The 72,089-nt window shown below is 43.8% G+C and overlaps 1 pseudogene; it reads left to right on the forward strand.

Annotated features, from left to right (window-relative positions):
• Window positions 1–30,151: 30,151 nt before the first annotated feature.
• Window positions 30,152–30,268, forward strand: LOC124722324 (annotated as a pseudogene).
• The last annotated feature ends 41,821 nt before the right edge of the window (window positions 30,269–72,089 follow it).

Below are 72,089 nucleotides of genomic sequence, written 5' to 3' on the forward strand. Positions count from 1 at the left end.
TGTCTCCTTAACGAACATTTAGCTTTAAGTTCCTGCACATGGTCCTCCACAGCCGGTGCCTGGTAGATTCACCCATGCTGACTGCTTTTCATCGGCGACGAGGGCTGGATTTTGCACACCAATAGTGCAACTGAACGTCCACTGGCCTTTTTAGAAGATCACATTTAATGATCCCTCTGACTAAAAGCGAACACATTGTAACAATAGTCGGAAGGCTCCAGGGCAGAGTTGAGAACTTTATGGTCCGGGCACATTATCGTGGCGTTCCGTGGGAGATTTTGTCATTCTGTAAGGCACAATGGGTCGGCACAAGTACGTCTCTGACCTTGCGGACCGTGTCCACTACAAGCAGATTGTTTTCCCTCGACACGATGTCATCTGCCGGAGGGACAATGTGACGCATCACACAGCTCAAAGTGCACGTGCGTGGCTCGAAGAGAAACAGGATGAGTTTGCCGTACTCCCCTGGGCACCAACTCCACGGATACACTCAAAATTTAGAATCTTTGAGACCTCCTCTTAATCAGGCTGTTCGCGTCATGGAACCTAAATCGAGAAATGTAGCTGAGTCGGCATGGTTCCACATCGCTGTCTGTCCTTCCACAACCTTACTGACTCTTTTCCTGCACCTCTCCAGTGCTTCGTGACTGTTCGGGCCTTTGACAGGTGCTCACACTGTGACTGAATTCTGTATTAATGACTGACAACCCACAATCTTCTTCGATCGTCTCCTATCGAATACCATATTTAAAACGCCCGAGGTGGCTCTTCGACCAATAGCCTTGCCGCAGTGGTAATACGGTTCCCGTCAGATCACCGAAGTTAAGCACCGTCGGGCTGGGCTAGCACTTGGATAGGTGACCATCTGCTCTGCCGGGCGCTGTTGGCGAGTGGGGTGTACTCAGCCCTTGTGAGGCAAAATGAGGGGCTACTTGATTGAGAAGTAGCGGCTCCGGTCTCAGAAACTGACATAGGGCCGGGAGTGCGGTGTGCTGACCACATGCCCCACCATATCCACATCCAGAGACGCCTATGGGCTGAGGATGACAAGGCGGCCTGTCAGTACCGTTGGGCCTTCGTAGCCTGTTTGGGAGGAAGTGGCTTTTCGGGAAGAGTATACTTGCTTATTTATTTATATTTTTCTCATTTGTTTGGTGTGTTAAAAACACGCATGCGTTTAATTGTGTGATCCAATACGCAATAACTGTTAAATGATTTTTACCTGAAATCTATCATTCAAAGAAATTTAAATATACCATTTGATTGTTGACTTTTGATTTATTTAACTATTTCAGAAAATTATTTAAACATTGGATTACTTTTACGTAACTCGCAACTGAGCAGTAAAACCATCAAACAGTATGGACTATCGAGCGAGGTGGCGCAGTGGTTAGCACACTGGACTCGCATTCGGGAGGACGACGGTTCAATCCCGTCTCCAGCCATCCTGATTTAGGTTATCCGTGATTTCCCTAAATCGTTTCAGGCAAATGCTGGGATGGTTCCTTTCAAAGGGCACGGCCGATTTCCTTCCCCATCCATCCCTAACCCGAGCTAGCGCTCCGTCTCTAATGACCTCGTTGCCGACGGGACGTTAAACAACACTAACCTAACCTAACCAGAATGGACTGACTTCCAGCCAAGAATAATATTTGAAAATGAAAATAAAACAGGATTATAATTAGCCTCGACGTGTTTTTACTTTAAGAACACGGACGCAAATACTGAAATTATTGTTGACCCATACAACACTCGAAGAATACTCCTCTCACCATCATATTCATGAAGGTAAGATTCTGGCTCTCGGCGTAAGCTGAAAAGTAAAATCTTAAAACTAATGTTGTTCTCTGTTGTGGCTCACTGCTGTGAAAAAATAAATGTTCGTTAAATATTAAAGCGGCGATCTCTGCGCTTCCGCTATGGTTTCGCTTTTTAGATCGTCGCGTAATGGCGTTCAATTTTTTTTTAATTTTTTTTTTACTTCTTAACTGTCGCTGGGACGGCACTCACCAGAAAGTTATGCGGTTTAGTAACTTCACATTTATGAAACTTTATTAGTCGTCCAAATAAATGAATGTTTACGTAGAATATGAAATTCTGTGTGATATCTCCTCTCTTCATATAATCTTCTTTGACTAAGCTTGAGTAATACGAAACGCGACTGCCGTGAAGATCTTCCTCTGGTTCTTGGAAATTTAAAATCATAGGTTGGGAGTGGTCTTGATTCGCAGAAAAGGTAGTTGAGTTTTTCAGTAACGCAGCATTAGGCTTACCAGAGGCTTGCCACAGGTCGGTAAGCGGACGAGTGCATCGTGTGACCTCATCGTCGACTAAAATTTGGTCTCCGATTTTGCTCTCTCCCTTTATAGAAACCAAAGTAGGAGACCGAGTAAACATCTTTGTCGACTGTCACTTTTTAAACTCTGTTATTGCTCTATTCAAAATGGTTCAAATGGCTCTGAGCACTATGGGACTAAACATCTGAGGTCATCAGTCCCCTAGACGTAGAACTACCTAAACGTAACTAACCTAAGGACATCACACACATCCATGCCCGAGGCAGGATTCGAACCTGCGACCGTAGCAGCAGCGCGGTTCCAGACTGAAGCGCCTAGAACAGCCCGGCCACAACGGCCGGCTCGCTCTTTTCCTCGATCAACATTATCACTGTTATACTTTCACTAAGTCGTAAGCCCCAGAGCTTGCACCAAGGTCATCGCTTAAGTTATAGTCTTCCCCACAGAGATTATGAAATGAGATCGTGTAACAGTATTAATGGTGATTCGCCTTTCAGACGAGACATTTCATTTACCTATCCTCCCTGTCTCTTTCCCTCATCTTTTTCTCTCTACCTCTCTCTCTTTTTTTCACCAGTCTCCTAATGGCTGTGTGCTGCCCGCCATGATGACCACTTTTCTACCAGTCCCTTTCATCACAAAGTAGCAGCTGTACCCAACGTGCTCGATTATTTGTTATATATATTGCCATCTTTGTGTTCCAACAAAATGCCTGCACTGTAAGGCTTCTTCTAGTACCAAGAATGTTTGATTGAGTTGTTTGGCATATCTCTAAGATGCTGCAGATCCAATTCCCAGAGATTTACAGCAAGGGAAGCTCCCCATGATATCATGCAAATCCAAAAGAAACAATGTCGCGCTTTGGATACCGTCTTATTAAATAAAAATTACTAGGGGATGCCCAATGAAATTTGAAATTCAGGGTAACACACCTCATACGCACATACTTGTGAAGGGATTCATCGAACTACGAAAGGAGACTAATGGCAACTATAACAATATGTTTTCATTCCATAATACACAAAACAAAATGATTTACCCAGTGAATCAGGTACATAAATACTTAATATGTAGTCAAGGGATTGAAAAAACGAACTACAACCTTTGCACAGATTGGTCGGTAAATAAAATAACGCTATCAAAATATGTTGCGAATACAGCCAATGATTGCAAAATAGGTTAGTGATTTAAGAAAAGGTCACCAGAAAAATATGAAGGAACACAAATACTTTCACCAAAATTGCACGCTGGTTGCAGCTAGCTGGCTGTGAAAATTAGATCTGCATCCCCTTCGCCTCAGTAGTTGTATCAAAAGCCCATGCTTATCACTCTTAAGCTGTGTAAGTGTAGAAGATGGATGCAGTTGCGGCTGGAAATTCTAACTTCAGCTTGGCCTCTGTACTTTGCTGTAAGTGAGAGACATCTTTCTGCGCAGCCCTGCCTCTACCACTGGAACAAGTGTCGTTTGCGCCCCTCTTCGATCTCCCTGATGCAAATGTCATCTGACTTTACGAAACTTAGCTCGTTCTGCTGGCGGTTGAATCTCACCGGCCATTGGCAGCAGACCTTGTGAGTTCTGAGCAACAATAATTTTTTAAAAACAAGTTTGACGATTTCCTACTCTTGGGAATTTTGTCGTGGTTAAACAACAGGGTACTGTGTGGTGAAGAAGGCAGAAAACCCCACCCACTGCATGACAGATTTCCAGTAATGGCCAACCAAACGCTCTGTACACGTAAATGGGTGGGAACTCCCTCCCTTTACTGAAATAATTATTGTGAGCCAATCAAATAGCCCCTTTGATGTTACTGGCTATTGGAATCTATATTAAAATAGGTTACGTGACAGTTTGAGCATAGACTGTCATGTAGCACTCTCATCCTATCCATAATATTTTCCACATATTTTTTTCTTCGCTAGTTTTGCAGACAACGTTCTTATTTCTTATCTAGTCAGTCCATTTAATTTTCAGCACCCTTCTGTGACAAAACAAATCAAGTACTTATATCATCTCCTTTTCCGGTTTTATCACTGTCGATGATTCACATCCCTATAATTCTTTAATCCAGATGTGCATTTGCAGATCTTCTTAAGAAGTTAAGGTCTGGTTTGTTTCTATTCTAGTAGAGATGACGAAAATGGTTTCTTTTTCTGAATGGGCTCAAATTCACCATCAACACAAACATGATCCTTCATCACATGCACACTGATTACAGTTATGTATGCACCGATCGAAGGATAAAAACGAGCCAAAAATTCTTGAAGAAAGATAATTTTTCCAGATATCTGAATGAACGTGCCCCCTGTGTCTCACAACCAATCTTGCTGCTTGGGACACGATTTTTATAGTAAGAAAGCTAGATGACTCCACAACATTCGAAATGGACTGCTACTTGGGTTTGTCTTTCCTCATTACAAAATTATCCCTGTCGGTCATCTGGTTGAATTACTTGTGCATTGGATTTGCTATTCTGCTCCTTCCTATTATTGAACTCTCCACGATACGTACTAAAAAACAACCGGAAGTGTAGTAATCTGCAGATAAACTGCTTAAAATACACCACCACTTGCATATCTGTGATCATCTGTAGGCTTACTCTCAAGGGCAGCAGGCAAGAAACAACATACTTTCTGAACCGAAATATCGTATATAAAAACGAAGCAATAACTTAACAAACCCAGTTTACGAAAGGGCACATTTGTGATATCGAAATACACTGCTGGCTACTATACACTATCGTGTTCATCAACTCAGTGCACTGTAACACGCTTAGACGCTCCGTGGCATGCTGCCCCTACGGTGACAATGACGTTGTCGTTCGAGAATGTTCCAATTTCTGACGGCGGTCCTTCTGAAGTCAACCAGTGAGTAAGATGGGTTCGTCAGACGACACACAGCAAATTTCAGTTGATTCTAGGCGTGGTCAGTCAGGATATTGTCGGCACATACCGTTCGCCATTCCATTCGATTGATTCCTGCCTCCTGGAGGACGGTTTTAACGAAGTAGATATGCTGTGCTTGTACATTAGCGTTCCAAAATACGAACCCCTTGTTGACTGTAAGACTGAAAATAGTTTGGAGGAACCTGTTCCGACACTGCACAGTCCTCAAATTACGCCCGATGGCGATGAAAGACGTCCAACATCCGTACATGATAGCGGCTGAAAAACATGTCTCACGAGCTGATTGTGGGGTTGCACGTCTTGGACATGCATTGGCCCGAGGCCGCCTTCGCTCTCCTCTGTGGCAGTCGTTAGGTGTCATACAAATCGTGGAACTTGTCAGCGGAAAATTCACGCCACTGGGCTAGGTCAAATCCATGTGCTCCTAAGTCTTCTTCAGGCGACGGTTTTAGGGTTTTTTTTCTGTTGTTAGTAGTGGGTGCCTAGTAGCCAAATACGTTCTATGTAGACAGATGCATAGTGTCCCGATCGACACAACTGTCCCAGTTGCCTTTAAAATAGCAGAGCGCAATTATGGTGCTGCCTAAGAGACAATTTGTACAGAGTAGACGTCAGCTATGACTATCTTATCATAAGTTTCTTATTTGTTTTTTTAAATATGGCTGTTGACGTAATGCGGACATGAGAAGCATATAGTACAGTCTAGGAGAGCAGTCCTCGCTAGAAAATCATGGGCCTTAGTTTGGAAGTATGTTCTTATAAAGCAATAGCCTTCTATGGGAGCGATTATGGACTAAGACGTAAGTGGAACAGAACAGAATTGAGAAGTTTGGCTTGTCGTTTTACAGAAGGACGACGAAAATTAAGCTAACTAAGAAGTGAGAGGTTCCTCATGGAGTAGGCGAAAAAATTAATAGGTGGAAAATATTAACTAGAAGAAGGGGGCTCGATGATTGGAAATATTTGACACGTTAACACTGGCACTGAGAATTGTGTTTCTTGCTGTGTGGAGACGTGTTTATTGATGCCTTCCTTCATCTGTCGGCGCTGCTTTTCCTGTTTATAGCCATGCGGTGCGGTCGTATTCAAATCCCACAGACTGCTAGTATAATATTTTTATTTTTTGTTTTGAATATGGCGTAAGTCTATTCGTTCAAAACAACGAGAAGTTACATAAAATAATTGTACATTAAGTTAATCACAAATTACACGATATTTCATTTGTCGAGAAAAGATCTCTTGTTGCAGGGTCACACAAAATTATATTGACATCTGATAGAGGCGCCTGGATGATAGGTAACACATTTTACGGTAGTCTGTTGTTGGTAGCATAATCGGTGGAGTGGAGCATGAGAGACCAGTGGAGGATATAGGGTGAGCCACTAGTGGTATACGCTGGCGTTAACTTGTTAAGACATAAGTGGATAACTTAGAATAACCAAAGGTTACCATAGAGAACAACAATTGCAGGAGGAGACAGAGACTGAAAATTATCCAAAAAATAACTGAGAACGTTTGATATATGTGTAATTTGGGGATGAGGAAGTTGCCACATGAGAACAAATCGTAACAGGATGAATCCTAGCTGTCAAAGACTGAACAAAATATTTTACTTAAGGCCAAACTAATTACGCAAGTAAGTCAGCATTAGCCTTACTCTAATTCTTCTCCATCTGGTAACTTCCCTCTTTCACTCTTTCATTTTTCAGTTTGTACCTTGCGTTAGTGAGTTAGTTTTGACTTGGAACGTTTTTTTATTTCTTAAATTTGTCTGTATAGTTTGTTCTGCCACCAGTTAGATTCATATTTCAGTTGTTCGATAAATGTGTACTGTCTCTTATCTGCTTGTTATTCCTCCAACGTTAATAGAAATATTTACATCTTTTGTTCTTAATTTTGCCCATGTTTTTCTTTGTTTGTAAATTTGCATACCGCTTCTTAATTTAAATATTCTGCTGTTCTATTACTAACACCTACCTCATAGTGTTTCTCTCAAAGTATACGAAATCTTCATTCTTTTTGTCGATCGCCAAACTAGTAGCGTTTCTACACATGTTATTACTGGCCTAATTATTGTTTTGTAATTTTGACTTCTTACATTTGTAGAGAAGGGTCTTTGCTGTAAGACTCTTTCGATAGACAGTATGTAATGTCCATGTCTAGAACTTGCTCTGATAGATGCATTGTCCATTTGACAAGATTTGATTATTTCTTCTGTATACCTAATTTTGGGTGTATTTCCTATTTTTTCGATTCTTTCTGCCTACTTTTCGTAGTCCAGTCATTTTGCTGATATTCATAACTTCGTTTTTTACAAAGGAGAGTCACTGTCCGACGTTATTATTGTTTCAGGTAAGTTTATTTATGTTGTCAGAATTTTAAAATCATCGCTAAATAGTAAACAAAGAATTTCTAAACTGCTGGAGTTGTTTACGTGTGCAGGGCTTTAATATGGAAACCTTGACCACGAAATATATTAAGTAGGTTAAAAAAGTAATTTTTTGTCACTTTATGTTGCTAAATTACTAAAAATTTTTGGTTTCTAAATTGAACTGTCTCATTATTGGTTTTGAATATACACTACTGGCCATTAAAATTGCTACACCAAGAAGAATTGCAGATGATAAACGGTTATTCATTGGATAAATATATTATACTAGAGCTAGCATGTGATTACATTTTCACCCAATTTGAGTGCATAGATCGAGAGAAATAAGTTCCCAGAACAACCACCTCTGACCGTAATAACGGCCTTGATACGCCAGGGCACTGAGTCAAACAAAGCTCGGATGGCGTGTACAGGTACAGCTGTCCATGCAGCCTCGACACGATACTACAGTTCATCAAGACTAGTGACTGGCGTATTGTGACGAGCCAGTTGCTCGGCCACCATTGACCAGACGTTTTCAATTGGTGAGAGATCTGAAGAATGTACTGGCCAGGGCAGCAGTCGAACATTTTCTGTATCCAGAAAGGCCCGTACAGGACCTGCAACATGCGGTCGTGCATTATCATGCTGAAATGTAGGGTTTCGAATGAAGGGTAGAGCCACGGGTCATAACACATCTGAAATGTAACGTCCACTGTTCAAAGTGCCGTCAGTGCGAACAAGAGGTGACCGAGACGTGTAACCAATGGCACCCCATACCATCACGCCGGGCGTACGCCAGTGTAGCGACGACGAATACACGCTTCCAATGTGCGTTCACCGCGATGTCGAAAAACACGGATGCGGCCATCATGATGCTGTAAACAGAACCTGGATTCATCCGAAAAAGTGACGTTTTCCCATTCATGCACCCAGGTTCGTCATTGAGTACAGTATCGCAGGCGCACCTGTCTGTCATGCAGCATCAAGGGTAACCGCAGCCATGGCCTACGAGCTGATAGTCCATGCTGCTGCAAACGCCGTCGAAATGTTCGTGCAGGTGGTTGTTGTCTTGCAAACGTCCCCATCTGTTGATTCGGGGATCGGGACGTGGCTGAACGATCCGTTACAGCCATGCGGATAACAAGCCTGTTATCTCGACTGCTAGTGATACGAGGCCGTTGGGATCCAGCATGACGTTCCGTATTACCCTCCTGAACCCACCGATTCCATATTCTGCTAACAGTCTTTGGAAGGACGACGGTTCAATCCCGCGTCCGGCCATCCTGATTTAGGTTTTCCGTGATTTCCCTAAATCACTCCAGGCAAATGCCGGGATGGTTCCTCTGAAAGGGCACGGCCGACTTCCTTCCCCATCCTTCCCTAATCCGATGAGACCGATGACCACGCTGTCTGGTCTCCTTCCCCAAACCAACCAACCAACCAACAGTCTTTGGATCTCGACCAACGCGAGCAGCAATGTCACGATACGATAAACCGTAATCGCGATAAGCTACAATCCTATCATTATCAAAGACGTGATGGTACGCATTTCTCCTCCTTACACGAGGCATCACAACAACGTTTCACCAGGCAACGCCGGTCAACTGCTGTTTGTGTATGAGAAATCAGTTGGAAACTTTCCTGGTGTCATCACGTTGTAGGTGTCGCCACCGTCGCCAAATTTGTATGAATGCTTTGAAATGCTAATCATTTGCATATTACAGCATGTTATTCCTGTCGGTTAAATTTCGCGTCTGTAGCACGTCATCTGCATGGTGTAGCAATTTTAATGGCCAGTAGTGTATATACTAGGTGTGGAGAATGTCCGCACCAACTTACTTCATTTAACTATTTATAACAAACATCTGTTTTGTTGGAATGCCTGGTCATGCAAGTGAATGAGTGAAAGAAGTGAATTTTGTAGTTCCAGGCCAGTTCAGGATAACATCTCTTGTCAGAATAAGATCAACGATAAGCCGTACTCATTTTACGACACCAGCTGGCACCGATGCCATTAATTTCATAGAAGAGTTCTCGCTTTCTCCCGGTATAAAGTTTTCTATCGAGGCAGTTTATCCGCAGTACAGTCCACTTTCCCTGGATTGTTCCCCCTCGCGGCAGTGGCGCGGTCCTGGCTGATATTCCTCTGGAGACCTGCGGCTGGTGGGCGAGCGGAAGGACCCCACGTCCAGCGACGCGCCCGCGTGCTCAGCCGTTCCCAGCACAGGCGACGCCGTGTCAGCCGGCAGGATATTTCAGGAGGCGGGCAGCGGGCGTCCGGTGGTCAGGCGGCCCCCGGGGACAGCCGTGGCGCTCTCCAATATTCATGCCGGGGCGGCCCCCCGTGGGAACGCGCATCACACGGTGCACCAACAGTCGCTATACTCTGTCTGCCGTTTACACCTGAGAAATACCACCCTCCTCTTTCGAGGACTAAGAAAATGGTTACAGTGTCCAGAGGCACTATGGCGTAGTCACGACCGCTCACCGTCAGCACACTTTGGAAGAATATACAGTAGCTCGTTGGCAGTTTGAGTCATCCATCTTTGGATAAAAATTTCTCTCTGAGCTATGCGTTTCCGTTTCTACACTGAAGAGACAATATCGTATAGGACACCCGCAAGCATGCAGAAGTGCCGCAACACGATGTGGCATGGACTCTGTTAATGTCTGAAGTAGTGCTGGGGGGAAGTGAATGTCAATCCTGCTGTCCATAAATCCGTAAGAGTACGATACGGTGAAGATCTCTTCCGAACAGCAAAGGCGTCCCAGATACGCTCCATAATGTTCATGTCTGGGAAGTCTGGTGGTCAGCGGAAATGTTTAAACTCAGATGAGTGCTCCTGGAGCCACTCTATACCAATTCTGGACGTGTAGGGTGTCGCATTGTCCCGGTGGAATTGCCCAAATCCGTCGGAATGCGCAATGGACATGAATGGATACAGGTGACCAGGCAGGATGCTTACGGACTTGTCACCTGTCAAGTCGTATCCAGACACGTCAAAGGTCCCATATCACTCCAAACGCACACGCCCCAACCATTACAGAGCTTCTACCAGCTTGAACAGTCTCCAGCTCACATGCAGGGTCCATGGATTCATGAGGCTGTCTCCATACCAGTACATGTCCATCCGCTCGATTCAATTTGAAATGAGCCTCGTCCCACCAGCAACCTGTTTCCAGTCATCAACAGTACAATGTCGGCGTTGACGGGACCGGACGAAGAGTAAAGCTCGGTGTTGTGCTATCATTGAAGGTACATCAGAGGGCTCCGAAACTCCATATCGATGATGATTCGTTGAATGGTTAGCATGCTGACAACTGTTGATGGCCTAGCATTTAAATCTGCAGAAATTTGCTGAAGGGCTGCACTTCAATCGGGTTGAACGATTCTCCTCAGTCGCCGTTGGTCCAGTTTTTGCAGGATCTTTTTCCGGCCGCAGCGATGTAGGACATTCGATGTTCTACCAGCTTCCTCATATTCACAGTACACTCGTGAAATAGGCGAGCAGGGAAATACCGATTTCATCGCTACCTCGCAGACGCTGTGTCCCATCGCTCGTGCGCCGACTATAATACCACGTTCGAACTCATTTAAATCTTAAAAACCTGCCATTGTAGCAGCAGTAACCAATCTAACACCTGCTCCAGCCACTTGTTGTCTTATATAGGCCTTGCCGACCACAGTGCTCTAATCTGCCTGTTTACATACAGTATCTCTATATTTGAATACGAATGCGTATACCAGTTTCTTTGGCGCTTCTTTATGTAAGAAAAAGCAAATTTAGACAGTGTGTTTCACGATTATATACATCAAAAGTAGTTTGACCAAAGGGCTTGCCACAGTGGTAGCACCGGTCCCCATCAGATTACCGAAGCCAAGTACTGTCGGGCTTGTCGAGCACTTGGATGTCGACTGCTGTTTGCAAGCGGGGTCCACTCAGCCCTTGTGAGGTCAATTGAAGACCTGCTTGACTGAGAAGTAGCGGCTCCGGTCTCGGCAACTGACATACGGCCGGGAGAGCGGTGTGCTGAACACGTACCCCTCCGTATCCGCATCCAGTGACGCCTGTCGGCTGACGATGACACTACGCTCATTCGGTGCTGTGCGGCTTTCTGACACCGGTTCGGACGGAGTTTAGAAAGTGCTTTGTGTTCTCCGTCTGGTGTCATCTCATTACAATCCTCTCAGGTGTAAAACCAGCATTCTCACTGCACATCAATAGAGCAGTGTGAACGGGCTAAAGCGGTTTGCGTCATTCAGTCTGCTACCAGCCATCAGCAAGATATGTATTCGCAATTGCGAATACGATCAGATTCCAGCTGTAAAATGTATTGATGAAAATAAAATTTATGTCGGATTGGGACTCGAACCCGGATTTACCGCTTAATGTGAGCGATCGCCTTAGCCGCCCCGGCCGTTTATTTATTATTTATTGTTCCGTGGGACCAAATTAAGGAGAAGTCTCCATGGTCACGGAACGAGTCAATACATGAAATTATAACACGACATTAGAAACAGATAAAATGAAATATAAAAAAAAACATATTCAGGTGACAAGTCGTAAGTTTAAATGAAGAAAATCAACAATGTTACACTGGAATTCGCTTAATTTTTTAGCTCTTCCAGGAGCTCCTCGACAGAATAGAAGGAGTGAGCCATGAGGAAACTCTTCAGTTTAGACTTAAAAGTGTTTGGGCTACTGCTAAGATTTTTAAGTTCCTGTGGTAGCTTATTGAAAATGGATGCAGCAGAATACTGCACTCCTTTCTGTACAAGAGTCAAGGAAGTGCGTTCTACATGCAGATTTGATTTCTGCCTAGTATTAACTGAGTGAAAGCTGCTAACTCTTGGGAATAGGCTAATATTGCTAACAACAAACGACATTAAAGAAAATATGTACTGTGAGGGCAATGTCAGAGTTCCCAGATTTTTGAATAGGGGTCGACAAGAGGTTCTCGAACTTACACCACATATAGCTCGAACAGCCCGTTTTTGAGCCAAAAATACCCTTTTTGAATCAGAAGAATTACCCCAAAAAATAATACCATTTGACATAAGCGTATGAAAATATGCGAAGTAGACTACTTTTCGTGTTGAAGTGTCACTTACTTCAGATACTGTTCTAATGGTAAATAAAGCAGCATTTAGCTTCTGAACAAGATCCTGGACATGGGCTTTCCACAACAGCTTACTATCTATCCGAACGCCTAGGAACTTGAACTGTTCCGTCGTTGCATGAAATGGTATATTGTAGTATCTGTGTTTTTAAGATGTACTTTGGAATATTCTTCAGACATGACTGCACGTCTGAAGGACCTTGGTGGAGGAGGAGGAGGAGATTAGTGTTTAACGTCCCGTCGACAACGAGGTCATTAGAGACGGTAGGACCTTGGGTATGATTCAAATGTTCAAATGTGTGTGAAATTTTATGGGACTTATCTGCTAAGGTCATTAGTCCCTAAGCTTACACACTACTTAACCTAAATTATCCTAAGGACAAACACACACGCCCATGCCCGAGCGAGGACTCGAACCTCCGCCGGGACCAACCGCACAGTCCATGACTGCAGCGCCTCAGACCGCTCGGCTAATCCCGCGCGGCCCTTGAGCATGACTACGTGTCTGAAGGACAAAGTGCATGTCTGAAGGACATTTCAGGGTATATCGTAAAAACAAAGGCACCCCACTATAGTATATAACTCTTCTGCTAACACCAATAAAATCTGCAAAATTTATCGTCGACGGCCTGATGATACCCTAGAAACGGAATACACTGAAGCGCTCATTTGCCTCTAAATTGAAAGACCACTGGAACATGTCCTAAACGATCCTGTGGTCTAGCATTTCACAGCAAGACTTTCCACTTCAATCAGAGAAATTTTCCGAATTTTACATCAGTATTTATATAGAATGACTTCTCATTAGGACGAAATTGAGTGCAGAAATTTGAGATAAAACTGTGACTTCGTTGCATGTAGTTCCATCGTTGGAAGTTACGAATTATTGAAAATTCAGCTTCAGAAATAATATTACAAGGCTACTTAAGCAATGTGCAACACTATTCGCATGAATCACGTCATGACTAATGAACATCAAATAGAGCCTATAACGGGACTCTTTTTTTTCGAATTTAGTAATAATAGTCTATTTATAAATGTACTGTGTACCCCCTGGTGCAGTTTACGAAGAATAATACGATACACTGGAATATACCTATTCAATATCTTTAATGACTTTTTCGAATCTCGTACATATACGTCCGCGGAACGTTTCCAAAGCGCGTTTCGTCATTGTTTGATGCAAGTAATTGTCGCACAGTCTGCTCCATCTCATCATTAGTTGGTAAGTAGCGTCCCAACAGTCTGGCCTTCAATACAGGTAACAAGTGAGAATAAACGGTAATTGCAAAAAAAAGGTAAGTGCTTTTGTTAGAGAAGTTACACGATCAACTAAATTTTATTATTTATAAAACGCAATTTATGTTTTGTAACGATGTAAAATTAACAATGGACTCACACTGAACAACGCGCCGTTCTAATTATACGCAACAGGGAGCGACTTATGATTATTATCGAGGCCCTGTCGTCGTATGAAATACGAGTACTACACTGCAGTCCCTGTGTTCCCAGTTTCATTCTCACAATTTCATTTATGTTTCTTTCCCTACCAAAGCCACTTACGTTCTGTATCAAACCCACCGAACCATACTTTTGGAAGAGCTTAACTCTAACGCCATCTGCAAGCTATGGCTCGTATCTGTGTCAAGGAGACTTCAGCACAACCGCAAGCTGCCATTGTGGAGGAAACGGGGATGGCTGAGTAGAACATCAAAGGAGTGAATATTCTTCACGTGATCATTCAGGCCCCTAGGTGTCCATTTTGAACAACAGTATAAATCTCGCAGACATCTTGATGCGTGAAGGGAACAGGTGTCGTGTCCCGAGAGGAAGTGAGATTGACACGAATTGTATTTAGGGGTCTTACCTCGTTCGGTCTTCTCGAAGAGTAGAGGTAAGTGCGGGCAGCTTCTGCAACTCCGACAGCTAGAAGGAGCAAGCTAATGCTATGATGCAGGATACGGAACTCCGTGAGGAGTGGTTACTGCTGCAGGGTAGAATTCATAAGTTTGACAACTGAAAATCCCTACTGGCACTATCTTGCAGCCGCGCGGGATTAGCCGAGCGGTATGAGGAGCTGCAGTCATGGACTGTGCTGCTTGTCCCAGGGGAGGTTCGATTCCTCCATCGGGCATGGGTGTGTGTGACTGATGACCTTAGCAGTTAAGTCCCATAAGATTTCACACACACTATCTTGCACTACTTTCTTTCAGTTGAATCTCTTACTCTGGAATCTATCTCCCTGGTTGTTGCGGAGCCGAGGCCAGCGAATTTTATAAATTTTATAATTGCACCAGTGTACAGTGGCAAATCACATGTCTTCTTCAACTATCGATGAATTTCAATTGGTTTCACACCACGCAAATTCAGAAAACGAATGATTGCACGCTGTTCAAGTAAGGAAAACCCCGCCATTTTAAGTATTTAAAACAGTTCTCATTCTCGTCGCTGGCGGTAAAATTCCATCTGCCGTACGGTGCTGCCATCTCTGGGACGTATTGACAATGAACGCGGCCTCATTTTAAAACAATGCGCATGTTTCTATCTCTTTCTAGTCCGGAGAAAAAAAATCGGAGGCCTTAGAACTTCAATGCACCTTGTACCAGCTAATTAATTATGCGCACAACGGTAACGGAAGGAAATGATGGTGGACCCTACTACTTGCTAAAATAAGGAGGGCGCACTCACAATAATTTAATAAAAGTCGTAATCCACTCAAAAAAGAGAACTTTCTCGTAATAAACAACAGGAAATCGGATTCTGCCTATATCTACGAAATGTTATGAGGATTAAATATCACAATGAGATTTATTATATATCAGAACATAAATGCACATGATTGTCGACACACACAGTAGGTTAAAGGATAGGGTATACTGAAATATAATAAGAATAAGAGTTGGCTCGAGAACAAGGTGCTCCTACTCTCTGGGGGGCAATAGACTGACGATAATGACTGGAGGTCCTAATGAATCAAATATTAATCTTCCGACCATATAGCAGTATCGCAATTAGTAATGAAAGCTAAAACGGGATCACATGGAGAAATAAGCAAGGTGGACTTGTAGCAAAGCGAGCGCGCGTGCTGCTGAGGGATTCAGTATAAAATTGATAAGGTCCTACAATGCCGGAGCCGCAAAATACTGTACCAGTACCGAAATGTGCAGCATGTCATCGGCAGGCAGCGTCCCGATGATGTAGGCGCCGACTTCTGCCGTGCAGCAACTCTGTGTCAACCCCTGACCTCGAAGGCTGTCCGGGAATTCTAAGTTCTCCCGAAAACGAGCGACCAAGTCGCAAGACCGTCCGACTCCGACGAAGCTCAGATCCCGAATCCTCTCTGCGATGCGATGCAAGCAGCGAAGCCAGCATTGCTCAACTCCCTATTCTCCTCGAAAACTGTGAATCAGCATTCAGTTCTGATTCCAAAATTCCCCAACACTGTCCCAGAGCATCATTCGCGCCAATAGCGACCATTCCTCCAATTTCGAGCAGGGCTTTATGACGTCAGCTAGCCTCAGTTTAAGTTGACCAATCATGCCTCTGCTATTCAGCTGAGGGCACTGAACTAGCCGTTTGACCGGCTACGAAAACAACCTGCCTAGACCACCGGCCATCCGGCGCCAGACAATCGCACCCAGCAGGGCACAGTCCACAAGTATTCTCAGAATAAAGAGGACAATGCAGTCAATTGGTGCCAGGAATCTTGATTCCGGTTGCGCCTGAACGGTAAACATGTAAACTGCGGCAACACTCAGACGTCTCACAGATCGTTTCGCCCAGCATACAGTAGGCGAAACTCGACCGACGTCAGTCGTTCCGCCGGATGTACGAACCCCACAGAATTCAGGGAATTGCAGCCCCCAACCGGAAACGCAGTGTGCCGCGTCCTCCGATGCTCGCCTCACACAAGCCACACAGGAAAGTACCCCAACATGTTTACGAATCAAGTGAAAAGTATTTTTTGAGCTCTCAGTACAAATACTCTCATTACAGTAATCTTATTCGGTCTGTTACTACCTTGCAATGACATAGAACATTAATAAAATTGATGAAAATGAGAGGTGACATGCAAAAGAGGGCATGGAACCTCTCACATCTCCGTCATCGTTACTTCAAGTTGCTTCTATTTTGTAGGAAGAATTCTATAAGATTCCCTTCAAAACCAACCTTGACCTGTATTTATCCATTTGGACTTTATTGGATGCTGTTTTGAATGTCATCGGTTTTTCCACATCGTATTAGGCATGAAATGTGTTGTACTTCTGGTGTTTCCAAATTTTTGTGCGCACACTGTACCTACCAGAACATATTGGAAAGTAATGCTTCTCAATTTTTTGTATTCTGTTTTCAATATCGGTTGAGGTTCTAACGATAACACAGACCACCTTAAGCGGCAAGAGATGCTAACGTTAAACCTCTGCGAGGACTTTTTGAGAAAGTTGACCCTGTGAAAACCTAATGGGAACAGAACTATCACACTGGGATTGGTTTCCGAAACACTTCAGCAGAGTATAACTAACAGTAAACGGGTGGGTCAGGAACAGACGTTCTCCCAGCACAAAAGCAATTTGTAACATTACATATTAAAATCGGTCGCCAGCCTAACTTGGCATTCTTGTGTCAAGCAGTATAATAAAGCAGAAAGCAGTGCTAAGGCTAACCTAACCTTTCTTGACATAAACACACTAAACTCTTTCTTTATACATGTTTACACGACAGCACAGTAACCTAAACATGGAGATAAATGTACTACGAACTTGGAAGTCAGACAAACGATAGCCAGTGAGAGGGCAAACAGTAAAATAGGCCTCTCAACAACTCGTACCTTAAATGAACTAGATGCAGCAGTTTATAGAATCAATCACCAACACATATGAAACTAGTAAGGATACGAAACAGGGAAGAGCATGAAATGACTCTGATTTAAATCACGGGATCTGTTAATGATCATACTCTAGTACAGGGTCTCTATGCCTGTGAATTAACCAACTTGCATTAGAATAGCTTCAACTCGGTTTGAAGCAATTACATTGAATGAAAATCTAACTACATTGGCTCTGAAGGAGCACTTCCGTTGCTTCATTAACTAACTAGCCTAGTACATGAGGTCCCTTAAAATTTCATGGCTTGGAGAACCATGTTCATCAACAAAACTACACAAGTATGTACGAGAATTAGTAAGTATTCGCATCAATAATTATTTATTAGATAGAGCGCAACAAATTGTAACACTTTAAATAACAAATGAGCTTTGGGAAGCAGTCTTTTTACCTATTCAAAATATACAAAATATACAAAATATAGTTGGCTGTCCAAATGCCGACACAACATTAAATTCAAGTTCAAATGCTTTCTCATGAAATGGATACTGATAGAACTTTGTAATTCTGATCAAAGTGCATAAAAGCAAAAATTAATAATCCTTTTCACTTCCGATCAATTTTATTATTTTCAGGCAGCATTTAAAGTAAGGAAAATTATTTAAGAAAATTTCTGATGATTGATTTAAAAATGCACTGTAAGTGAAGAACTTCTCAAGCAGCAAAAGTGAACTTTAAATACTATAACTCTACACATTAGAAAGCAATCACAACTACTTTTACAGCCACCGAGTAAGTTTTTTCATATTAAATTAGGACACTCAGGATTAAGGTCACTAGGAGAGGATTCCTGTGAAGGTTTGTGATTTGGGATAATCACGGATGTAAGACAGAGTTTTCAGCAACAACACGATTATTATTAAAATCAACCAAATTTCACAGATACCTGGTCCATTTACAGAGTGTCAAATACAAATAATGTAGTGGAAGGCTAGATACTGGTGACATAATTTGCAGTGGCTGTCAACATGGCGGTGATGCAGTCATGGCAGTACTATTGGCCTCGCCCTGTTGCAGATCGTCTTGGCGTCGAAATTATGTTTTTATAGGGTCAAAAACCATACCATGATGAATGTATCACCAAACGCAGTATCCGAGGCACATAAATACTGCTATTAAGTTCCTCTGGCCTCAAAATTCCAAGAATACGAGCCACAATAATCCTATACTGCTAGCGACATTTTAACGACAGCACTGCTCAGCTCAGACTCCTTACCCATCACAAAGGACGAGTTGCACTTGCCCACCAACCACACGTTTTCCACTCCGTCAGGCTACTTCCGTAGCTGCGGGGCTTCCCCACATCTTTTACATTCATCCCTACGCTCCCTAACTATGGACCAAGTCATTTACAGTGCATTGTATAACAATCATTCCAGTAGTTATTTAAATCCATAACCACAATTTCAACAACATCGTTCAAAAAGTTCGTATAACTGAAATATGTATACATAGTCAAAAGATTTCCACTACAGATAAAACTCTCTACATAAGCAATACTACAAAATGACGCAGAAATATTCATACAGATACAAAATAGGTCGAAAATAGGTGTTATAAGGTAAATCATGCATATTAATCAGTCCACTTTCTCGCTTGCCTGATGCATGTTGAAACCCTCTGCTCCTAAAGTGCTCTGAATTTTAGCGTGTAACATGAAGGTGTGTAACGTAACTATCTCGGTGCGTGAGAAAGAAGGCGCTGTAATCGAGTTTTCAACCACCTTGGGTTCACTGTTGTCGATCATCGTCCATACAGACCAGACCTAGCCCCCTTCGATTTTCATCTGTTTCCAGAGCCTAAGGAACACCTGCGAGGACTTCAGTTTGATGGTGAGGAAGCTATACAAGGAGAGATGAGGTTGTCAGTACATTAACAATGTCAAACTTAGTACAGTGACGGCATTAACAAACTGGTCTCTCGCTGGTAGAAATGTGTTCGTCGCCAGGGTGGCTATATTGAGAAATAAATACGTAGCATGAAGAATGAAGCGATGGGTGTTAATAAAGTTTGTTGTATTTAAAAAGATTTAAGAGTTTTGGTAAAGGAAGTTCGGAGGCATTATTTTGAGGACACCCTCATATACAGGGTGAGTCACCTAACACTACCGCTGGATATATTTCGTAAACCACATCAAATACTGACGATTCGATTCCACAGACCGAACGTGAGGAGAGGGGCTAGTGTAACTGGTTAATACAAACCATAAAAAAATGCACAGAAGTATGTTTTTTAACAAAAACCTGCGTTTTCTTAAATGGAACCCCGTTAGTTTTGTTAGCACATCTGAACATATAAACAAATACGTAATCAGTGCCGTTTGTTGCAATGTAAAATGTTAATTACATCCGGAGATATTGTAACCTAAAATTGACGCTTGAGTAGCACTCCTCCGCTGTTCGATCGTGTGTATCGGAGAGCACCGAATTACGTAGGGATCCAAAGGGAACGGTGATGGACCTTAGGTACAGAAGAGACTGGAACAGCACATTACACATTACGTCCACATGCTAACACATTTTTATTGGTCTTTTTCACTGACGCACATGTACATTATCATGAGGGGTGAGGTACACGTTCGACTGGCGTTTCATAGGACGTGGAGGACGCATAAATTGGTCAGCCCGTTCTCCCGATCTTACACTTCTGGACTTCTTTCTGTGGGGTACGTTAAAGGAGAATGTGTACCGTGTTGTGGCTACAACCCCAGAGGATATGAAACAACGTATTGTGGCAGCCTTCGGCGACATTACACCAGATGTACTGCGGCGTGTACGACATTCACTACGCCAGAGATTGCAATTGTGTGCAGCAAATGATGGCCACCACATTCAACATCTATTGGCCTGACATGTCGGGACACACTCTATTCCACTCCGTAATTGAAAACGGAAACCACGTGTGTACGTGTACCTCACCTCTCATGGTAATGTACATGTGCGTCAGTGAAAAAGACCAATAAAAAGGTGTTAGCATGTGGACGTAATGTGCTGTTCCAGTCTCTTCTGTACCTAAGGTCCATCACCGTTCCCTTTGGATCCCTACGTACTTCGGTGCTCTCCGATACACACGATCGAACAGCGGAGGAGTGGTACTCAAGCGTCAACTTCAGGTTACAATATCTCCGGATGTAATAAACAAAAATGGCTCTGAGCACTATGGGACTTAACTGCTCAGGTCATCAGTCCCCTAGAACTTAGAACTACTTAAACCTAACTAACCTAAGGACATCACACACATCCATGCCCGAGGCAGGATTCGAACCTGCGATCGTAGCGGTCACGCGGCTCCAGACTGACGCGCCTAGAACCGCACGGCCACACCGGCCGGCTTGTAATTAACATTTTACAATGCAACAAACAGCACTGATTACATATTTGTTTATATGTTCAGATGTGCTAACAAAACTAGCGGGGTTCCATTTAAAAAAACGTAGATTTGTGTTAAAAAACATACTCCCGTGTATTTTTGTATGGTTTGTATTAACCAATTACACTAGCCCCTCTCCTCACGCTCGGTCTGTGGAATCGATTCGTCAGTATTTGATGTGGTTTACGAAATATATCCAGCGGTAACGTTAGATGACTCACCCTGTATACATTAACAAGCCAACACATTGCGAGCACTGCCCTCACGACGCTGGATGCCGCATGGTGACGTTCTGGTCACATGACACATTAACGGAAGACGGTAAACGGAGCAGTCATGAACAGTATATCACCATACAGAAGATATGGGGTGCAAATGAGGAAACCCATTGAGATAACCGACTATGACAAATTGCAGAATATTATTACACAGAGCCCTTGAACGCGTATCTCGAGAACGGCGAAGTTACTTGAATTTTCACGTGCTACTGTCGTGAGCGTCTATGGAAAGAGGTAGGACGGTGAAACTACCATTATGTGCTAAGCGATTGAACGTCCACGACTGTTCACAGAACGCATAGATCTGGGGCTCGTCTGCTCTGTAAAGTAGGATAGATGGTGATATGTGGTGTATTGTTGAACATGGAGTTCCGGAACAGACAAGCCCTATGTTGACCAAACGACATTGTCAATTACGATCGCTATTGGCACGGGACCATCGGGATTTGACCACAGAGTAATGGAAACACGTCAGCTCCTCGGGTGAGTCACATTTTTTTCTACACTAGGTCGATGGTCGTCTCCACAAACGCCGTCATCGTGTTGAACTGCGGCTCAAAACGTGCAGCGCGCCACGGACGCAAGTTGGTGGGGGCAGTGTTATGCTATGGGAGACATTCTCCTGCTCTTTTAAGGAACCAGTGGTAGTAATGGATGATACGGTTACAGCTGCGAACCACCTCCACCCCTTCATGCATGATGCCTTCCCCGACGGTGATATCATCTTCCTACAGTGGTTTCAGGAGCATGATAGTGAAGTCACACTGAAGTCTCGGTGACCAAATTCACCTGATGTAAATCATATGGAACCCATCTGGGTCGATATCGGGCGCTATCGATACGTTTTCAAATGAGCGGCGCGTTATTTACGCGTGTTACATGACCTGTGCGTAGACGTCTAATGCATGATTTACCTCTGAAAACCTACCAACAAACTGTCGCATCCCTGATACGCAGAATCATTGATTTATTTCGTTCCAAAGACGGACAAACAAGTTATTAAACACATGACCATTATTTTTTGCTTCATCAGTGTAAATATTAGATTGTTGCATAAGTTCGTAGCGTTTTTGGCTTGCGTGTTGGTATTCCTGTTACTATGAGTTTATCTAGAGTCATTTTTTATTTGTAGTTCACTGTTGCTGAAATGTGGTTTCGCAGAACAGAGGGGATCAGGTTAGGGTTGTGGAAAGGGGCACAAATCAGTCACTGTCAGTTGCACAAAACACACAACTTTTATTTTCCTAAAAACACTTGAGTTCGCACATGCCCTTAAAAGGACTGAAAACAATACGGATGAAAGACCGAACACAAACTATTAAAATTGCTTTCAGGAATACATGCGACTGAAAGCCTTACTTAAAAATATTTCACTTGAAAGCTCGACTAAAGGCAACATACTGAACATAGAACGACTCAAGGCTTAAGACCTTTCCAATAGAGCAAAATTCCTCTCTCCTTTTTTAAACAAAATTAGTTTAAACAAGAATCCTCAAAGTTTTAATTTAAGACGACTGAAGGCCTTAAAAACATTTCACGTAAAATCTCGGCTGGAGGCCACATACTGAATATTGAACAACTCAAGGCTTAAGGCCTGAATAACAAAGATTTCAAACGGAGCAAAATCTATTTTTTAGAATAGTTTTAAGCAAATCAGTCTCCAAAGCTTAGTTTAAGTCACCTAAAGGCCCTATTTTAAAAGTAAAACAAACTAAACTAATAGACGGCTGAAGGCCTCGCACAGTACATCAGACTAAAAGAAAACCACAATCTAAAACCAACAGAACAGTGGTGCTCAGAAGTGTTCCAAAGGTCGGCCTGAGGAGGTAACTCTAACGTAAAGTTAGGTGAGACAGGCAGCCAAAAGTAAGATTAAATAACTGGATGGAAAACCGACCCAGGGACGGCTGAAGGACCGACCTGCCACCTAATGAATTTCCTTCCGCCCGACCAATGGCACGACAACGGAAAATGTCAGCGAGGACGAAGATACCAGCAGCACTACGTCTTCAAATATTGGCGTCTAAATACAGCCAAGGCGCAATAACCACTCAAAAATATGAACAATATCAAAGGCTGCCGAACTACGCGCCGTGCAGGACTCTGTCCCAACCGAGCGACTGACAACTCCAGTTCAAATGGTTCAAATGGCTCTGAGCACTATGGGACTTAACATCTGTGGTCATCAGTCCCCTAGAACTTAGGCCTAATTAAACCTAACTAACCTAAGGACATCACACACATCCATGCCCGAGGCAGGATTCGAACCTGCGACCGTAGCAGTCGCGCGGTTCCGGACTGAGCGCCTAGAACCGCTAGACCACCGCGGCCGGCTGACAGCTCCAGTGCGCAGGCAGCATTAACATAACTGCTCAGCCTAAATCACACAAGCTAGTCACAGTTGCACGAAAACACTTCCACAGGAACTCGAACAATCCTAAAAGCAATCACTGTGGAACAACAAGGACGAATCACAAGTCGAGACACACAGAGAACCCCTAAGTGGTCGGCGACCAAATACACGTCGTCCGATGAGACGACAGACCGAACAACCAGCCAAGGTCGTCCCCACTCAAGTCATATGTGTCGGCAACTATCGGGCGAGTTTTGGTTGTCCGGACTTCACTGCAGCTCCATCCTGACTCCTTGACGTCCGTTAGGAAGTCGAAGACGCGACGACCCGGACACAGTGGCTCGGACCCAACCGTGCAGAGGGAACACTTGCCCATGGGCCACCCGACATCTCTGCACAAGGAAGGAACCGACCCACGTCCGGCAAGATGACCAGCTGACGAGGGCCAGAAATGGCCAAAAGGCCAAATACACGTAGCCCGATGGGACGACCGACTGAACGATCAACCAACGGTCGTTCCGCTCCAGTCTCCTTCCGTCGGACAGTGCATGTGGGTCGCAAGCGGTCGGCGAGTACTGGCTGTCCGGAACCCACTGGCGCTGCGTCCCGACTCAACTGCCGACAGACCACGACCCGGAAATACTAGCGGTCGCTCCAGAGACAGTACGACAGCGATAAGCGCTGCTGCTGCCACTCACGGGCAAGCAAACCAGCAACTTAGTGCCAGTAAATCAAATAAAAAAGGCTCTGAGCAGTATGTGACTTAACATCTGTGGTCATCAGTCCCCGAGAACTTAGAACTACTTAAACCTAACTAACCTAAGTACATCACACACATCCATGCCCGAGGCAGGATTCGAACCTGCGACCGTAGCAGTCGCGCGGTTCCGGACTGCGCGCCTAGAACCGCTAGAACACCGCGGCGGGCAAAAAAAAAAAAAAAAAAAAAAAAAAAAGGGGAGACGACGGCACCGCAACCAATAAACAGCACGAACGCGAGCCGCGCACGTCTCAGTAACTCTTTACGTATCGTCATTTTGTCATTTGGAGATAGTGAGTGGAGCTGTGGACACTGGAATGTGGAGTGTGAAATGAAGAAATCGGAACATTTCCGACATATTAAACGCTTTGATTTCAGCAGGGAGGTGACAGGAGTGGAAGCAGCCAGAAATATTTGCGCAAAATAGAGGGATAATGTCGTTGGACAGGACACGCAGAATGTTATTTTCTTATTTTAAGGGAGATCGTATTGACAGTAGTGACTCTTCACGTTCAGAAAGTCCTTCGATGTTTGACGTAGATTGTTTCAAACCCATTAATCCACAGTGAATCACGTCACTGTTCTGGAGAACTGGCAAACGTGATGAGCTGTAATCATTCCACCATCGTGCTACATTTGCATGAAATGGTGACGGTTCAAAAATCGGGTGTATGGCTACAGGATGCTCTAAGGGAAAATCACAAAAATCAGTGGGTGGCCATAAATGCGTCTGTTTGCTCATTATCAACTGGTTCGTGAATAACATGCTGTATCATTACTGTTGAGAAGAAAAGGTGTACTTCTGCTAACATACGGAAAAGAAGGGAATGGTTGAGCCCAAGCAAAGCAGCAACTCTGCGTACAACCAGCTGCGTGCTTCCACAAAAGACATCTGCTGGAACAGCGACGGTGTAGTGTGTGGTGTCACCGCCAGACACCACACTTGCTAGGTCGTAGCAAATGACGTAGCTGAAGGCTATGCTAACTATCGTCTCGGCAAATGAGAGCGTAATTTGTCAGTGAACCATCGCTAGCAAAGTCGGCTGTACAACTGGGGCGAGTGCTAGGAAGTCTCTCTAGACCTGCCGTGTGGCGGCGCTCGGTCTGCAATCACTGACAGTGGCGACACGCGGGTCCGACGTATACTACCGGACCGCGGCCGATTTAAAGGCTACCACCTAGCAAGTGTGGTGTCTGGCGGTGACACCACATAGTGTACTAGGAATTCCTTTCCGAGGTGTACCAGTGAGAGCTGCTGACGTGTACTGTCAACAACTGAGACGCCTTGCAGACGCAGTCGAAGAAAATCGACCAGGGAAACTATGCGAAGTAATGCTACTCCACGACAACGTAGCGCGCATACTTCTAGACTGGCAAAAACACTGTACAGGAGCTGGATTGGAAGGTCATTCCGCACCCACGTTATTCACTGATGTTACACCGTGAGATTTTCACCTTACGCGCTCTCTATGGAACAACCTTTTTTTAAAAAGAAATTCCTTATTGTAATAATAATAATAATTATACAAACGTAACCCACTTCCTTAAATGATTAGTGGGTCCTAATTTTATCCGAACATTAATTGCAACTAGATACAAATTTGATTAATTTGTGAGCTACAGATATAACTAGATAAGAATGGGAAACTAATTTGTTTATTATTATTAATATTAAATTTATGTTGCCTACGCTTAACTAAACACTATTGCCTGCAGCGTCACAGTTTTGTCAATGGTTTATAAACCTACTTATTAGAGCATTGCCCATCGAGCTAATCCCGATAGGAGTGCCCCTGATACTGGGCAGGCCAAGGATGTTATTCGCTGCAGGTTCCTAAATAGCTAATTTCCTAATCTAAGTCATAGTAACTAGTTCTAATCTAAGTCCGGTGCTTTGTCATGTATCGGTGATGTCGCACCCCACTCCCCCTAGTCCTGTATGCGGCGGATTCCAGACTATGAGCAAAGTCGGCCTGTCCACGCACAGGCGGTATGGGAATAGGGCGCAAAATTCAGTATTTGGCGTGTCGCAAAATCTTAAGTTAGTTTATGTCCCTCAGGTATTCCTTTAACACTTTTCGTGATACCTCATCTGCCAACTGGTTAAGAATTTGAAAAGTGTCTTCCTGTCTTAGTAAGTGGTACGTGTCATGGAACAACCTTTCTGAAATTTCTTTCCGGATGAAAATGCGACCGAAGTGGCCGTGCGGTTAAAGGCGCTGCAGTCTGGAACCGCAAGACCGCTACGGTCGCAGGTTCGAATCCTGCCTCGGGCATGGATGTTTGTGATGTCCTTACGTTAGTTAGGTTTAACTAGTTCTAAGTTCTAGGGGACTAATGACCTCAGCAGTTGAGTCCCATAGTGCTCAGAGCCATTTTTTTGAAAATGCGCTCCGAACGTGACTCAGCGAGTTGTTATGCTCAAAAGAACGTGATTTCTACAGTTGCGGAATCGAAAAGCTACCCCAGCGTTGGCAGACTGTTGTAAATAGCGAAGGAAAATATATTATTGACGAATGAAGCCTATGTTATGTGAATGCGTTGTCTTTATCAAAATTACGGTGAAACGCTAAGAACTTATGTACCAACCTAATATATTGTGCTCTTCTGCTAAAAATATTGTTCATGTAGTGATGACTATATTTGATGTTTTCTCTTCGATGTGTTCCCTGCGTGGAACTTTTTCTGCGATAGTTGCCGCTTTGTTCCACAGCCCGGGGCTAAACGTAATTTAGAGAGCGGTCTGTAGCAGTAAATGTAGTGAAGGAAGAAACACTTTCGGCACAGAGGCGAGGAGCCGGCGCGGGCTCGGCGGCGGGCGCCTTTTTAGCGCTGCGCAGGGCGGCCGGCCGTTTCATTAAGTGTGCCCGCGCGGGCCCCGGCGAGCGAGACAGCCCCGTGCGCCGCCGCCGCCGTCGCCGCCTCCCGCCGGATCAAAGCCGACCCGGGCCAGACCGCAGCGCGCGCCTCAAAGGACAACTTTTAATTCAATTCTTAACGTATTTGCGTTATCAAACGCGTCCCAGCCCGGCCCGGCGCCGGCGCCGACATCGGCTCAAAAAGGCGCCCGCTGCAACGGCGGCGGCGACGAACACGGCGGCGGCGGCAGCGACGCGCTAATTCAAGACAAGATGCGGGCCTCTGTCTGCAGGCCGCCCCAATTAGGAGCAGCCTCGCTGCGGGGGTGGGGACCGGGGGCGGGACAGGCGGGGAACACACGCCGAGCCCGGAGCGCTCTGCCCAGCCAAAGTCCAAGGCCCCGCCGCCGACTACACATCGGGAGCTGTATTGCCCTACTGTGCTAAAGAGTGTCTTGAAATGAGGTAGTAGGATGAACATCAGCGAAAGTCAAACGTGGCCGAGCGGTTCCAGGCTCTACAGTCTGGAACCGCGTGACTGCTACGGTCGCAGGTTCGAATCCTGCCCCGGGCACTGATGTGTGTGATGTCCTTAGGTTAGTTAGGTTTAAGTAGTTCTAAGATCTAGGGGACTGATGACCTCAGAAGTTAAGTCCGATAGTGTTCAGAGCCATTTGAACCATTTTTGAAAGTCAAACTGTTGTGGATTGGCAAGAGACCCAACCCACTATGAGAGGAAGCCGAAGGGAACGTGTTTTAGCTCACGCAGGCTGGCGTGAGGTCTGGAACACGTCAAGGAAATGAGACTAGCAAAAAAGGACGTAGCTGCGGAATACTTAACTTTAATCCATAAATGGTGAACATCGCTCTTGACGGTACATGTATTGCAGCATCAATAGTAACTGGTAATGGCGCCTTGCTAGGTCGTAGCAAATGACGTAGCTGAAGGCTATGCTAACTATCGTCTCGGCAAATGAGAGCGTATTTTGTCAGTGAACCATCGCTAGCAAAGTCGGCTGTACAACTGAGGCGAGTGCTAGGAAGACTATCTAGACCTGCCGTGTGGCGGCGCTCGGTCTGCAGTCACTGATAGTGGCGACACGCGGGTCCGACGTATACTAACGGACCGCGGCCGATTTAAAGGCTGCCACCTAGCAAGTGTGGTGTCTGGCGGTGACACCACACAAACACACGCCGAGCCCGGAGCGCTCTGCCCAGCCAAAGTCCAAGGCCCCGCCGCCGACTACACATCGGGAGCTGTATTGCCCTACTGTGCTAAAGAGTGTCTTGAAATGAGGTAGTAGGATGAACGTCAGCGAAAGTCAAACGTGGCCGAGCGGTTCCAGGCGCTACAGTCTGGAACCGCGGGACTGCTACGGTCGCGGTACTGTAACTGAACGGGGAGTTGATAGTTGATGGCTGCAGACACTACATCGCTTTTACAGCGTTCTATGGAAACCAGTTCAAAGATGAAACTTCCTGGCAGATGAAAACTGTGTGCCGGACCGACACTCGAAATCGGAACCTTTGCTTTTCACGGACAAGTGCTCTACCATCTGAGCTACCCAGGCACGACTCACGCTCCGTCCTCCTGGTTCGCAGGAGAGCTTCTGTAAAGTTTGGAAAGTGGGAGACGAGGTACTGGCAGAACTAAGGCTGTGAGGACGGGGCGTGAGTCGTGCTTGGGTAGCTGAGATGGTCTCAAGTCGGCAAAACTTCAGCCGGCACGGTAGCTCAGCGTGTTCGGTCAGAGAGCCGGTTGGACTCTGTAATAAAAAAACTGAGTTGTAGGATCAACAAACGAACTTGAACGGATGTCATTGTGACGTCCACAACGACCAAACACAACGATCAACAACGAACAAAATAAATTTTAAAAAATAATTGGTGGAGCACTTGCCCGCGAAAGGCAAAGGTCCCGATTTCGAGTCTCGGTCCGGCATACAGTTTTAATCTGCCAGGAAGTTTTATATCAGCGCACACTCCGCTGCAGAGTGAAAATCTCATTCTGCCAGTTCAAAGATGTTGGCCAGAGATGGGGTAGTCTATACGATTGGAGTTCACACCCTCAGCGTTAGTTAAGGCCTGAAGATGGCGTGCTGAGGCATCCAAAGTGGCTGCGATATAATAAAATAGCAACAAAACCACGGCTGCTGGTGTTTCTTTTTATTATGTAAGTGAATTGCCACTGTCCCGCGGACTATAGACTCTAAAGGTGGTATATGACTTTGGCATGACGCGAGCGAAATAACTGCTGATGGCTGAAGTTGAGAGGATGTAAAATGTAGACCGGCAATAAGAAGAAAAGCATTTCTCAAATAGCAATTTGTTGCAGTGAAATACAAATTTAAACTTCCGGTAGTCTTTTTCTCAAGGTACTTGTCTAGAATGTACCAGTCTACAGAAGTGAAGCGCGGCACAACTAAACTAGGCTCATAAAACTGTTCGGTTCATTAGAACGCATCCTGCACCATCAAAGCTTCGTCAGTTTTCTGCTATAGGAAAGTATTGTGACAACCAGGGTGGGTGGTGGGGGGGGGGGGGAGGGGGCAAGTTAACGGCTATAGAAGAAGACCGAGGCCCTAATCCCGTAAGCAGCTTCAAATGGTTGTTGCAGGTAGCTGTTGACTGGCAGTGTCTCAAGAACGCACACCCAATTCTACGACTTTCTTGGCGACTTTGCACATAAAGTTACTAACACAAGGCAGGTAGGTGAAACAATTGACTTAAGGTCCTCGCAAAAATAAAATTCTAGAAATAGCATTGTGAAGTTGCCTGTTCATTCAACACTTTCACTTCTCTCCATTATATTTTGCTGTTAATATATCGCGGTATCTGTCTTTGCATTACTTTATTTTTATTTATTTATTTAATTAGACTGGCCCTCTCTCACATATAACCAGTCGTTGTACGTATTTTAGATGGCATATATTTAGTAAGCATGTTATACTAAGTTTGGCAACGGCCTTGCCACAGTGTATACACCGGTTCCCGTGAGATCACCGAAGTTAAGCGCTGTCGGGCGTGGCCGGCACTTGGATGGGTGACCATCCAGCCGCCATGCGCTGTTGCCATTTTTCGGGGTGCACTCAGCCTCGTGATGCCAATTGAGGAGCTACTCGACCGGGAGAGCGGTGTGCTGACCACACGCCCCTCCTATCCACATCCTCTTCTGAGGATGATACGGCGGTCGGATGGTCCCGATGGGCAAATTGTGGCCTGAAGACGGAGTGCTGCTGTGCTGTTATACTAAGTTTGCACTTGGCACGGTTGGTTTTCAATTATGAATTCTAGCAGCAAGCGGCATGAAGAAATGGCTGGCCGCGGGGTGAAAAGATGAATCTGACAACACACAGTTAAAAAGGATATAGGGGAACAGGAGGTGGCGTTACTCATAGAAAAAGGCAAAGAGGATGTAGAATAACTGGGATAAGATAGGAGCATTTGGATTATTTTTTGACGGAGGAGAATTTGGCCATATAAGTTGATTTTGCTGGAGCGATTTGAAAATGACAGGAGGAATTTCTTCAGATTTTCCTTAAAACTAGCAGGGCATCGAATTGTGTGAAGAGTTCAGGGCATCTTGCTCCAGAAACGGATAGCAGCGATAGTGAAGGAGATGCCGAATGTTTTCCTTTTATGAATAAGCACGGCTAGGATACTAGATAGGTGAGACCTGTATTTCTATTACGATTCCATCAAAGCTCTGTACTGGGATATTTGCGCCCTGAGGAGCCCATGAAGCAGACACGGCGTTTGGTAGTCCCGTAACTTGGCTTGCGGCTACCACCTTAACCAAGCTTATGAAGCAATGACATGGTCATATCGATGAATGTTACAGATTTAACACGCACAAGTATTCACGATTAGCTCTATTCGTCTTGTGTTTTCACTAGTTGTATCATGTTGAAACACATCACATTAGTGACGGCACAGTAGAACGGTTGACTGCTCGAGTTGTCGTTTCACATCCTGTGAAAATTAAGCGAAACTTTTTGAAGGCATAGAGTAACGCGGAAGTCTTCCGGTATATGGCGAAAGTATTCTCTGCACAATTTAAATGCTCTCCCAAAATAACGGCTGACTTCATCATTGCGTTCTGATATGGTACGGAGATCCGTCAAGTTAAAAGAGAGGCAGCTGATCGTAGAATTCTGAACTTATTAATTTCTCAGGGGATTCTGAGAACATTAGTGACCTCTTTGCATTTAGTTTGGGCACCAGGTTTTTCACCAACGTTATCACTGAAGACACATCATCATTTATCAGAGCAATAGCAGTATTTGTAACAGTCTGGCACCTTGGTAGAGCTGAACGTCGTCGGCGTAGAAATGATATTTACAGTAAGTCAGAACCGATGAAGTATCATTGACACACAAGGAATATAAAAGTGGACCTTAGACTTACCCCTGTGGCACAACTGAAACAACATGTTTCCAGGTCGATTTTTCATTCCCAGGGACATCACTTGGCTGTCTGTTTTTCAAGTAGCTTTCAGGGCACTATCTGCTATCTGAGAAATTTAGCTGCTACATTTTTCTGAGCAGTAGTCGGTGTTGACAGTGTTAAAAGCTTTGGCGAAGCCTAGTAGAGTCAATATTGTGGTCTCACGGTTGTACATGGCATATTCGGCGTCATTAGTTACCTTGATTAATGCAGTAACTGCGCTGTGTGTTTGCGGAATCCGAATTTATATTTGTCAACTAATCTGAATTCGCGCAAGTGTTCAGTAATTTGGTCGTAAACAATGTAGTGCAACGCTTTGGAAACAACAGTGTATGGTTTGATCAGTTTCGATTAATCGATAAAGTACTGTGAACAATCAATCTGCATGTTCACTGCAGTGATTCCACACCTTTGAGGGTCAGTTTGTTTCGTCACCGTTGGGAAGTCTTTGCAGCATGAAAACCACGAGTCTAGCCTAGTTAATATGTTCTATTCTGGTCCCTGTAGGATATACGTGGGTCCGCATTCTGAGAGAAGATTACTGTTTCCTGTTGGCGGTCTGCGCTGTTGTGAAGTTTCTACAATGACTAACGAATTGTGTAAGGCCAGTTCAGTTACTTCCTGTAGTTCAGTTTAGTTAAAGTGGTTAGGTTATTTGGAATTGTTTGCTCACGATTGTTCTGCTATTAGTGTGATTGCACACAGTGAAATGTAAACTTGTAGGGTGCCCGTATTTAATAGGATGGAAGTTGATTTTAGCACATTATGTTGTCTGTTCACTTCGTCGTGCTGTTAATTATAAGTTGTCACCTTCTCCTGAATTATCAAATAGTTTTTGCTCGTTTCCGAAATTGTGAATTGCGAATGTAAATTGCGAATACTTGGCGCGAGATTGACTACTTAACTAGTTGCTTTGAATATCCATGTTTAGTAATAATGTAAGTCTACTCCTTCAGAAATTAGTTCCTCTTGACCCAGCCAATCCTTGTGGAAAATGCATAATATTATGGCACGTTGCACGGCCGCCTCTTACTGAACATCGTGGACTCGTTTCACGACCCATCAATATACTGGCATATAAGGAGGCTAATATTGAAATCTGGTAACGCAAAACGTTAGTAATAAACATATTTTCTTTGAGAGCTATAAGATTCCACATTCAGAGAAGTAAGTCGACGAATGCCGTTTCGAGGATGACTGTTTGTTACACATCGTACGGATTCGTCTTGCACAGTACTACGATGTTACATATAGATGCTATTCAGGATTTATATATTCGTTCCGATAGTTTACTGATTCTTTATTTATAAGGTCAATGCTTACAAAACTCAGGCGACATCCTCGCTGCACATTTGGAAGTTATGAACAAGAAGATGACGTTTGCCCACTTTAGGTCACTCCGTTTGCGAACCAGTACTTGGTGTGTAATTTTACAGCTTGAAGATTTCGTGGCTTAAGAATCACTAATTATGGGAGTAGTCATTGTTTTTTATCACAAAATACGTCTTTCGACTGCAAAACACTCCCTTTACAGATGAAGAATTTTTAATCAAACTGATATCATTTCTTTAAAAGCAAAGCCCGAAAGAAAGAGCTGAACATCCAAACTCTCGGTACATGCTTTGTTGTCAGAAAAAAAATCCTGAGGTGTCTGAATTTGAACCCACAATGACAAATTCTTTTCTAAAGCTGCACTGCGCAAACAAAGCTTATGATTTTATTAATGTCTGTGCCAACAAACGATAAATATCAGAAGGTATTTGAGAATACAGGTATATTCTGGGATACGGTGGTTATCAGAATGGCGAAGATTCTGAAGCACCACGCGAAGACTTTCCTGGGTGATTTTAATGCACACTTTAGAAGGGAAACGAAGTGTGAGAAGGTATTAGGCACAACCTCTCAGATAGAAAACCATCATATCTGGAAAACAGAGGCCCATTATCTTCAACTAACATCCATTATTTATGGTACCAGCTAAGGAAGCAAACATGGTGATAACCCAGCACAACGTTAGGAGGCTTTCAAACAGACTATGCTGCTTAATCTCGGAGACATTGTCCATAATTAATGAATGTTTGTGTCAAAAATATGATAAATGTAGACATCAATACTAAATTTCAGTCATAAATTCTGATTCGTACTCTGAACAAAAAGAACGAAACAATAGTTGTGTCCCGATTCGACACTGAGAAACTAAAAGAACTATGAAACAAATTCTAAAAACTAACTAGACCAGTAGAGGTTCGAAAACACAACTACCATTGGTACTGGTTCAGGAAGAAATAGCGCAGATTAAATAGACAAAGAAACACACTTGGTAGAATGAACAGGTATTTAAATGAATTTTATGCATAGTGGGTATTTAAATTCTTCAAAAATGGTTCAAATGGCTCTGAGTACTATGGGACTTAACATCTTAGGTCATCAGTCCCCTAGAACTTAGAGCTACTTAAACCTAACTGACCTAAGGACATCACACACCTCCATGCCCGAGGCAGGATTCGAACCTGCGACCGTAGCAGTCCCGCGGTCCCGGACTGCAGCGCCTAGAACCGCACGGCCACCGCGGCCGGCTTAAATTCTTCACGCAGTATCATATCTCCCATTTGATCTTCATCTACGTCCTGTTCAATTTCCATAATATTGCCCTCAAGTATGTCCCCCTTGTATAGACCGTCTGTATACTCCTTCCATCTTTCTGCTTTCTCTTCTTTGTTTAGGATTGCTTTTTCATCTGAGCTTATGATGTACATAGAAATGCTTCTCTTTTCTCCAAAGGTCTCTTTGATTTTCCTGCAGGCAGTACCTATCTTACCCTTAGTGAAAAGTGCCTCTACGTCCTTGCATTTGTCCTCTAGCCATTCCCTGCTTAGCCATTTTGCATTTCCTGTCGATCTCATTTTTGAGACGTTTGTATTCCTTTTCACCTGCTTCATTTACTGCATTTTTATATTTTCTCCCTTCATCAACTAAATTCTATATCTCTTCTGTTGCCCATGGACTTCTTCTAATAGCTCTCGCCATTTTCCCTACTTGATCCTGTGCTGCCTTCACTATTTCACCTCTCAAAGCTATCCATTCTTCTTCTACTTTATTTCTCTCCCCAGTGCTTGTCATTCGTTTCCTAATGCTCTCTCTGTAGCTCTCTACAACTTCTGATTCTTTCAGTTTATCCAGGTCCATCTCCTTAAATTACTACCTTTTTTCAGCTTCTTCAATTTTATTCTGCAGTTCATAACTAAGAAATTGTGTTTAGAGTCCACATCTGCCCCTGGAAATGTCTTACAATTTAACACCTGATTCCTAAATCCCTATCTCACCATTATATAATTTATCTGAATCCTTCCAGTGTCTCTAGGCCTCTTTCACGTATACAACGTCCTTTCACGATTCTTAAACCAAGTGTTAGCTGTGATTAAGTTATGGTCTGTGCAAAATTCTACTAGGCGTCATGGTCTCTCATTCCTAGTACTTTTCTTTCGCTCCCTTTTCCTACTATCGAATTCCAGCCCCCCCCCCCCCTCCCCCGGCTATTAAATTTTCGTCTTCCTTAACTACCTGAATAATTCCTTTTGTCGCATCATACATTTCTTAAACCTCTTCGCCATCTTCAGAGCTAGTTGGCACATAAACTTGTACTACTGTGGTAGGCATGAAATTCGTGTCTATCTTCTCTACAATAATGTGGTCACTATGCTGTTCATAGTAACTTATCCGCGTTCCTATTTTTTATTCATTACCCCTATTTGATTTTGTATTTATAATCCTGTATTCACCTGACCAGAAGTCTTGTCCCTCCCGCCACCGAACTTCACTAATTCTCACTACATCTAACTATGACCTATTCATTTTCCTTTTTAAATTTTGTGACCTACCTGCCCGATTAACGGATCTGACATTCCACGCTCCGATCCGTAAAAGCCAGTTTTCTTTCTCCAGATAACGACGTCCTGCTGAGTAGTCCCCGCCTGTAGATCCGAATAGAGACCTGTTTTTCCTCCGGAATATTTTACCCAAGAGGACGCCATCATCATGTAACGATACAATAAAGCTGCATTCCCTTGGGAAGAATGACGGCTGTAGTTCTCCCTTGCTTTCAGCCGTTCGTGGTACCAGCACAGGAAGGCCGCTTTGGTTGATGTTACATGGCCAGATCAGTCATTCATCCAGACAGTTGCCCTGCAACTACTGAAAAGGCTGCTGCCCTTCTTCAGGAACGACATACTTGTCTGGCCTCTCAACTGGTACCCCTCCATTGTGGGTGCACCTACGGTACGGCTATCTGTATTGCTGTGGCACGCAAGCCTCCCCACCGACGGCACAGCCCATGGTTCAAGGGGAGCATTTGCAGTTTAAATACAGTTCATTGCCATGAATTTTAGACCTGTTATCTGGAGGCTCTAAACAGATCGTGTATACTCAACACTGACGGTGACGTACAGTGTTTTAAGTTATGTAGTTTAAATCACGTTAGCAGCAACAGTTGAAAACATCAATGCAGACATAGAACATCACACTGGAAATATAAAGAAATAAAAACAACAAGAAATAAACGGAATTTAATTCAAGTTCTACGTAAGTAACTTGCTTATATTGTTAGACCTGTTACTGTCAGACTTGAAGAAAGAAACCGTGGTTTGCAGGCTAGTTAAAACTATTTCCTTACTAGACTTGTTACTGTTACAATATTCAACATTGCCTACACTGGTAGGCGCGTACCTTGGCAATCCTCGAGGCAACGCGTAACCGTGTGAGTCGCCACTACATTTTAAAAATATTTTTAATATAGGTTTCTCTTAATTATATTTACTCTTGCCTATCGTTCGGAATAATGAAGGAAGCACTTCTTGTGATATGTTGACGCTATTTTCAATATTCATAGCGTTCTGTTAATCTTATGTACTGGAAGCTGAGCAGTTGCCATTTAGATACTCTATGTTCAATGATATTAACTGTATTCCATATGCTCTGGTCAGCTATAATTGCTTACATGTCACAGCCTAACTGACTGCATTTTCTCTCCACCTGGAAACGGGAACCACTGAAAATTAAATGATCAGCGGAACCTTCCTTGTCACTTTCACAGATTGGTGTATTACAACATTACAACACCCCCTCCCCCCCCCCCCCCTCGATGCACGTGTTTGGGATGTGGACCGTGACCTGTTAAGTGATGAACAGTACCTCGAATAGGACAATATTGTGCAATCTGAGCCTGGTTCTGCTGCTTGAGAATATGCTGTATTTGTGCCTTGTAGCGCTTTTAATGTCTCATTGTGCAATTCGTCTGACTTCCAGGATGTTAAGTCTTTTATCAGTAACATGAGCTTCAATATCCCGTAGACAGGATCATATTGTTCATGCCTTCACAAGTGTAACGCTGCTCTGCAATATACTGCGATATCCATTGGGCACATACCAGGTACAAAACATATAGTGCAAAAGGTACCGGTGAGCCTCAGAAGTATGCTCCGAGGAACTCATCACAGTATTGTTCGTAGGTCTTCAGCTGTAGGCGATGCGCCCAGCAGCTTGCAGTGAAGTGCACAATAGCATCGAAGACACCTTCGTGATTGCAACTGTACAACGTACAACCAGATTTACATTTGGCAGTGCGAGCACGGGCAGTATTGTGCGTAATTTCAGCCACGCTCTGATTAACAGATTTTATATGTTCTACTAAGTTTCTTTCCTCGACTTTTATAGGGATTCCGTCAAATCTCAAGGAGGGATTTCTGGCGAAAGAAATTATTCATTTACAAAGTATTTATGTGGTTTCATGAACAGCTGTAGTCGTCTTTTGCCCGTGATCCATTGTTGCACATCATTCGTCTTTTCTTCAAGTTTCGCCGTTGAATCCGCAGACAACTAGTAGGGTGACATCTGCGTATGCAACAATACCCTAAACAGTATCTGCCTCGTCTAATAGGCGTTCAACACTAAGATCCCTGAACAATGGACCACTTATATAGACCTGAGGACAGCTCTTGTTAATCTTTTTGGTTAGCTTGCTCCGCTCCACTAGTCGCTACAGGCCACAATAGTAATCGACAAATGTCTTACCCTGACATTTGGGGACCCCAAGATCTCGGAGACGTGCGAACATCGCAAGCCAAGAGAGATTATCGATTGACCCTATCATATCAATCAAGATTGCAACTGTATATGTCGCAGTCCAATTTTCGACAGTCTGAAGAACTCAGTTAACTGCATCACCCACAGACTTTCCTTTTCTGTACCGAATCAATATTGGCTTTGGTTCAGACTCAAGAGCTCCCTATTTCCCTGCAAACGATCACATAGCAGATGCTCCTAAATTTTGGAAGGGAAATTTAGTAAGCAAATGAGTCTATGGGGTTTAGGGGTCCTTATCGCATTCCATTGTAACCACTACGGCCCATGTTGTTCTCCAAATCAGCAGGATCCTACATATTCGCAACGCCCCGTTTAGTTATGACATCAAATGCCATTGTAGTTTAGTTCTTAAATTCCTTGTATATACATTACATTATCAAAAGTATCTGGAAAATCCCTAAAACATACTTTTTTCATATTAGGTGTATTGTGCTGCCACCTACTGCCGCTCCACGGAACTCACGGACTTCGAATGTGGTCAGGTGATTGGGTGTCACTTGTGTCGTACGTCTGTACGCGAGATTTCCACACTCCTAAACATCCCTAGGTCGACTGTTTCCGATGTGATAGTGAAGTGGAAATGTGAAGGGTCACCTACAGCACATAAGCGTACATACCGACCTCGTCAGTTGTCTGACAGAGACCGCCAACAGTTGAAGAGGGTCGTTATGTGTAATAGGCAGAAATCTATACAGACCATCACACAGGAATTCCAAACTGCATCAGGATCCACTGCAAGTACTATGGCAGTTAGGCTGGAGCTGAGAAAACTTGGATTTCATGGTGGAGCAGCTGCTCATAAGCCACCCATCACGCCGGTAAATGTCAAACGATGCCTCGCTTGGTGTAAGGAGCCTAAACATTGGACGATTGAGCAGTGGAAAAACATTGTATGGAGTGATGTATCACGGTACACAATGTGGCGATCAAATGGCAGGGTGTCGGTATGACGAATACCCGGTAAATGTCATCTGCCAGCGTGTGTAGTGCTAACAGTAATATTCGGAGGCGGAGGTGTTATGGTGCGGTCGTCGTTTTCTTGAAGTTGGTTTGCACCCCTTGTTGATTTGCGTGGCACTATCACGGCACAGGCCTACACTGATGTTTTAAACACCTTCTTGCTTCCCACTGCTGAAGAACAATTCGGGGATGGCGATTGCAATTTTCAACATGATCGATTACCTGTTCATAATGAACGGCCTGTGCCGGAGTGGTTACACGTCAATAACATTATTGTAATGGACTGTCTGGAGGAGAGTCCTGGCCTGAATCCTATAGAACACCTTTGGCATATTTTGGGACGCTGACTTCCTGCCAGGCCTCACCGACCGATATCGATACCTCTCATCAGTGCAGCACTCCGTGAAGAATGGGCTCAATTCCCCAAGAAACCTTCCAGCACCTGATTGAACATATGCCTGCGAGAGTTGAAGCTGTCATTGAGGCTAAAAGTGGGCCAACAGCATATTGAATTCCAACATTACCGATGGATGGCGGCGTGAACTCGTAAGTCATTTTCAGCCAGGTGTCCGGATACTTTTGATCACTTAGAGTATATGTATTTCCTAGGCACAGTCCAGCATTTCGATAATTGTGTAGTGTAGAGAGGTAGAGTCTTGCCGTCTTTAGTACGGATAGGGACTGTGATTGCTGAGTTCGGATGCGGGCTGAGTTGGTGATCCTTCGCTCATAGGTCTAGGAGGCGGCTCACAGCTCCAGGAGGCGCTGGCTTCAGTAACGCAGCTTGAGATTGTTGCATTGTTTGGAGTGCACATGGCATGGTTATTCAAGAGACGTCCAGCAGTCTCACATGTCCTCCGATCATTCTCCCGCTGTGGAAGACTCGGTCACTGCCCGCAATGAGGTTGGCACCTCACCACTGGTCGAGTGGGAGGTCGTTTCGAGGTGTAGCAGACAGCGAAAGACTTTCTCGGGGGCCGATTGAAAGACATCCCCGTTACGCCTGATAAAATGAATTCAGGATCTAGGTGTGACTGATAAAAATCCTGAAAGAGATGCAATCAGTTGCCCTGAATCAGAGACAGTCGGGGGTGAGAATACTGGCATGTGCGTTCTCCTATGTTGGTTCATAATGTGGATTCTTAGGGATAAAGCTGCCAAGCAGGGGAAGAAGTCCAGTGTACAATCTCTGTACATACCGATGACAGCCATCCCAGATGTGGAATGTTTCCTTCAGATGCCATGAATAGTACAGGGTGTAGCTAACTGCATGTTGTGGCTTATGTCGGTACTAATGATATGTGTCACTTAGGATCGAAAGAGATCCTTTCTGGCTTCAGGCGAGTATCTGAATTGGTATATACTGCCAGGATATCTTGCTATGTGGAGGCAGATCACACTATCTATAGCATCGTCGAAAGGCAAAATTGTGTTCTTATGGTTTAGAGCCGAGTGGAGGTTTCGAATTAGAGGGTCAGACAATTCTGCGAGGACGTACGGTGCCGGCCGAAGTGGCCGTGCGGTTAAAGGCGCTGCAGTCTGGAACCGCAAGACCGCTACGGTCGCAGGTTCGAATCCTGCCTCGGGCATGGATGTTTGTGATGTCCTTAGGTTAGTTAGGTTTAACTAGTTCTAAGTTCTAGGGGACTAATGACCTCAGCAGTTGAGTCCCATAGTGCTCAGAGCCATTTGAACCATTTTAGAGGACGTACGCTGCAGATTCCTGTGTCATAGGGAGGTGAGGTAGTTGGTTCCACTTACTAGATTAGGTGTCTATCATATACAGCAGTCAACAACAAGAAAAGTTGGAGGTATATGGTGTCGACTGGATGCTTTTTTAAATTAGACGGTCCTGAGAAAATACAAAAAGGGCTTCAGTGTCAAAGAGCGCAAGTCAAACACAGGTTGAGGATAAACCTAGGTACAACCGGTTTGTAGTCCTAAGTAGATCATGTGTCTATCACATACAGTAGGCAACAACAAGAGAAGTTGGAGCTATATGGTGTCGACTTGATGCTTTTTAGAGTAAAGGGTCTCCGGAAAATACAAAAAGGGCTTCAGCGTCAAAGAGTGCAGGTCAAATGCAAGCTGAGGATAGACCTAGGTTCAGCCGGTATTGTAGTGGTAAATTGTCGTAGCAGTTATGAGATAGTACCAGAGTTCTTAGCGCTAACAGAAATCACTGAGTCAAAAATAGTTCAAATGGCTCTAAGCACTATGGGACTTAACATCTGAGGTCATCAGTCCACTGGACTTAGAACTACTTAAACCTAACTAACCTAAGGACATCACACACATCCATGTCCGAGGCAGGATTCGAACATGCGACCATAGCAGCAGCGCTGTTCCGGACTGAAGCGCCTAGAACCGATCGGCCACTGCGGCCGGCACTGAGACAAAAATCGTTATAAATACTGAAAGTTGCCTAAGCCGGAGGAAGTCAGCCGCAATTTTTACCAATGACCTAACGTTGTTTAAAAAGTATAGATTAAAGTTCGTTTATGGTGGAGTGTCTGTTGCTCTTAGAAGTACTTTATCTTGTAGTGAAAATGAAGTAGATAGTGCCTTTGTTACTATGGATAAAGAATATTGTTGACAACTAGAATCGATTAATATTTGGTCCCTCTTACTGACCCTCGTCACAGATAATCCAGTTAAGAAAAATTCATGTACGAAGTCTGTGGTAGGAGCAAAACATTGCCTGGAACTGCGCTACGAGTAAATATTTCCTCTAAACATTATGTACAGCAATTAGTCTAGGAGCCTACTCGAGGTACAAATCATTCCGTAGCAACAAATAATCGTGAGCAGATAGGGAGCATCATGATGGATACAGGAATTAGTGATCCAGTTTCACCAAAAAACAACGCAAAATATATCTATTTAAATGTCAGATAAAAATCGTATTGACGACTTGATACGAGTCAGTTCCCATTCCTTTCAAAGTAACTATGTAAGTTTAGACCAGATGGGGCTAAAATTCAAAGAAATATCATCGACGGCAATTCAGAGATTTATACCAATAAATTAATAAGAGAGGCAATTTATCACCCATTGTACACAAAACAGGTCAATACACTTTTGCAAAAGCAACGAAAGAGCATCCTAATTTTTAAGAACGCAAAGATGTTTTGCAGAACTCGAAATTTAACGCGGAATTCAATGCGAGATCCTTTTAAAGGTTTTCACAAAGAAACTCTGTCTCGAAATCTGACGGAAAATCCAAAGAGATTCTGATTGTATGTAAGAGTACGCCAGCGCCATGACGCAAGGTCCACATTCACTATGCGACCGAAGTGGTGACGTTACCGATGAAAGTGCAACGAAAGCGGAGTTGCTAAACAAGGTTCTCCGAAATTCCTTCACCAAAGAAGACGAAAAAAATCTTTCTGAATTCTAATCAAGTGCAGCTGAAAACTAGAGATACTTAGGAGTAGATATGTAGATATCCTCTATGTAGCAAAGCTACTTAAATCACTTCATAACGGCAAATCTTCCGGTCCAGATTTTACACTAATTTGGTTCTTTTCAGCGTATGACGATATAACAGCTCCATCTCCAGCAATCATACACAACAGCTTGTTTGACGAAAGATCCGCACCTAAAGTCTGGTATGTTGCGCATTGTCACATCTATATTCAATAAAGGAAACGGGAGTATTCCGATGAATTACAGGCCCGGATAACTAATGTCTATTTGGTGTAAGATTTTCGAGTATACTGCGCTCCAACATTACGAATTACCTCGAAGAAAACTATCTAATAACACATAGACAGCACAGATTCAGGAAGCATCGTTCTTCTGAATACAAATAGATCCCTATCCACGTGAGGAAATGAATGCTATCAACAGGCGATGAGAAATTGATTTCATATTTCTATATTTCCAGGAGACTTTTGAAATCGCTCCTTACAAGCGGCTTCTAATCTAAGTCCTTGCATATGGAGTATCGATTCAGCCTTGCGACTGGTTTCATGATTTCCTGTCACAAGGATTACAATTTGTAGTAACTGGTATGTCATCGAGTAAAACAGAAGTCATAAGCGGTGCTCATGGAAGGAAATGCTAAAAGCCCTCTGCTTTCCTTGGTCTTTATAAATGATACTGCTTTCCTTGCTCTACATATGTGACACAGGACTGAGTAGCCTTTTTAGACTTTCTGCAGATGATGCTGTAGTTTACCGTAAAGTCGTCAGATCAAAACAAACTGAAAAATGATTTAGGCAAGATATCTGTACGGTGCAAAAAGTGGTAATTAACTCTAAATAAACACCAAGCGAGCCGTCGTTTGGCATTTACCGGCGTGATGTGTGGCTTGTGAGCAACTGCTCGCCCATGAAATCCAAGTTTTCTCACCTCCCGCCTAACTGTCATGGTACTTGCAGTGTATCCTGATGTAGTCTGGTATTCCTATGAGATGGTCTGTATAGATGCCTGACTATTACACATGACAACGCTCTTCAACTGTTGGCGGTCTCTGTCAGTCAACTGACGAGGTCGGCCTGTACGCTTTTGTGCTGTACGTGTCCCTTCACGTTTCCATTTCGCTAACACATCGGAAACAGTGGACCTAGGGATGTTTAGGAGTGTGGAAATCTCGCGTACAGACTTATGACACAAGTGACACCCAACCACCTGACCACGTTCCAAGTCCGTGAGTTCCGCGGAGCGACCCATTCTACTCTCATGATGTCTAACGACTACTGAGGTCGCTGATGGTGAGTACATGGCAGTAGGTGGCAGCACAATGCACTTAATATGAGAAACGTATGTTTTTGGGCGTGTCCGGGTAGTTTTGATCACATAGTGAAAATATACGAATCTAAAGACTGTAAATTCAACTAAATACTTAGGTATTACAATCTAAATAACTTAAACTGAGATGGTCACATACACAATGTTGAAGGGAAAGCTAACGAAAGACTGCCATTTATTGCCAGAAGACTTACAAGATGGAACAAGACTACGAAAAAGATCGTCTCCACTACGCTTGTCCATTTCTGGGTGGTATATGATTTTTCCCGGATTGGATTGACAGAGGATGTCAAAACTGTTCGAGGTACTCAGCTGGCTATTTAGACTGAAAACAATGAGGACCACTTCCTGTACTGCATCTTATAGTGCTCATCTCGCTCGTCAGGTCCCCTGCCACGCCACAGAGAAGACATTGCAAAAGCGTCTGTCGAAACAAGGAGACACGCACCTCATTCACGCAGAGCTGCCGCATTGAGTTTATCTACAAAATGTTCGATGGGATGAGAGTACTGCTGGTACACTGGTGTCCAAAATTAAAGCAACAAACTGGTGTTTCCCCGTCCTGTGTCTAAGTCACAATATGATCATAGAAACTGTCAACAGATGTCGTTAAGATAGTGTTCTGCACGGAAGATGGCATTCCTATCAACGGATAAGCACTCTTAGCAATGACGTCCTGCTATCTGTCAAGCGGAGTAGTGTTTGCAGGTAGTCCCACATCCACAATCGTTATGTACACAGTCACAGACGTTACAGTATGCACTGAGAAGACGCTGTAGAGGGCTATAGGAAGAATGGCAGCAGGAGTGTCGCAAACTGATGTGGCCCTATTGCTTAACGTGAATCGTTCTGTTGTTTCTCTGATGAGGTGACGGAAACTGCATCCTGGAGACCAGGACAGGGCTGACCACGTGTGAAATCAGAAAGAGCGGACCATTATTTGGCTGTAATTGCACGACGGTACCGCCTCACTACTGCGTTGAAACTGCCATATGACCTCGCAGCGTCACCTGGACTTGGAGTATCGAGGTAAACGATGTACAGAAGGCTTCAGCAGAGTGGCCTTTATTGTTGGAGGCCTTCTGTCGGTTTACCTCTGGCGTGTCTTTACAGAAGTGAACGTCTAGAGTGGAACCTTCAACATGCCACCTGGACAGTCGAACGGTGGGCCAATGTTCTTTCCACGGATGAGTCTACATTTTATCTGGAGAGTGATTATCGTGGATTCGCATCTGGAGGGCACGTGGAACACGATTTATGGACCCAAACGTTGTGGAAAGAGACATATATCGAGTAGGATTCCTAATGGTGTGGGCAGGGATTACGTCGACCTCTAGAACACCTCTTCATGAAATTGTAGGGGCGAATCAGCAAGATTTAACTGCTGTCAGGTACCGCGAGGTGATCTTGGGATCTCATGCGCTGTTGTAACGAGGTGCTGTGGGCCCAGACTTCGTATTGATGGATGGTAATCCTCGACTTCTGTTTCATTATTTGCCATTTGTCTTCTATTATCTAATATTTAAAAATATGTGGTCGTTTCTTTGTGTTCTTCTGTATGTAGCAGATGCACATAGAGTACAGCTGTCCAATTGATACGTCACATTTAAATATTTCATTGCACATTACCTATACTGTACCACACTGCACAGCCTCTTGGGCACCTGCTGTAGCTCTGACTGAGGGGTCATGGGAGCTGTAGGTGGTGAGACTGGAGTGGGGTGTTGGGATACGGATGGAGACAGGATGGGTGGTGGAGACTGTGTGTCTGTGGGTGATTTTTTTGTGATGATTTACACTGTCAGAATAAAATGTCGCATCACCACACACGCTTAAAGTAAAAGCTAATGTACTGCCAGGAATACGTTGGTCTAGATAACATATTTCAGTGATTAACATTGCAAGATCACAGCTTAATGTAAGCGCAAGATAAGTAGTTGCAAACATGAAATTCTGGTACATAAATAACTGGTGTAACGATCAGAATGTTGTACGCAGCATGCAGACATGCATCCATAGTGTTTTACGGGTGCCGGATGTTAGTTTGTGGAATGGAGTTGCATGTCTGTTGGACTTGATTGGTCAATACAGGAACGGTCAATGTTGCTTGTGGATGACACTGGAGTTTTCATCCGGTAATGTCCCATATGTGCTCGACTGGAAACAGACCTGGTGATCGAGTAGGCCAAGACAACGTGTCGACACTGTGTAGCGGATGTTGGGTTACAAGAGCGGTATATGGCATCCTGTCGGGAAACACCTCCTGGAATTCTTTTCATGAATGGGTACACAAAAGGCGGAATCCCCAGACCGACGTACAGATTTGCAGTTTGGGTGCCTGGGATAATGACGAGAGTGTTCCTGCTATCATACAAAATCGCACCCCAGATCATAATTTCCGGTGTAGGTCCAGTGTGTCTAGCACCCCGACAGGTTGATTGCAAGCCCTCAACTAGCCGCCTTCTAACCAACGCACGGCCACCAATGGCACAGAGGCAGAACTACCTTTCATCAGAAAATACAACAATCCTCCACCCTATCCTCCAATGACTCTCGCTTGACACCACGGAAGTCGCGAATGGCGGGGGTTTGGGGCCACAGCAATGCACGCTGCTGGGCGTGTGTCAGAGTTGTCCTTCAAGTAACTGACATGTGTCACTGTGTGTAACTGCTGCTCAAATTGCTGCTGCAGATGCAGTACAATGCGCCAGAGCCATACGCTGAACATGATGTTCTTCCCTCTTAGCACAGCCATGTGGCCGTCCAGAGCCCATTGATCTAGCTACCGTACATTCTCGTGACCATCGTTGCCAGCAATCATGTACAGTAGCTACATTCGTGCCAAGTCCTGCAATATCGCAGAAGGAACTTTCCGCTTCTCGTGGTCATATTACACGACATCGTTCAAACTCAGTGGTGTACTGATAATGGCATCTTTGTCACCTTAAAGGTATTCTTAACTAACATCAGTCACCATGTCCAGTCTCAAAGCTGTTGCCCACGACTGTTACAGCGAGTATTTAAAGCACACCTGATGTGCATCTCATAGGGGTACTACTAGCGTCACTCTTATGCGACTGTCACGAAATTTGACTATACATCACCTTTCAGTTGTAGAAACACACCTACCTCCTTTCGTTTACGTTGCACACCTTCTTCTTGGTGCTGCGACTTTTTTCCGTCAGTGTATGAAACAGTGAGCATGTTACCCGTCAGTTACTGCTATTCTGTCATTTAGTGTATCTTCATTGTTATTTATGACATTCTGTATGAAATATTCTCCCCTTTCTTTGGTAATTGTGGCATGAGATTGCCATTTTAGTCTTTAGTCCAGAATAGTGGTAATTTTCTTTTATTAGATGTTCTGCGTATGTGGAGTGGGTGCGTTAACTCCTTAGTGTCATATGTTCTTTGTATCTGGCAGTTGAATGTCTTGTAGTCATCCCAATGTATTCAAACTTGCGAGTACAACATCTTAATTCATATGTTTCTCAACTGTTGTTTTTAACTTTCTCCCCTCTCTCTCTTACACACACATCCACACACACACACACACACACACACACACACAGACACACACACACACACACACACACACACATAGATACAACCTCCCTCGATCCCCACCCCAACATCACTATATTATCACACTGTACAGCTTCCATGATACGCCAGCCAACCCTACAAAATCGAAGCAAGATTGTGTATAGTGTGCTTCACTGTAGATCATGCGAAGTGAAACATTTGAAGGTGATCTGTCAATTGGACACGTGTCCTATGTGTGCGACATATTCGGAGAAGAACGCAAGCATACACGAGAAGTACATAAAAGGAATGTAAGTGTAAAAAACACAACCATATCATTTTATATACTTAGATAATTTAAATGAGCTGCCAAGAATCATAACAGATCTGTGTAAAAATATGTAGAAGTCAATAAACTTTTTTTCCTGTAGACCACTGTAAATGTTTAACATGGACAGGCAATACACGTTTCGGTGGACAGAAATAAAACATTGAGTTGCAAACCGCGGAAATTTTCTTATATGTATGATAAATTATAATTCATCTAGAAATATGGGTGCAGATATTAAGAACATTAATTAGAGTCATTTGCAGCTAATATTTATCAAAAATATTAAACACACTAGTTGCAATATGTTGCAATTAATGATTTTGTTCTAGTAGTCTTCAGTCCAAAGACAAGTTTGCTGCAGCTGTCCATGCTTCATCATTCCCTGATTAATAAACCGTTATATATTTGAACCTGCAAACTTTCTTGGTCCTTACTTGCAATTTTCTTTTATGTCGACAAAATGTATCTGTTTTGGACTACGGCAAGAGTGATTGCAACCGATTTTCATAAAACGTATTCTGAAATAATATCTTTGATTCTCACCCGATGAATGCAAAAGAGGATGATAATTTATTCTTCGGATTAATAATCACCTGAAGGTTGTTTTCCACGGTGTTAGTTACTAGGCTGATAGACGAAGAGCATTGGCGGATGGATGTCTACAGGAGTGCTACAGCGCATTTCTTCACCGGGTGACGTCAGATGCTGTTCTTATCTAAACTGTGCCAGAGAGAAACGTAGCATTTGATAACAATGGCGTCTAAGGTCCCTCTGGTCACCTGGCAGTGCTGCAGTGTGCACCCAACCTACTAGCAGTCGTCATCACTTGTGCACACAAGTAGATTTTCATGCTAAGTCTCATCAAATATTGTTGTTCCTTACATCTGACCTATCACCAAAACGTTTCCATTAGTTTTATCGCTCTTGCCTAGCACTCTGCAAAATTAAATATGGGCAAGTCCACAAACCTCAATTATCCAGCTCACATTCTTTAAGTCGACAATTACTTATTAGCAACTATCGTTGGTCTTGAATTGTCACTTCTCTTCCCATATTCAATGAAATACGAGCATCAGGATATGCCTTTATAGAGAGAGTCTTACGTAATTGTAAGTAATGTGTACTTCCAGTGATATTTGCGAAGTCACATATCCGCCTGAGTAGTCAATTTTCAGATCGCTTTGACGGTCCTTTTTGTTCTACACGACCATTGTAATTGCAGGTCTCAAGCTCCTCTCTCAGCTCGTCCTGCAAAGACAATGGATAATAAAATGGTTCTTCCAAAAACGAGAACGACAATTTTCGTATGTACTTGAGAATTTTCTACATCGTTTAGGAGTGATGTAGTCGGAACGAATCAGAAACACACACTGCCACAAGAACATTAATACTCCCTTTCAGAGATCTCCAATTCACTCAAGATTTGTTGTTGCAACAGTGAATATGGAGTAGATGAAAATATTACATTTACAGATCAGTAGCAGAAAAGGTTGCGAGGTATGAGGTACCGACCCATGCAGAAACACCCGTATTAATACATGCTGTAGCCTCCGCTGGAGGCAATACAGGTGCTGTCTCTGACATCCAGTCAATCGTAAGGTTGGCGAATACTGTCCTGGAATACGCTACGGCACGCCTGCTCGACCTGTTCATGATGTTCTATAATAATTGTTGTTACAAGTCACACGAGTCTCTTCTCGTCCTGTGGTATCCCACATGTGGTCGATTGGATACAACTCCAGAGTTCGTGCTGGCCAGGGAAGTTGCTGCATGTCTTGAAGAGTGCGTCGAGTTTCAGGGATAGTGTGCGGGCGAACATTACCCCGACGGAACACTATATCACCGTCATTTTGCAAGAAAGGCGAAAGAACAGGTCTAAAATATTGTGCACATTCCGAGCGTTGATTAGCGTGCCCTCCAGAAACAAAAAAAGAGAACGCGATTGCAGCTTATCGTACCCCAGACCAGAAGGCCTAGAATGTCACCAGTATTCCTTGGAGGAATGACCTCTACGAGATGGCACTCGTCAGATCTATGTCGTACAGGCAAACGATCATCAGCTGCGTGCAGCAAGAATCTATTTCCATAGCTGAGGACCACACGCGCCATCCCATCTACCAAGTGATCCTCTGACGGCACCAGGCTAGCCATTCATGTCGATGCTGTGGGGCGAGTGGAAGACGGTCATGAGGTGTGCGTGCCCGTAGTCCCATTCTTAATATCTGGTTCGCAAAAGGTCGTGTTGACACGTCTGGTGTCAGAAGCCCTCTTACCTGTGCTGTGGTAGGTGTGCTGTCTGTCCTTACAATACGACGATCTTGGCGGGCGTCCAAGGCATCCAGAACTTCGTCTACTGGTGTGAGAATGTTCAAGTGACCACTGATACAAGCATCGTTGCACAACTGACGCATCACGTCCAACTTGCGTGGTAATTCATCGAAAGGAGTATCTGGCCACTCGGAACGCCACAATTTGACCCCTTTCAGTCTCGCTCAGTTGGCGGTAGGAAGCAAGAAACCCCCTGCTTGGCGTGATTGCTTGCTTGTTTCACACGTTTACGCCACAGTGAGCCTTCTGGTTGTTAGTATTCTCTCTTAAATAGAAGACATAGATGGCACTCTGGTAGCTATGAGACTATGCTATATGTTGGCGGACGTCGCTAAAACTATCGTCAGTACACCTACTATTCCCCAGATAGCATTGCCGTCATCATATCAAAATTGGAGTCGTCCTTCCAGGTGTACTATTTGTTGTGACTGTAGAAAATTTTAATTTTTATTCTTGCTTTTGTGACCATAATATGAGTCCAGGCTCCATAGGCAAACAGCCAGCCGACATTAAGATATAGTCCACCAGGACGTAGGGACAAGATAAGCGGCGGAGGCTGCCAAGTATGGCTTGTTGATCAAATACCTTAGTGTTTGACTTCCTTCCAGAGGAAGCAGCATGAATCAAACTCACACAATGGAAGACGCAAATACCAGGGCGATAACACAGCAAGAGAGAGTGTCAGTCACGTGTGGAAGAGACTCGTGTGGAACCAAATTGTGTGAAGCTAGAAACGAAAGTGTCGCCTGGAACCGAAGGCATTCTTGCGCAAGCCGGCCAATTAGAAACGAGAGTGTCGTGTGGAACCATAGGCGTTCTTGTGCAATCCGATCACTTAGAAATGAAAGGGTCGTGTGAAACAAATTAATTCGTGTTCACCCAAGTACATGAGAAACGAAATAAAATGCCAGGCAGCGGAATAGATAGAAGCAGAGATTCAGATGCAGATTCAGAGCCAGTGCCGGCAGTTTGGAGATTCCGCAGCGAGACGACAGCGGGGCCGAGTAGGCCCATAGCAGCCGGTACAGCTGATAAAGACTTCAACTACGAGAAGACGGTGATAGATTCTGGTGGACACTCAGGAACTGCAGGTCAAGTAGGATTTTTAGAGTTTCTTTGGAATAGTGTTGAACAGAGGCTGTCAGTCTTTGCCTCCATTACTCAGAGAGATTTCAGTGCTAACCAAGAACGAGTGATTGCTTTCTACTTGTTTCTTATATGTACTGGCAATTAGCTTTGAAGTAGCAAGTCCGAATAAATAGACTGAATCTTACTAAGGGGTTTATGGTCCAACACCTCACATAAGTATAAGTGAGAATAAACTTGATGGAAACTAACCTATCTTTCATGCCCATTGCAATTATGTAACCTATTTTCAGGAAACTTATTTGCTTCAAACCAAGGACATTCTCTCCCTCTCATCTCCGATACAAAGGTTGACAGCAATTTATAGCTAACCCATTTGGAACGGTTGCCTGATCATTTAATATTAAAAGACTATGACCAAGGTGTGGACTGGGCCAAGGAATTGATATATCAGACGTGATTTAACACATAAATAATTTATTCATAACACACAATATATAACACCAACTACATAAATCCAGCTTCGATGCTTACAATTGCCCAAAGTGGGAGGGCCACCACTTTCGGATTGGAAGGCTTTAATTTAAGAAACTAAAACGCCTATTATAATTTTTAAAAATGACACATAAGTAAGGCTAAGTGAACGCACTCTTAAATCTTTAATTATTAATCACCAAGCGTGGGTTTACCACATTTAAATTCTCATTGCAATCTAAAACATTAATACATGAATTCGCAACACAGCATGGCTTCAAAATTTCTACCTAGACAACCTATGGTCCTAAAACTTTCGTATTACATTCCAGCCAATCACATTAATAACTTACAAGCACGGTAGGTAAAATACAAACGGTTGTACTATAATCAATTTTAATAATACATAACCACTCAAAAAACAACATCAGAAGTTCGATACGGAGCGTGTAAGCCCGTTTATACAATCTTTCGGACCAAAATAGGCAAGAGGGCCACCATAACAGAAGTGCGGTAGTTGCTTTTAGGGTAGGTGCTCCCAGTAGCTTAATCACTGAGCAGATATTTACTTAAGCGACAGGTAAGCTAGTTAATGCAAATAGAAGGTAGTTATAAAGTTTTTTTTTTCTTCCTCCCTTTTAACAAGGGGGTTTTAGTAAGGTGGAAATTACACTTTGAGGAGACGCAATAGCAATATAGCGGGCACGCCTTCACGAGGACGCCATGCTACTACACACGTACTAAACTAGCCGCGTATCCGCTGTTCAAGCCAAACATCAACAACACATTTCCATATTCCTGACACCCAAATAGTCGTGATCAAACAAAACCAAAAATCCCAAGAGCGCAAGATCCAGCATAGCTTCAGAACAGATCTTACTTCATGCGGTTGCCTTCACAAATACCGCTATCGAAATGAAAACAAGAACGTGTAAGAAACATTCCCTAATCAGCACAATGTTCTTCTTAAGTCCCGGTAGCGCTAGACAACGCTAACATTCCAATGTTAACAAGCCTCTAAGGCAACACCCTCCAACTGACAAGCCGAAACCCTTATCAGCTCCGTGACAGGACTCGAACCCCCAACTACTGTCAGTGCAACTCACTTAGAATAAATTCAGCGCAAATAGTACGGCGGACACATGTACCCAGGGATTAACAGAACACTAGACTGAACTAGAATTAACCATAATAATACAGCACTAGATCTTGGGAGACAAGGAACTAACTCCCCACCCGAAACTCTGCAACAATAGGGCGGGAGAACGAACTACCAAAACCTAGAAGTGCAGACGTACACAAATAACTACCAAAATACACCACTACACCGGTTAGCAACGATGCGTGGAGGAATCTGCACTGTCAGAACTGCACCAGTGAACAGAACAGAGGACTGCCACAGCGGTGGCCACAAGGCAGGAAGGACGACTGGATGAACTCAATCACAAAGGACGATCAACTCGAAACATTCACACTTAAGTTCTTTTCTCCTTTCCCTCGGCGCAATTCGTCGTTTGTCCGGGACTGCTGTGCACAATTCTGAGCCGTCCCCAGTCGTCCCGGCAGATACCGGCCCAGCCGAACTGCTCCCGGACTCAAGCCCCCGCCGAACGGCGGCTGCACCGCCCCATGGTGGTTACTGTTTGTTTGCCTTCGTCAACGCAGGCGATTATTAGACTGCCACCCGCCTCCCACGGACAACCAGTGCAGAGCGGACAGAGGGGGCTCCAATCAGGCCGGCGTTTCTCCACGGGTAGAAGTGAGGGTTCGATAACGACACCTGTACACGGAAGGCAGGATGTCGACGTCACCAGAGCAGACACGAAGGCCACTGCGCGACAACCTCCTCCAGCGTGTTTTTTTTTTTTTCTTTATTGTTATTTTGAAACCTGTAGTACAGGCAGGCCTGCAGCAGCATACGACGCCGCTCTTTGGCCGCAGAGAAACACAGATAGACAAATGAAGACATTTAGAGAAAAAACATGGTGGACATATAAACGGAGAAAAACACTTTTTAAAATACAAGGTGCCGTTCACGGGCGTAGAGTCCAAAATAAAATTGTTCAAACACTTGGAAACAGACAGAAACGAGAATTGTCACACGTGAACGTCCTCCAGCGTGACCGCGCTCGCCTATAAATATTACAGGCCAAAGAGTCTGCTGCAGTAAACACGTGAGTCGGTCGTGTTACCAACCTACGGTTTCTAAGTACACCAAAGACAGAACTCGCAATCGATAGTGAGTAGACTACGAGCGGGAGTTCAAACGAAAGAGCTTCATAAAAGACCAACCCTGAACAACCGCGGAAAAACGAAACAGCAGCGAAGCAATAAAAGACATCAACGAGATCCTAGAGCCCGATCGCGCCCAAATACTGTCGATTACCAAAAATATTGGCTCCACACGACGCTCAGGAAACGAGCCGTGGAAAGATGGAAGTACACACGGCTCACCATTGTCGTTAACGTCCCGAATGCGCTATGCAGTTCGCAGTTAATTCATTCTGCTGGGATACGACATATTTTCTTTTTCCAGATGAGTATATTGGCTAGACTTGAAACGAAATGAATTCCAAATAGTCCAGAATGAGATTTTCACTCTGCAGCAGAGTGTGCGCTGATATGAAACTTCCTGGCAGATTAAAACTGTGTGACAGACCGAGACTCGAACTCGGGACCTTTGCCTTTCGCGGGCAAGTGCTCTACCATCTGAGCTACCGAAGCACGACATACGCCCGGTACTCACACCTTTACTTCTGCCAGTATCAAGTCTCCTACCTTCCAAACTTTACAGAAGCTCTCCTGCGAACCTTGCAGAACTAGCACTCCTGAAAGAAAGGATATTGCGGAGACTTGGCTTAGCCACAGAAATATCCTTTCTTTCAGGAGTGCTAGTTCTGCAAGGTTCGCAGGAGAGCTTCTGTGATGTTTGGAAGGTAGGAGACGAGATACTGGCAGAAGTACAGCTGTGAGGACGGGGCGTGAATCGTGCTTGGGTAGCTCAGATGGTAGAGCACTTGCCCGCGAAAGGCAAAGGTCCCGAGTTCGGGTCTCGGTCGGGCACACAGTTTTAATCTGCCAGGAAGTTACAATTCCAAGTAATATTTACGGCAAGTAACACAGAACTGCTGAGCCAGAAGTCGAGTGGTTTGTTTGTCGCTCTTCTAGTTCCATCCTGCTGCATCGAACTCACTGGCTTTATCAGAACGCTGCTCTTCACATTCCCTCAGCTGACCCGTCTAAAATCTTGAGTTTTCATCCGGGACGCAGAGCGCCGGTGGAGCGGGGTATTTTTAACGGATGGGACTGTGAGTGGCGCGCAGCCGGTGCGGCGGTCAGAGGCGGCCCAGCCCGGCACGGCCGAGTTTCTGCGCTCTCGTGTCCGGCGGCGGCGGGAGCCGCGCAGCTGCAGCCGGCCGCCCGCCTGCAGATTCCTTCCTGCCGGATAAAAGGGAGGAAGAGCGGCCCGGGGGTGGGGCGGGGGAGGACACATCGACCCGCCTTAAAGTTTTAATTGCGACAGACAGGCGGGCCCGCGCCTCTGCTTGCCGCGGTCGGCGGTCGGCTGGGAGCTCTGCCGGGGCCCGGCCGACGCTAACCGCGCATTACTCGCGGCCCGACCAGCGCCACGCCGCGCCAAACTTGCTGCTCGCCAGTGGCCATTGCCGTGATTTTCTGCCTTTTACAAACTCCGCTCTCATTTCGTTTCCCATGCGTGCTTCTGGCCGCCTGCTTCGACCTCACAGCGGGTCACAGCACACGTCGCGGCCAGCTACGCTCGGTACCCGCTCGTACTCATACGCACGATATTCTGTAAAATTTGAACCTCTCTCTTTCTACAATTATTGCACCTGAAAATTGTTTTATACACCTATTTCAATCTGAAATCAACAGCTGTCTTCATCGACCTGACAGCCGCGTATGTCACTGTCTGGCGAGAGGGACTGATCTACAAGCTACTACATGTTGCATCAAGTCGAGAAATTGTGGGTGTGTAATATCTCTTTATATTCGATGAATTATTCTGATACAAAACTTCCTGACAAATTAAAACTGTGTGCCCGACCGAGACTCGAATTCTGGACCTTTGCCTCTCGCGGGCAAGTGCTCTACCATGTTGGTTTTTTTTTTTTTTAATTTTCATTTTGTTCGCTTTAGTTCGTTGAATTTGCTCGGGCGGACGTCGTAAGACATCCATTTAAGTTCGTTGTTGATCTGTTAACTCAGTTTTTTTTTATTACAGAGGGCACGTTACCCTCTGACCGAACACTCTGAGCTACCGTGCCGGCAAAATTTTTCACTTCAGGTGAGTTTTGAACTCAGGACCCTCCATGCAACAGTCTAGTATCAGAACCACTACACTACAACAACTATGCGCTATCTGAGCTACCGAAGCACGACTCACGCCCGGTACTCACAGCTTTACTTCTGCCAGTATCTCGTCTCCTACCTTCCAAACTTTACAGAAGCTCTCCTGCGAAACTTGCACAACTACCACTCCTGAAAGAAAGGATACTGTGTGAGTCGTGCTTCGGTAGCTCAGATGGTAGAACACTTGCCCGCGAAAGGCCAAGTTCCCGAGTTCGAGTCTCGGTCGGGCACACAGTATTAATCTGCCAGGAAGTTTCATATCAGTGCACACACTGCTGCAGAGTGAAAGGCCGGCCGCGGTGGTCTAGCGGTTCTAGGCGCGCCGTCCGGAACCGCGCGACTGCTACGGTCGCAGGTTCGAATCCTTCCTCGGACATGGATGCGTGTGATGTCCTTAGGTTAGGTAGGTTTAAGTAGTTCTAAGTTCTAGGGGACTGATGACCACAGATGTTAAGTCCCATAGTGCTCAGATCCATTTTTGAGCAGAGTGAAAATCTCATTCTGTATTCTGATACAATTCTACCCTTGAATGACGTTTACTAATTTTCTATCTTCATACTCGCAGAATCCATGAGCGAAGTAGTTTCATAAAATAGCTATGCCATGAGCGCATAATTATTCTTTGTAGTACACCCTCTGGTGGTTGTTAGAATAAAGCTACGGAGACTGTCTTCGTGCCGATTAGCCTGAGCATTGTCTGAAGAATTGTAATCTGAATATTGAGATTTATAACAAAAGATAACTGATACGAAATTGTACGATTAATTCACTGGTTGAAAAACACGGACTTTAAGGTTTAATCTTGTCTAATATCATATGTATATTGTGTAAAATCATCTGCCTTATATCAACTGTATATTGTATAAAATCACCATACGATTAATTAAATTCTAAATAGCTACGAAAGGATCTGTTTCATCCCTTTCATCATTTGCACTTAAGAGAGTAAAGTTCATTTCTCAATCATATTAGGAAACATTTTATCGGTTACTAAAATTTGACGAAATGGAAGCCACAAGACCGGAAGCTTATCATTCATATTTTGCTAGGACAGTCAGTTGCACTCAGGACTTGACTGCGTCCTCCACAGCTGATCGACAAACAAGATCATATTGTCTTCGATGGAATATCGGCATAGTCTCACTATTTACCTATTTCTGATGGATAGTTTTATTTCTCCCATAACTGCCCTACAGGAAATACGATGGACTGGACGTGGACTGCCTGATATGGGAGGATGGATAATTTTCTACCATGGTTCAGAGAACCACCATAAATTTGGTACAGGGTTCACGGTAAGACAAAAATTTAAACCCCCAGTGAGTGGATTCACAGGAATAACGTATAGGATCTCACATATGAGATTGAAGACCCGATTCTCGAACTACTCATTGATCAATGTACATGGACCCACAGAAGTATCAAGTGACCAGGATAAAGACACATTCTTTGAGAACCTCGAGAGGACTTATGACAGATGCCCTGTGTATGACACTAAAATAATTACTGGTAATCTCAATGCACAGATTGGTAAGAAGAGCATTACCTCCCAGCAATAGGAAAGCTCAGCCTCTATGAATACACAAATGACAATGGCCACAGAGTCATTCAGTTTGCACTGTCACATGTCATGGCTGTACTCAGCACTATGTTCCCACACAAAAGGATTCATAAAGCAACATGGTGTAGCCTTGATCAGCGTACCTTCAACCAAATTGATCATGTAATTATTGATGGCAGGCATTCCTCAAACTTATTAGATGTACGAACTTACAGAAGAGTTAATTTAGATTCAGACCACTACCTTGTAATTGCGAAACTAAGAGCTCGAATATCCAATGCAAGAAAAGTCAAAGGAACACCTCAAAGTTAGTATACGGTACCGAAGTTACAAAATGAAGACATCTCTAAAACGTACTCTGAGAAGGTTGCTGAGAATCTTGCATTATACACCCCTAGTGTAAGTGATATCCTGGATCAGGAGTGGAACGCTTGCAGTAATGCAGTCGTTAAGGCAGCAGAAGACGTGCTAGGGAAAAAAGGAAAACAACCGGGGAATTCCTGGTTTGATGAAGAACGTAAGAGAATACGTCAGGAGAAAAGTTTGGCATACAGGAAAATTCTTTATAAATCATATACTTGTTAGCGGTAAGAAATTATCGAGATAAAGGAAAAGAAGAGAAGAAATAGGATCGGGGAAAGAAAAGGAAATGGGAAAGAAAACAGATTGAAGAACTTGAGACAGTTGGAAAAATAAATGATATCTTCTGGTAAACCTTCCGGGATGTAAGGTCGTGTTCCATGAAACTCTTCAGCTCCTAACGTTTCGTCCAGAGCTGCGCTGGACATCTTCAGAGGGGTGTTTCTCCTCCGGTGAGTCTTGCCGACTGACGGGTCGGACGTCTGAGAGCGACTTATATATCGTAGAAAGTGGGCGTGACCAGAGTTACACGTGATATGCAGAGATAATCTTTGTCAGAGATAAAACTTAACTATCGATCGTAATCTCGTCACAGATAAAACTGTCTAGCAATTCTGTAGTGCTACTATCCAAATATCACTAAGTTTCATGGTCTCTTCTTTCCGATTAAAATTATCCCTATGTTTATATATTTCAATTGCTTCTCTACAAAGCCGTGGGTAATAGTTCGTCGTCGTAGATAAAATTTTTGTTTCGGAAAACTTCACTTGATGATTTCCTGACTGAAAAGCATGTTCTGCTACAGCCGATTTATTTGTTTTTCCTAGTCGGCAAAGACTTCTGTGTTCTTTTAACCGTGTATTTACGCTTCTTTTTGTTGTTCCAATATAAACTTTACCACATGTACACTGAATTTTATATACGCCACTGGCTGATAGAGGAGCGCGTTTATCTTTTACAGACCGGAGAACATGACAAATTTTCTTCGTTGGTCTAAAAACAGGTCTAATATCATGTTTACTTAAAATCTTTCCAATCTGGTCCGTTACTTTCTTTATAAAAGGGAGAGAGACTGTATTCTTTCATCGTTTTTCGGGCTTGTCCTTAGGCTTTTTGTTGTTTGGGTGCAGAATTCTGCTTACTTCTTTCTTTGAGTAGCCGTTTTTCTCAAAAGCGTGCTTCAGATGTTTTAATTCGACGTCTAGATACTCCGGCGTGCAAATCCGTCTGGCTCTGTCAACGAGACTTTTAATCACACCTCTCTTTTGTTGTGGATGGTGGTTAGAGTTTTTTATGTAAGTATCTGACTGTGTGCGTTATTTTTCTAAAAATCTGTTGTTTCAATCTCCCATCTGTCTGTCTCATAACTAAAACATCCAAAACCGGTATTTTGTTATCATTTTCTCTCTCCATGGTAAACTGGATTCTTGGATTTATATTGTTAAGGTAATCAAAAAATTCGTCTAAGGCTTCTCTACCATGTGGCCAGACCACAAATGTATCGTCTACATACCGATACCAGCGAGATGGTTTCTTATCTGCTTTTTCCAAGGCTGACTGTTCGAATTTCTCCATATAGAAATTAGCTACTGCAGGACCCAATGGGTTACCCATTGCTACGCCATTAAGTTGCTCATAAAATTCATTATTCCACTGGAAATGACTCGAAGTAAGACAATGTCTGAAAGGAAGTCCAAAGACTCTCTTAATGGCAAGCTGAATAACCATTTGCAAATGAGCCACAAATGTCCCACGCATTATTAACTTACTGAATTTATGAAGCTCTTCCTCTTGTATCAATCAGATATTTTTTCCGAAACTATAGTCCCTTGTTTGTCTGTCCATGTACAACACATCTGCCGATTTCTGTCCCATTCAGATAATTTCTTCGTTCTGCCTCTTTGGTATATACACTACTGGCCATTAAAATTGCTACACCGAGACGAAATGCAGATGATAAACTGGTATTCATTGGACAATTATACTTGAACTGACATGTGATTACATTTTCACGCAATTTGGGTGCGTAGATACTGAGAAATCAGTACCCAGAACAACCACCTCTGGCCGTAACAACGGCCTTTATACGCCTGGGCATTGAGTTAAACAGAGCTTGGATGGCGTGTACAGGTACAGCTGCCCATGCAGTTTCAACACGATACCACAGTTCATTAAGAGTAGTGACTGGCGTATTCTAACGAGCCACTTGCTCGGTCACCATTGACCAGACGTTTTCAGTTGGTGAGAGATCTGGAGACTGTGCTGGCCAGGGCAGCAGTCGAACATTTTCTCTATCCAGAGAGGCCTGTACAGGACCTGCAACATGCGGTCGTGCATTATCCTGCTGAAATGTAGGGTACGGCAGGGATCGAACGAAGGGTAGAGCCACGGGTCATAACAGATCTGAAATGTAACGTCCACTGTTCAAAGTGCCGTGAATGTGAACAAGAGGTGACCGAGACGTGTAACCAATGCCACCCCATACCATCACGCCGGGTGATACGCCAGTATGGCGATGAGGAATACACACTTACAATGTGCGTTCACCGCGATGTCGCCAGACACGGATGCGACCATCATGTGGCTATAAACAGAACGAGGATTCATCCGAAAAAAAAGCGTTTTGTCATTCGTGCACCCAGGTTCGTTGTTGAGTACACCATCGCAGGCGCTCCTGTCTGTCATGCAGCGTCGAGGGTAACCGTAGCCATGGTCCCGGAGATGATAGTCCAGGGTGCTGCAAACGTCGTCGAACTGTTCGTACAGATGGTTGTTGTCTTACAAACGTCCCCATCTGTTGACTCAGGGATCGAGACGTGGCTGCACGATCCGTTACAGCCATGCGGATAAGATGCCTGTCACCTCGACTGCTAGTGATACGAGGCCGTTGGGATCCAGCACGGCGTTCCGGATTACCCTCCTGAACCCACCGATTCCATATTCTGCTAACAGTCACTGGATCTCGACCAACGCGAGTAGCAATGTCGCGATACGATAAACCGCAATCGCGATAGGCTACAATCCGATCTTTATCAAAGTCGGAAACGTGATGGTACGCATTTCTCATCCTTACACGAGGCATCACAACAACGTTTCAGCAGCGAACGCTGGTCAACTGCTGTTTGTGTATGTGAAATCGGTTGGAAACTTTCCTCATGTCAGCACGTTGTAGGTGTCGCCACAGGCGCCTACCTTGTGTGAATGCTCTGAAAAGCTGATCATTTGCATATCACAGCATCTTCTTCCTGTCGGTTGAATTTAGCGTCTGTAGCACGTCTTCTTCGTGGTGAACCAATTTTAATGGCCAGTAGTGTATATAAAAGACGCAGGACGAAGAAATTATCTGAATGGGACAGAAATCGGCAGATGTGTTGTACATGGACAGACAAACAAGGGACTATAGTTTCGGGAAAAAGATCTGATATATATATATATGTGTGTGTGTGTGTGTGTGTGTGTGTGTGAGAGAGAGAGTATAGGCTTCGGGAAAAATATCTGATATATATATACAGTGCGTTTCATGCCTGTGTCTGTGTGTGTATCAGAGAGAGCGAGAGAGAGAGAGTTTGTCTGCTGTCCTTAACCTCACCATATACTCTTGAATAAAGTTACACATTCTTATAGAATTTAAATAAATAATGTTCTCTTCGAGAAAGAATCATTCATTCCACAGTAGAATGTGCGCTGTTCTGAAACTTCCATTATAGATTACAACTTTGGAAGATTTGAGGGTGTTACTGGCGGAAGTAAACCTATGAAAATGAGTCCTCAGTCGCCCGTGGACAGTTCAGCTGGTAAGACCATTGTACCCAAAAGCCTAGTTGCTATGTACGAATCCCAGTGAGGTACATGCTATTGTTGCAAAATCGTGTCGATAGTATTTTCTGTGTTCCATAGTGTAAACATTCGGTGGGTGGTAAGGATTGAGCTTCACACAGGGCAAGTACTTTGTAACTATTTGCAAATTTTAAACCAGCCTTTCTGAGTCCCGCCCAGGTAGCTTCGCGCATTAACACGACTCTTCCGTGATACGGCCTCAGATCGAATTCGCCCTGAGGATCAACGATGAGGGCCGATACGCCAGCCAGCCTGTGTGGTTTCTACGCGATTTCCCACTTCCGACTGGGTGAATACCAGACCCGTACTCATGTCCCACCTCAGTCACTCGATTTGCTAACATTTCCAAAGTTTTATCACACCTTCCCGTAAAACTAGATACAGACATATGGTGTACACAAACTCCGTCTCGGGAGGGATGGGGTGGCAACAAGATAGGTACTGGCCAACCTTCTGCCACTAACACTGACAAACCTAGATTGCCGCGCCGACGCGACGTCGTGAAGATATTCGATAAGGCCAGGAAGAACTTTCTGTAAAATTTCCTCTAGAAAAAAAAATACCTGGATTGCTGTTCGTCATGTGGAAAGTTTTGCATTCTTTTTTTAACTGTAAGCCCGTGGCTCCATCATGTAATACGAGGTGCATTCAAGTTCTAAGGCCTCCGATTTTTTTTCTCCGGACTGGAAAGAGATAGAAACATGCGCATTGTTTTAAAATGAGGCCGCGTTCATTGTCAATACGTCCCAGGGTTGGTAGCACCGTACGGCAGATGGAATTTTACCGCCAGCAGCGAGAATGAGAACTGTTTTAAATACTTAAAATGGCGACGTTTTCCTTACTTGAACAGCGTGCAATCATTCGTTTTCTGAATTTGCGTGGTGTGAAACCAACTGAAATTCATCGACAGTTGAAGGAGACGTGTGGTGATGGAGTTATGGATGTGTCGAAAGTGCGTTCGTGGGTGCGACAGTTTCATGAAGGCAGAACATCGTGTGACAACAAACCGAAACAACCTCGGGCTCGCACAAGCCGGTCTGACGACATGATCGAGAAAGTGGAGAGAATTGTTTTGGGGTATCGCCGAATGACTGTTGAGCAGATCGCCTCCAGAGTTGGCATTTCTGTGGGCTCTGTGCACACAATCCTGCATGACGACCTGAAAATGCGAAAAGTGTCATCCAGGTGGGTGCCACGAATGCTGACGGACGACCACATGGCTGCCCGTGTGGCATGTTGCCAAGCAATGTTGACGCGCAACGACAGCATGAATGGGACTTTCGTTTCGTCGGTTGTGTCAATGGATGAGACGTGGATGCCATTTTTCAATCCAGAAACAAAGCGCCAGTCAGCTCAATGGAAGCACACAGATTCACCGCCACCAAAAAAATTTCGGGTAACCGCCAGTGCTGAAAAAATGATGGTGTCCATGTTCTGGGACAGCGAGGGCGTAATCCTTACCCATTGCGTTCCAAAGGGCACTACGGTAACAGGTGCATCCTACGAATATGTTTTGAAGAACAAATTCCTTCCTGCACTGCAACAAAAACGTCCGGGAAGGGCTGCGCGTGTGCTGTTTCACCGAGACAACGCACCCGCACATCGAGCTAACGTTACGCAACAGTTTCCTCGTGATAACAACTTTGAAGTGATTCCTCATGCTCCCTACTCACCTGACCTGGCTCCTAGTGACTTTTGGCTTTTTCCAACAATGAAAGACACTCTCCGTGGCCGCACATTCACGAGCCGTGCTGCTATTGCCTCAGCGATTTTCCAGTGGTCAAAACAAACTCCTAAAGAAGCCTTCGCCGCTGCCATGGAATGATGGCGTCAGCGTTGTGAAAAATGAGTACGTCTGCAGGGCGATTATGTCGCGAAGTAACGCCAGTTTCATCGAATTCGGGTGAGTAGTTAATTAGAAAAAAAATCGGAGGCCTTAGAACTTGAATGCACCTCGTATGTGCACCATAAATCAGCAAACAATGACGCCTGAATCGTAACGTTTATAACATCGATTGCAGTATGCTGCACTTGTTCATCATGCCCTGGAGATGTGCTGTCACGCCTCTCGCCGTGCGCTATGTACCGAACACCTCCTACGTCCTGGCCATTCCTTAGCTTTTCCTCACAGTTCCGGACTCTGAATTGGCACTGGCATTGTTAGGAGTATTTATTTGCAATATTTACATTGTTTTCTGAAGTTTATTACAACATTGTCGTGCTGCAGCAATGTGCCAAGATGCAAATACGATAGAAGTACCAGCTTACAAGCCTATATGCAGTAACACAAACTCTTGGATTTACAGCAACGTAAATTGTGTAGAGAAATTCTTCCAAAAGTGATAGCTGACAATGTAATCGTGTAATGATCATTGAATCATCATCTGTTCGGTTTATAGAGAATCACGAAGTTGCGATTAGGTCTGTTGAAAGCGCTGATACCGAATTGATAGGAAAGTGGCAAACTGGTCACTCAAAAGTCATTTGTTGAGTTTAAGGAAAATGATAAAATATGGCGGATGTTAACCAGCTGTACAGCAGTAGCATTTATCTCTTAGTGCAGCACAAGTACATTTAAAGAAGCAAATCTCTAAATTTCCGCAGAAGATCACCGCTTAACGGCATGCCGGGGCTGATTACAAGTGAACAAGTGCACCCATACCTATGAGCAACGGGACCGCCCCCCCCCCCCCCCCCCCCCTCGGTGCTCTCAGGAAGAGGAGAAAATATAGTGAATGCAGGTGTTTTTATTTCAAGAAAACGATTTAAAAATCAGTATTACACAGGTTTTTAACATGATCAGATCTGGAAATTCTTAATGGCTATTTACAAGTCGCCATTCGTCTTCCAAAATATTAAGAACATGATACTCAGATATAGCCCCCCGCCCCTCCCCACGTACAAACTATGGTGTGAGTGCACTCAAGGCATGACGCTCTGCCACTGATGTGACGGTTCACCACTGTAAAAGGGATGAGTCAGCATTAATCATTCTATCCTCGACTGAGTTTTGGCGTATATGGAAGTATTTTCTTTAACCATTCATCTTTGTATAATACTGTCGCATTTTCTCCCAGCACCATTACATACGTTCTTCTAACTAGGGGAAAGCGTTTTTCCTCCATTGGACGTTCCTAAAATCTATGGATGTTCTTCACGGCCCGTCTGACAATCTCCCTATCAGCTAAGTTTGGTGTTCCAGTTCTATTCTACGTCTTACTGTTTGCATCAGCCGGGTGATAGCGGTCTTCCTCCTTTGGCTAGTGGGTGAACAGATGGTCAATGAGTATCTATGCAGGAGGTATGGGATAAACGTTTCATGATAGTACGTGGTTTTTCCTCTCTTCACGATTAAGCGATTTTCATCTATACTGCTTCGTTGTGATATTCCGACATCACGTAGTTCGATGTACGAATACTTATTTTCAGTTTACACTGCTGTATTTTCTCTTCGGTGTGAGTGTATTTGAGCTGATAAATAGTAGACTCTTACTCGTCCTGGAATGCAATTGGTTCGCAATTGTCGCTATTCCTTTTATGATATTTCCACTATCTTCAATAAAACGTCAGCACATACGTCTGTTATCCCGCTTATTGAATTGGTTCTATTGTATGGAATTAGACAGATTACGGACGAAAGTTCCTTGAATTTAATATTGACGTTCATTTCTCCCTCTTTGCTTTCAGTCGGGAATCAACATTTAAAAAGACCAGCATTCAAATATGCTAAATTCGCAGATGAATATCCGACTGTGTTGTTTCTCACACCGAAATTTACCAGTAAAAAGGAGGTTAGCAATAGCACACCCCTGCAAGAATAGTGACACAACTCAGAAACTCGTACTTGAGAAAAATCGACTTAAAAAAGCTATGAAACTTATACTGAATTAATATAAGCGTCCTTTAACTTTTAAGTAAGTAATTTTGATAGCAAATTCCACTATAGTCTATACGAAACTAATATGGACATGTAGTTGTGTACTTGTCTGTGTGAGGTGTTATCAGGTATTTACTAATTAATTTGTTGAGTTCTTTCACTTTTCGTGGTTTTTAACAACATTTTTGTTTACTTTTGCCACTTTTCCACCTGAAATTTTTTATTCTTTTGCAGTAATATAGCACGATATTCGAGCCTCCACTAGGCAAAATAAGTACTTAAAGTAAAAAATGAAAAACAAGTCAAAATTATTTAATGATAAAAATAGAAAATAAAATGTTGTAATCTATGAAAATTAATAGATTTTTTTAAGGAAAGCAATTAGGTACTACTAAAGGAATACCATTTACGAAAACATAGAATCATAAATGCGTTATACAACGTAGGAACAGTTTTCATCGAGAAAAGTGATTCCATATAAACTTCCTTTATTACAGATATTTCTATTTTCTTCCTGTACGTTGCAACGGACGAAATGTCATAATATTAACAACGGCAGTAATCGTCATAACAGTGTCTGCTCCTTCAGACACCCATATCTGAGGGACACTGAATAGCCACAGATGTTGTAATAATTAATGACATTAAAATTACGAGGGTGAGTCAAATGAAAACCTTACATGTTTTTTAAATATTATTTGTTGTGCAGAAGTGGTACAACGCTGTATCACTTTTCAACATAATCTCCCCCACGCTCAATGCAAGTCCTCCAGCGCTTACAAAGTGCATAAATTCCTTTGGAAAGAAATTCTTTTGGTAGTCCGCGCAACCACTCATGCACCGCGTGGCGTACCTCTTCATCAGAACAGAATTTCTTTCCTCCCATTGCGTCTTTGAGTGGTCCAAACATATAGAAATCACTTGGGGCAAGGTCTGGTGAGTATGGTGGATGAGGAAGACACTCAAAATGCAGGTCTGTGTACGGGCAGTGTGGGCTCTTGCATTGTCATGTTGCAAAAGGACACCTGCCGACAGCAATCCACGTCACTTTGATTTGATTGCAGGCCGCAGATGACTTTTTAGATCTGTGTATGATGCAATGGTGACAGTAGTCCCTCTAGGCATGTAATGCTCCAAAATGACGCCTTTTTCGTCCCAAAACAGAGTCAGCGTAACCTTCCCTGCTGATGGTTCTGTTCTAAACTTCTTTGGTTTTGCTGATGCGGAATGGCGCCATTCCTTGCTTGCTCTCTTCGTTTCCGGTTGGTGGAAGTGAACCTAGGTTTCGTCCCCAGTAACGATTCTTTCAAGGAAGCCATCACCTTCTCGTTCAAAGCGCCGAAGAAGTTCTCCACAAGCATCAATACGTCGTTCTCTCATTTCAGGAGTCAGCTGCCGTGGCACCCATCTTGCAGACACTCTGTGAAACTGGAGCGCATCATGCACAATGTATTGTGATGACCCATGACTAATATGTAAATATGCTGCAATGTCATTCAATGTCACTCGGAAGTTTTCCTTCACTATGGCTTCAACTGCTGCAGTGTTCTGTTCGAGTCACAACTCGTTGTGTCTGACCTGGACGAGGAGCATCTTCCGTTGAAGTCACAGCATTTGTCACTTCCTACTCCATTCGTAGACTTGCTGCTGTTACAGATATGCATCACCGTACTGAACCTTCATTCATCGATGAATTTCTGTAGGTTTCACACCTTCACTACGCAAAAACCGAATGACAGAACACTGTTCTTCCCAGGTGCAAGTCGCAGTTGGGGCGGCCATCTTTATACTGATACTGCGACGGTATGTGTGTATCTGCACTATGCTGCGAAATTTCGATTTATTATTACAAATTTAAGGTTTTCATTTGACTCACCTTCGTACATTCAACTTACTTTATGCATGAGGAGTTTCACAACTCAGAATTTGCCGCTCTTTTTGGATGACCCACGAACACCTGCCAGTAGCAAAGTTAAAGTTACACTGTTCTTGCGTGGCGAATCGTGAAGCAGCCTGCAATGAAACTGACAGAACCGTGCTGAAGTGGACAAATTATGAGATGGGGATGGAACGTTTTTCATGCACGGTGGTTCACGTCACATGTATTTTACAGTGACAGAAATTAAAAATTGCTGTTTTTTGACCTTTGTCACTTTCCTTGCCGAGATGTGATATTGAAGTTGAACGTTTTGACGTGGTCGAGTTACACAGTGGCGGAGCTCACGCACGATTTGAACGAAAGATGAGAAACCAACGTCTGCTTTTGCCTCAAGGTACTGAGGGAAACACCGGACAGGCTACATCTATGTGTCCAGTCTTTGTGCCGTTCATGACAAATTTGAGTTTCTGCATTGTCTTTGACTTTGGAGTCGACGGGAGATCAAATATTCACTCCTTTACCTATTTGTCCATGTAAAGTGAAGATCGTGTGAATTTGTGACAAGGAAATATTTGTTCCAGTACATGCTACATGAGTAAGTCAACTGCTACTTGTTTAGGATACTTACCGCTTGGTCCAATGATATTTTGTCGACAATTAGCTCAACTTCGACACAGTTTATTATCAGATATGCACTAGTTCTGTCTCGTAAATGGCATACCTAGACGTTTCTCATTTGTCTTGTAATTCCTATTCATTTACTTGTAAGTGATCTATGGGAACTTTCGTGTGATTCTGTACGCTACCTCCCCGCACCTCCTGATAAATTTTCCATCTCTGCAAATCATCTACACACAAAAATCTTCACCGAGGTTCTTTAAGTATTTTCTCTCTGATGTTCTTTTCAGTGTCAAATTCAATATTCTCAGCTCTCTTAGCATAGGTTACATTATTTCTTATGATAATTACTACCTACATCTTCCCCCACACATTCGTTCTAATACTTATACATTGCGTTATTTACCTGACCACCTCTCCATTTCCATATAAACGAAGAAAGACACTCTCCCTATACACTTACCAATTTTTCGATTTGTAAGAAACCTAGGAGCGGTCGGAATCACACGTGATCTACTTGAGAAGACAGTATGGTGAATCTCCTTTGGAGTACACCAAAACATGTAAATGAGCCGGCGCAGAGCGAAATTTGGGCTCCCAACAGATGAAATCCCTTGCCGCTAGTTACGACAGAATAATGTGCTTAACTTTCTCTCACATACAAGGTTTCTATCTCTACACTCCAACGATCTTAGGGAGACAATCCCTGCACTCATGGGGAAGGGTGACCTTCTGAGCGAGATGAAGCACTGCTAAAGACACGGGACATTTCGAAAGAGCGATGCGGAGCTCATATGTATCCTGCGAGCCAGGTGTAGCTTTTCTGTGGTTTCCGTAAAGGGGGTATGACATACGGCTGATCCTCTAGAATGGCCACTGCCGATTACGTTCCCTAGCCCTGTCCAGTCCAAGCTTTTGCTGCGTCTCTAACGACCGTCGTCACCGAGCGCGCATCGACCGCTAACCTTAATCCCCTATAGACGATCTCACCTGAGTGCTCTAGACATCAATGAAGGAGCTCTTTCCTACCTTTGTTTGACGACGCCGTGCTTTGGTCTATGAGATAATTGTCTTTTTCGACAAAGACCGCCAGGGAGGAAAGCACCAGCATTCGCACCGTTACAGCCTCCATCGTACTCACCCTCTCATTACGATAAAGTAGCGAGTTCGATGTGAGTGACGGAACCAGACACTGCAAGATGGCTAGAGAATTTTTAATTGCTGACTTACCAGATAGAACATCACTCTCTACTAACAAGTACGCACTGATAGCTGTGGAGCGCTGCGCTTAGTGTAAACCTGGTACCAGGAATTCATGTGATCTTCTACGGTGACGTAAGTCGTGACTTTGAAGAGGGGTGACTGTGCCAGGCATTTGTATGGCACCAGGAAAATAAGATATATCGACGTGAATGTGTGAGAGAATGATAGAAAGGAGCTACCATTTTTAGCTCATTCGATATCTAATCGTGAATGAAGTTGCCTCACTTATTGGTCTAACAATGCGGGCTGTCCAACACGTTTACAAGGAATGGTGTACCACTCGAAGACAAGTAAGAATAATGGTGGTAAAAAGGAACTGGCCAGCACGGACCAGAGATGAGTAATCACGACTCACCAATGGCAGTCGGTTTAAAATTCGACAGGAGTAGTTGCTGTCAGTGCATGCGGGCTCATCTCAACCGATTTACGACCGAACAATGTGCAGGGGACTGCATAAAACGGAATTTGGTATCGCGTACTACGCAAAAAGCAGTTGCTCACGATTTCACATAAAGTTACACTTCTTCAAATAGCGAAACAACACGGAAACTGGACTAGTTGTTTATGGACATGGGTTGTTCATTTATTTATTTATTTATTTATTTATTTATTTATTTATTGTTCCGTGGGAGCAAATTAAGGAGAAGTCTTCATGGTCATGGAACGAGTCAATACATGAAATTATAACACAATATTACAAACAGATAAAATGAAATATAAAAAAAATCATATTCAGGTGACAAGTCGTAAGTTTAAATAAAGAAAATCAACAATGTAACACTGGAATCTGCTTAATTTTTTAGCTCTTCCAGGAGCTCCTCGACAGAATAGAAGGAGTGAGCCATGAGGAAACTCTTCAGTTTAGAGTTAAAAGAGTTTGGGCTACTGCTAAGATTTTGACTTCTTGTGGTAGCTTATTGAAAATGGATGCGGCAGAATACTGCACTCCTTTCTGCACAAGAGTCAAGGAAGTGCAATCCACATGCAGATTGGATTTGTGCCTAGTATTAACTGAGTGAAAGCTGCTAACTCTTGGGAATAGTCTAATATTGCTAACAACAGACGACATTAAAGAAAATATATACTGTGAGGGCAATGTCAGAATTCCCAGACTATTGAATAGGGGTCCACAAGAGGTTCTCAAACTTACACTACATATATCTCGAACAGCCCGTTTTTGAGCCAAAAATACCCTTTTTGAATCAGAAGAATTACCCCAAAAAATAATACCATACGACATAAGCGTATGAAAATATGCGAAGTAGACTACTTTTCGTGTTGTAGTGTCACTTATTTCAGATACTGTTCTAATGGTAAATAAAGCAGCATTTAGTTTCTGAACAAGATCCTGAACATGGGCTTTCCACAACAGCTTACTATCTATCCGAACGCCTAAGAACTTGAACTGTTCCGTCTCGCTTATAATATGCCCATTCTGTCTGATCAAAATATCGGTTCTTGTTGAATTGTGAGTTAGAAACTGTAAAAACTGAGTCTTACTGTGATTTAGCATCAAATTATTTTCCACAAGCCACGAACTTATTTCATGAACTACATTATTTGATACTGTTTAAATATTACACACAAGATCCTTCACTACCAAGCTGATGTCATCAGCAAACAGAAATATTTATGAATCACCTGTAACACTAGAAGGCATATCATTTATATAAATAAGAAACAGCAGTGGCCCCAGCACCGACCCTTGGGGAACGCCCCACTTAACAGTGCCCCATTGGGACTGAACATCACTACCACTCTCAATATTCCGGGGAATTACCTTCTGCTTTCTGTTCTTAAAGTAAGAGGCGAACCAACTGTAAGCTACTCCCCTAACTCCATAATGGTCCGTCGGATCGAGAGATTAGCGTCATGTGATTCGACAGCCTAATTAGACCTTTTATCCATAGTGTGTGGAGGGTTTAGTTGTGGATGGAAGAGGTTCTGTTGTATTTTGGTGTATTTGTTTGTATTTTGTTTTTTGTACCATGGTTAAAACTCACCCATTCAGCTTATCGAGACCATGAACCAGAATGTTGATTTTATTATTCTCGGTGATCAAGTGCTGCTCTTTCTTTTACATTTTCATACTGAGCTTGTTGCTGTTAAAAGGAAGCAGCTGTCTTTAAAGGTGTGGATGCATACATTCCAGGTATGACGACCGTTGAGGCACCCATTCGCGTCTCGACTGGCCCACTAAACCTTATGATATTGATCCCACCGAAAATGTGTATACATCTCGCTTGTTTCAACGAATACGGCTTCTGATCACCAAGGCAGTATTTCGACGTAAACTGATGCTTGGTGACGTTTCAGATTTAGGAAATTTAGGCCTTAACTACACTGAACTGTCTCCTAAAATTCATCTCTAATACCTTGTGAATATTTCCAGATTTGTATTTGTGAAACACTAGAGGAGGCAACTTCGTTTATGAAAATCATTCCCTGAAGAAATGGATCCGATTTTTCAGTTCCAGACTATATCGGCGCGCTCACACAAGTTCTGTATTATTCAGAAATTTGCAAGTCATACGCCTAAAAATCCTGAAGAGGGCATTCCTTGCTATCTCTGTCAAGCCCTTCCTATCACCCAGACATATTTAACTCTCAATAGACAGATACTACAATGCAGGGAGATCCAATGGATCTCCGACAAAGAAAATATACACATAATTAAAATCACCACTCTATGTTTCGGTTTATGGCGCAGCAACCTCTTGAGATGTTCAAGAATGAATAGGCAGTCTCGGTTGCCAAATGTTTTTTATTTATTATTCCTGGCTCATAAATTTGTACTGCGGGAACCTGTTTTTCCTCCAGATGTCTGATGATGCTCCTGTGAGAGTGATATGCGTAACAAATTAAATAAATAAAAACTCAATTTTAAACCTTGACTGACTATTCTTTCTTGATTCTCTTGCGCTTAATTATGCAACTTACAAAATTTGATGATGATTCAAAACGTATTTAGGGATGAATACTTGTAATTTCAGTTCCCGGTTATAGCCATAATGGGCTACGTAGATGTCAATCGTGACTAATAATGTGCCACTTGTAACGAACAACGCTTTCTACTAGTTTCGGAA

Source organism: Schistocerca piceifrons, chromosome 1 (genome assembly GCF_021461385.2).
Source record: "Schistocerca piceifrons isolate TAMUIC-IGC-003096 chromosome 1, iqSchPice1.1, whole genome shotgun sequence".
Classification (NCBI taxonomy): domain Eukaryota; kingdom Metazoa; phylum Arthropoda; class Insecta; order Orthoptera; family Acrididae; genus Schistocerca; species Schistocerca piceifrons.